Below are 60,948 nucleotides of genomic sequence, written 5' to 3'. Positions count from 1 at the left end.
ACACTGAGCAAGAACAAGACATAGATTGAGATGGGGACATACAAAGAGAGGGCAGCACTTTTCCAGGACCAAATATCCTTGTTCTGGCTTCTGGAAATAAAGCACAACACAGTACGGAGTAGGCACAGGAATGGGATTCTGAGGTATGCCCATGACTCCATGAAGCTCAGGTACACATGTGCCCCAGGACCTGGATACCACATCAGCTGGATCAACCTCTCCCTCCTGCCCCTCTCTCCCTTCCCTTTATCCAAACCCCACTGGTGTGGCTAGGAGATCAGGGACTAACATACCAATTTCCATGCTAAGTATGGAATTTTGAGGGTCCTCTGGCTTTTGTGATTCTATTCAGCCATAAGCATCTATGAATCTAGACTGCTTTCTTCTCCCTACAGATGGGACACCATAGCTTTCCAAACTCCTGACAGAGTATGATTGAGTCCAGTCTTAGTTATGGACTTTGATTATCTGTAAAGGACTTGGCAGCACTCAATCATTGACTAGTTTAACATTTATGAAGAGATTCCATAGGATTTTCTCAACAATAACTTAATTATAGATCTGAGATGGCAACGCTTACACTGTATGTGCTACAGGGTGTTTAAATTAATTGACGGATATGTGTATACACACAAAGATAAAGATACCTACTCAAAGTTCCCCTTGAGTTCAGTGAAATACTCATATTGAATGAGTACCTTTTGCTTTTTTGGAGGAGTGATGTTGGAGTCTGGAATACAGAGTGTGTGCCCTTGTTTCTGATACTTAGTTATAAGATCCAGAAAAACATTGAATTTCATATAATATGAAATTCATGAGCATGTTTTCATGGTGATACATGAAAACAAATGTTAAAGTTAGATGGAAAAAGCTAAAAGTGTAAGTGTGTAGATTAGAAAGTTTTTTAAGTCATTGGGTGAAAAAGTCAGTTTAGAGAACAGGAGACAAGATGGAGGATTTAGGGTGTTGTCTCTTGTCCCTTCTTCTTTCTTCTCCATGTTCTTCTAGAGGTTTTTGGGTAATAGTAGCTGATTGGTTAGAAAATGCCACAGTGCATCACAGAGGTGATGGGTCATTGGGTCATTAAGAAAAATAATATACGTGTCTATTGTTAATTGGGTGAAAATAGGTATAAAGATAAAAGAACTGCGTATTTCGGGGCCATTTTGTGCCTCAGCCACGAAGCGTGCCTTGTTTGTACCATCAGAAGAAAGAAATGTACCAGATTGCAAAGATTAACCTTGTATAGCCAGCCTGAAGAGACCTGTCAAGTTTTGTGATGATCTTCTAATAAACACGAGAAACAAGATTCTAACGAGCTCGGGAGTTTTCTTCGAATCATAAGAACTGAGATAAGCAGGGCTCCCCACGAGGGAGGATCCCAAAAAGAATTCAGTCCAAAGGAGGCTGAGAAATCCAAGAATAAAAATACAGAAGAAAAAAGAAATAAAATACAGAAGAGATGCAGCAGAAACAGAGAAACAGAAAAAGGATGTTTTAGAGAGAAGTTACAAGTGAGGGTTGAGGCTTAATCAGTGTGGGGAACTATCAGCCCAGGCCCCATTGTCAGCTTTTGGCATTGATCCTCCGAGTATCACAAACCCTCGAGTTGGTCAGCTGTGGGAAATATTCCACCCAGAGGAGCCTGCTGTGGCTCAGGAGGGTGAAAAGAGCCTTACTTAGGAGCATCGTTTATAGGATTGCAAGATGATAGACTTTAGACATCGGTTAATCTTCATTCTGGCTGTAAGTAATTACTGGAATTCTTCAAAAGCCCAGTAATAATAATACTGTTCCACTGGCTATGGTTCCGGGATGTTTCAAGACTATTGGGGACGGCTGCTTATCTCTTGTGCCCTTGGTTAGGCATCAGAAGTTCCTATTTATGGAGTGTTTCTGGAAAGCTCAAGGGGAGTAGGAATCATTAATCAGGGCAAAAACCTAATGAGATCATAGAGCAGTCTGTGGATGAGGCAGAGGCCATGCATCACTGCAGGATATAAAGATGGATTAAGACTCAGTGGGGCCCAGTTAGGCAAAATACTGGAATACAGGAAATTAAGCAAAAAGCAGTTTAAACTAGAAGTGGTCAAATGCTGGATCAGGTTGCTCAGAGAATTGGTGGAATCTCCACACCTAGATATACTCAAATCTGTTGTAGGTGAATACTGCTTGCATAAACCAGAGGAAATTTATTAGGGTTTGACTTGTAATTTGTGCTAAAAGCTCTCTGGCAATAAGCAAAGTACTATTTAAGAGTAAGAATATAAAGTGGTGAGTGTGGTTATTTATAGTGAAGAAATACTTCTTTTTACTACTAAATCCATGACTGGAAGATTACCAATTCAGTTATACACAGCATTGCTGAAAGCTTCCATTTTAGAAGGAGCCTTTTATTCTTTTATTTCAAGAATGCAGCTTCAAGAATTGATCAGCTGAGGCTTGTGACCTTTAGTTTCTCTTCAGTATTTCTTAAAGGCACCAAAATTGCTGCATAGTTGTAGCATCATGACTGTCAGACCATTTTCAAAGTTAACATCTTTAAGCCCTTTAAAATTCATACATTTAAACTTCTGAAACTGTTCTCTTGCTTGAAACTAAGGTGCTACAAACTCCCATCTTTATTCATGCCATTAATACAGTCATGGAAACAAGGGGAAGAAAGGCAGCAGGTGGAGAGTAGCTGCCCTTCTGGTTCTTTCACCCTGCTCTATGGTGGTGCATCCCCTGCTCCCTTTCCAGGCAGCGCTGTGATCTGACAAATGCTTGTTAGGCCTCAGCCATGAGTGAACAGCACTGGGGCTCAGCTCCTCTTGGGCTCATCAGAAATACAGTCTGCTTCCAGAAACAGCTGATAACAAGATCCTGTTTTCATAATGAACAGCTGTGGAAACTATTTCTCTCGCCTAACTGCTACATCATTGTTCTAACACTTTCAAAGAAAGTGCTGACCCAAACTGTGGCCAGGATGAAACATTGTTATGATTAAGGCCCGCTCTCTCAAGGCCCATAAACACAGGTAAAAAATAAGACTTCGTGAGCTCTCCTGAGCTGTTGCAGGCTGTAACCATCAACCTCAAGTCTGGGGCCTCTCAAAGCCAACTAACTCTTCTTTCCTGTATTCACAGGATTGATGAAGGATACCACTGAGGAGATACAAGAGTATCTGCAGTGCGCATTTCACTACCTTTGAAAGGAATGTTTCACAGGTACCTTGCACTAACTCTTTGTGTGCGTGTGTGTATGTTACAGCAAATATGGGAGAAATTCTGCTTTCTTAGATGTTTAAGTATCTTAGATATCTAAGTAAATTAGGCCTGTAAGGTAAAGACATAAGCTAAGTTAAATGTTGTCAAGTGTTTGCCAAGTTGTGAAGTTGTTAAGATAGGTTAAGTCCTTTTAAGTGTTATTCCTCTGTTAAACTGTTAAATTATAAGTTATGAGTAAAGATTTAAGGTATAAGTTAAGCACAGTTAAGTTTGAGTGCTGTTGGGCTTTTAGGCTGTTTTACTTTATATCGTTGACCTTTCTATCCTTTTGTCACACACACCTAAACACACACACACACACACACCGCCTAAGTAATTTTGATTTTGATCTACTTGATTTTGATTTTTGCATTCCTTTTTCCGTAGCTGACATCTTATGCCTTAGCTGTCTTGTAGAGTCAGTCTTGCCAATGAACTTTGTCATGCTGTTGCTTAATATTAAATGTTTCTTTCTGGTGCCCTTGCCCTAGTGATTTTTAAGCCATCTCAAAACACTCATTCAATAACACACAACCCCATTCCTGCTCATGTTTTCCCATGCCTGCGATTCTGCAGGGGCAAATATCAAACTTGGTGCTTAATTTCTTATGTCAGTCTACAGTAAGGCTCCAGCTGCAGCCTCCCAGCTCTTCTGCTTTCCCAGAAGTCGAATACAAATTAACATAGTCTTCTGTAACTTTAGTTATTACGGCAGGACATTGTGTGAGACAGTGGCTGTATTTCCCATATGGGAAATTTCCCCTATGGGAATGTGACCTGAATTAGGTACAACACACCTAAGGACATTGCTACTGTAAAAACACCAAGAGAGTTAAGACCAAATCCACACCATGTGAACAAAGCATGAAAATTAAATATCTTTATTTGGACAATGTTCAGCTGAGCAAACATAAATAAAAAAATGTGAGCAGTTGTTTCTGGCTGAAGTTCCTCATCGGCTTGTGGGGTCACTTACAGAATGGCTGAAGGTTCCAAAGATTTTGTAAATTTGGGTAAAGTCCACTTATTTTGTAGATGCCCACATCCAACTCTTGGTATCCAATTTAAACAAGAAGAATTGCATTAATACAGCCATCATTTTCCGGATTGTTAGTTACCTGGGCATATTTTCCTAGAGAGAAAAGGGAATTACATGTGTAAAAAACCCTGGAAATCGTTCATATCGATTAGGTCTTTCTACGTTTGCAAATTCAATTAACAAGTCTCTGAAGTACAGGGACTCAAATGCATTTTGAAATCTGAATCTACCTTCTACTGAGCTGTAAACTTCTGTTCTCAAAACATTATATTCAAGCTCTTTTTCATAAATGTATCACTTAGAGTTCTGAGAGGATTAAAAAATAAAATTCTTAGGTTTCCTACTGTCCATGTGAACTTCTCTGTTACAGGAAGGCAGTCTGGTCTTATGAAGATCACAGAATATGTTGAGTTGGAAGGGATCCATCAGGATCATTGTGTCCAACTTCTGGCCCTGCACAGGACACCCCCGAGAGTCACACCATGTGCCTGAAAGCATTGTTCAAATGCCTCTTGAACTCTGTCAGCCTTGTGCTGAGACCACTTCCCTGGGGAGCCTGTTCCAGTGTCCAACCACTGAAGAACCTTTTTCCTGATATCCAGCCTAAACCTTCCCTGACTCAGCTTTGTGCTGTTACCTCAAGTCCTGCCACTGGTCATGAGAGTGAAGAGATGACGATCCACCCCTCAAATTCCCCTCGTGAGGATGCTGAAGACCAGAGTGAGGTCTCCTCTGCTCCAGGTGGAACAAACGAAGTGACTTCAGCCTCTCCTCATATAGTGTCCCCTCCAGACCCTCCACCGTGTTTGTGGCTCTCCTTTGGACACTCTCCAATAGTTTTATATCTCTCTTATACTCTGGCACCCAGAGCTGTCCCCAGCTCTCAAGATGAGGCTGCCCCAGAGCAGAGCAGAGCGGGACAATCCCCTCCCTTGCCTGGCTGATGCTGTGCCTGATGTCCCCAGGACACGGGTGGCCCTCCTGGCTGCCAGGGCACTGCTGGCTCATGTTCAGCTTGCCATTAACCAGGACCCCCACGTTCCTTTCCATGGCACTGCTTTCCAGCCTGTTCCCCAGTCCATACACACAAACATGGCTGCCCCACCCCAGGTGCAGAATCAGTTGATGAGGCTCCTACACAGAACTTCCACTGCAAACGTAATTCAATTGTTCATGGTTCACATGGTTTCAGACTTGTGGCATTGCTCAATATGACAGGCAAGCGATCTGAGTCTTTGTTCTGAACTTCATCTAACTTGATTTTGGAAGTGTGAATGGAACACCTAATATTAACACTTAAAGCTTCTATTTTTAGAGTTGCTATTATTGCTTCTGCTACAGCCCAAACCTAACTTTTAACAATAGATCAATTATGACTAGAGAATGAGGTCTTAAGAATATATTATACAATAAAGACTAAAATCTTTAAAAAGCAGCTCTGCAGTATAACTAGTTAAACTTACTTACCCCAGATAACTTTGCCCCCTTGTGTCACAAGACCAAGCTCACTCACGTTCACCTCAATGACGGTGCCCTTAGTAATTACTCCCAGTTGTGTATACAAAGGAGATGATGGATTCTTTTTTACACCAAGGATAGGTAGGCAAAATGTAGCTTTAAGTTCAGGGTGTGTCACATGTGCCTTCTTGAAACGTAAGCCCTGTTGCATAAAGAGTGTTAGAATGAGTTAGTATTTGCTTTAAGCTCTCACAACCGATCCAGTTAAACAGTTTTGAGAACTATGTCCTCATCTTTATATGTTTAGGGAGACTGGAAAGAATGAAACAACCTGAAATACAGAATGCCATCTACCTATTGTAGACTGCCAGACATTTTAAAACCTGATTAATGACAAGATAAAGCTTTCCAAGTATGTTTTCAGGATGTCAGTTTTTAGATGTAGTCCAACAATAATACTTGTTACCTTGGACAACTTCTGTTCCATGAAGGAAGTACAAAAAATATGAAATACTCATACAGCACTTTTATCTAGTGATCTGTACTTCATAGAGGGTACTTTACCATTATGTACCAAAAATTTTTCTGTGTCAAAAAAATTTTTCCAAGGCTGCTGTGTGAGACAATTAAACCAGTAGTAAAGTACAATTCAACAGGCAGCCTGCACAGTGACTGTGGATTCCTGTAAGGGAAAGGAATGGGTATTTATATAAAAAAAACCACTATCTCATTGAATCCGGCTTTTCTGCCTGTGTGCTGCCAGACTGATAGAGCCCAGGCACTGCCCCTGTGTAAGTAAAGCTGGAAGCACAGCTTTTCCCTTGCACACAGTCACAACTGTGCTTCAAGCCTACTTAGGCCAAAAGGAGGGAATTCTGAAGTCCTAGAACAAAGCAAGCTTCTGCAGTGCAGAGAATCACAGCAGATTGGAGAAGACACCTACATCTTTAAAAGCTATGCAAAGTACCTTAGATAAAGACTTTTCCATGCTAATTTGAGAGCTTGTAGCTTTAACTTACGGGACACATCTGAATTACAGGAATAAAAGCAGGTACTTCAATATAAACTGGGACTGTAGAGGCATCTCCCCACTCCCCATGCTATTTGAAGTTTATTCTTTTGCAAGGAAACTAACAGGAATGTTCTACATGAATAAAAATCAAGTGCATTATATTACAAGAAAGCTTCTTTACCACAGAAAAGCAAAGCAGTAAACCAAAAGAATTATTCCTTAAATGTTCTTTAAGGCTCCAAAACATTACCATTGGTCGAATGAATCGCTCGTACTTAGGAGGCTTCCTAGTAAAGCCATCTCCAACAAAACAAACTTTCGTAACCATCCTCTTCCATGCCTTCTTCTTTCTCTTTCCTGTACGAATCACCTTTAAAACTTCTGTTTCTCCCTGTGCACGAACCTTTGGCACAGGAACCTCCCACTTCCCCTGGAAGGAGGGTAAAACAAAAAAAGGTCAGTATTCTTACATGTCACATAGTTAAATGAAAGGGGGAAAAAAACCAAAGCATAAAATCACATTTCTGTAAAGTACAGGTAACTCATAGCCACTTACTTTAATTAGCACGTAAAAGTTCCAAAAGTCAAGATACTGCATATATTCACATTGTCCTAAACTGTTCAGTTACTCAAGATTTCATGTTTTAGTTACTCTTTGCTTGAAAGCTGATAGGTAACCTGAGCATCAGCAGTACAAAGTAGTCATTGTTACACATAATTTTAGGTATCTGAACTTTGATACATTTACTTACAGCTTTTTCTTTTCTTTTTTGTTTGATCATGTTAGAGAGGACCTTGGCCCGGGACTGGCCCTCTCTGTCCAGCAGGTATGCTGGTACAGCTCCTTTGGGTGTTTTTTCATCACTCTTCTGCTTTGTATTTCTCTTTTCATGCATTTTAATGCTGCAAAGAAAGAAAATCAATATTAACAGCACATGAAAAAAGGACTTATTTTAGATATACCATTTTAACTTAGTCTGTGCCTCCTCAAATTTTTCTTTAAGAGGTATTTGTGAAGTATTATGTATTTATATTTAAGGAATAACACTAAATAATTCTCAAGGTAAACTACTCACTTCACTTAATCTTGTCACTTCCTACCAGGACAGGAAGACAAGAAAGACATGCACCTCTTTAAGGAATTTCTGAGTGACTGAAAGTAAAGCCAACCACTTTGAGAGACAGTAGCCTTCCTCCGTACTGACAAAAAAAAAACATTCTACTCCTCTTCTGAAATTTGATAGCAATGCTTATATATGTGAGGAATGTGTGTTTTTAAAAGGGGACAAGTTTTGTTAATTTTGAGGCCATTTACTGGGTGGAAGAAATTACACACAAACTAATAATGGGTTAATAAACCCATTATCTTTAAAAGTAGCAGAGGAAAACGGCTATCTACACTTTGAAAGCAGCAAAAACAACACAGTGGACAGGTATGAAGTTCAGTAGCAATTAGTGAGACTGTTAAAGATGCCTAGGTAGCAGGATAATGTTTGAGCTATGCAAAAAACTGGAGCTATTCAGAAAAAAATAGTTACTTTGTAACAGGGTATGTGAATGAAGCACCTTTTAGAAATCAGAAAGTTCAGCAGAACAAGCTAACTGCAAATAACCACTGGCTATTTAAACAGACAATCTTATAGAGCATGTGCAAGAAGCAGGGGTAGAAAGTTCAAGCCCGAGAAGACTTAGGAGCCTTCATCAAAAACAACCACACAGAGGCTGACGACCACCTCGTGGAGAAACCATGCTTGTGCTACAAGGGCTTACATAATCACGTAATTAGAAAATATGTTACAATATGCAGGTTAGGAAAGTATAATGTGCACATTAAGTAAGAAAAGTATAAAAGCTTGTACAGCGCAAAGAATGGACAGGTGAATTTGTGGTGGAGCTATCCCCCTCATTCCTGGCATTGAATAAACAAGTATGTGCTCTGTAAGCCTTACATTATGGAGTACTGTTTTCTTGTCTAGTTTTCAGGCATCATTAACAGCTTTGATTTCAAGTTCTGGATAAAATTTCCAGAGAAATGCTTTTATTTGTCTATGCTCGACACTGCTGTTTATCCTTGAAAACAGGCCTCACCTTCTGCTTAAATACTGTGTATGCTACAGTACGTTTTCTATTAACCATTAAAAAATGTGAGCTGCCTCTTGCTACACTTAACACACCAGTTGATATAAAAGCTCCACGAAAATGCATTCACTTTTTTTGTTATGATTACACTAGTCACGGTTACTACTTATCAGCACTTCCCTCAGGGAGTACTTTGAGCAGTGGAATTGTTAACACTAATTTAATATAGAGGGCCCCTGAAATGTGAAACCCCCCCCCCTTCCTTCTGCAGCCTGATCGCTATTGAAGACCATAACATGGGACTCAAGCAATAGCGAGCTCTTTGTAACAGTATCAACGTCTCGTCTCATCCTTCAAGAGTCAGGAAGACTCTTCAGACGCTATCAGAGAGGAAGCGGACACTCACGTCTTTTTCATCTGTATCTTCTCGGCATGCCGCTGCTTATGGTACAGCTTCGCCTTCAGCCCGATCATCTTCTTGGCCTTGCGGGACCGCTCGTGCGCCTCCCGGCCTTCCTTCTTCCTCCGCTTTTCGTGGTAGTCCAGCCGGTAGCCATAGCGCTTGCGGTGGAGCTCGATGTGCTCGTTCTGCGGCTGTGGGCACAAAGGCAGCGCGGTCAGCGGGCACGGCTGCCCGCGGGGCGGGGACGGCGCCTCCGCCACACGCGGGGAGGCGGCGGCCCGACGGTGGCACGTTCACTGCGGGGCCCGCCCGGCCTCCCGCAGCCTCGCCGTCCCTCCCGTGCACCGCCGTTTGCATCCCGCCGCCCCGGCCCCGCACCCCGTGTCCCCGGCTCCCACCATGGCGGCAGTCCCGCGGCCTCCTCCGCGGCGGAAAGGGCGGGCCGCTTGGGAAAGGGCTCCGGCTGGAAACTGTCCCCCGCGCCGCTTTGGTTGCTCCCGGCGGAGAGGCGGCGGTCCGCGCCCCTCGAGGACTTCGCGCTGGGCTTGACGAGGTCAGGGAGAGGGGGAGAAACGGAGCGGGAGAAGCCGAAGCGTCGCTTTTTGCTGCCTGGTCTGTCAGGCTGTGACGGGAGAGCGGAACGAGGGAGGGAGGTGAGGTAGCGGGGGAAGGGAGAAGCACGTTGCCTTCCGGGGGCCGTGCTGACAGGGCAGGGACCGCGCGGTCCCGGGCTGGGCCTGCTGGGAGGTCCAGGGATCTGAGGGTGATCCGGAACTGGCTCAGAAACGCCGCAAAGGTTCGTAACGCGGCGAATAGGGCGGTGTCACTTTGCGGAGAGCTACCGAGGATCGGCCCTTGGCGGTACTCGGCTGGGCTCGGCTTGAGGACTCGTCACGGGCAGCGTGAATACACCGCGCCCTTCGCGCTCCCCCGGTCAGCAAAGCGCACCGGCACCATCGGGAGACGTGTGGGCTCGCGAGGTGACGGAGCGGAGGTGAACGTGTGCCCTCAGCCGCGTACTCTTCACTGTGAAACTACTACGAAGCATAAAGTCAAGGCAGCTGGACAGTGACGTCTCCTCAGATAATCAGCATCCATGTAGGGATGCTTTTGACGCTGCTGCACTTGGGCTTTTTGTTGCAGTGGTTTTTGGCTGTGCTTAAAAGGTCATAGTACTTAATATTTTCAGTTGTTTCTGATCTAAACAGGTACTTTGCCCTAAAGTCCTTCATTCTTCAAGACTAGAAAAGCTATTTGCACTTTGCACACCATTAATCGATGCTCTGGAGCTTACCTGAGAGTGAGTGTTAACTCTTATTTTCATTATTCTACTGTAATGTTTCCTTGAGAAATATATTATTTCCATGAGAAATATATTTACTGTTTGTGGACATGCATTTATGCTGCGTTGTTAAGGCTTAATAACACTATTATTACAGATCTGGCACTGATTTAAGTCGCAAAACAATAGCCTGAAAAATGTTAACCTGATTTTCCATCAAAAAGAATGAAGTTTTGTGATTGAGTTATGTCAAAGGAACATAATTGGCCTGTTCCCTGTCATAAACATTTTGTACAATGTTTACTTACCTTGCCAGGGAACAGCTTTAGAGACGGGAGCCAAAATGTTGAAAATTATGGGGAAATTTTCAGCGAGTGCATTGAAGCCATCAAGTTTGTGCAATAAGGTAAACCTTCTTCCAGTTTTGATTCTTCATCTATGAGCAAGGGAAACACTTGGGTTATTCTGAGTAAACTTCTTTAATTAGGGTATTTGTTTCTGTTTGATTTTTTTTTTGTCTTTAACAGTTGGCCTGTGGACAATGCATATTTTCATGTTGGAATGGGACTTCAGAATTGGGAATTGAATTTGTAATTTTTGTGTATTTTTTTGACTGCTTAACTCTTGTCATTGTTAAATTATTTACACAAATAATTAGATTTATTTAAAAAATTTTGGCTATTAAAAATATTTTGATATTGCTATAAATTTTTACTGAATATCTCAGATATTATGGGGATCAAATTTGGCTCAAACCTCAGTGTGGGCATCATCTTTAAGCATCTGCTCTTAAATAGTTAATGTTTCGATCTTATATAATACCTGACAATAATACTTGTTCTTGTAGATTTGTTTTTTCTGTTTATTTTTCTACAACGCCTAAAAATGTTGTTACAAAGTAGCTTGTTGTAACAATAAACATTCTATACGAATCTTTTTTTCTTTCAAGTGCATGTATTTCAGAAATACGAAAATGAGAATCACGAGTGTGACACAGCTAAACTGCAGTCTGAGAAACTACAGTTCTCCACCAGGTATAAGTTTATGTTGTTTTCTTTATAGTAAGGATTAATTTTAAAGTGAGTAAGAATAAAAAATACTTTCTATTTCTGTATATTTCTGTCGTATTGTATTCTTTTGGTTATTCTCTATAGAATTTAGTACATGAATAGACCACTTACACGGCTCAAGGACTGAAGAGTTTTGTGTTGTTACTCTTTGCTGAGTAGATTCACAATATGTAGCCTTTAGAAAACAATAATAAGCAAAGGTACATGTTATAGGAAGTCAGGTCAGTTGTGAAGTGTGCTGGAACACCTCATTAAGGATTCCTGTAAGATGCTACTCTAATGTGTCTCTGATGAGACAGATGATCTGCAGGTGGTGAAGGAATGCTAGCTTAAATATTGTTGAATTCTGTGTGGCCTATCAAAGATGAACGAAAGTACTGTGAGTGTTCCTGAAACACAACTTCAATACCTTGAATAAATGAATTTGGGTTAGTTTCATTGACAACTTATTTTACATTGACAACTTATTTTACAGCTAAACTGTGTGAGAAAGAATCTATTTTGCAAGAAAATAGCTATTAAAATCTTCCCAGTGCCGTATTTTCTCAACACAGGTCAGCTTGCCTTTTATCCCTGAGAGTTATGCTGTATAGCTTTAAGGCTTAAAGGAGAAATAACTTTTCAAGTTTATCATCTATCACCAGTTCAGATGAATGTCAGCATTATAGTTGTCTTGAACTGAAGCATGCTTCTGCAGAGTAAGATGATGATCCTGTCCTGTGTTGGCTTTTTCCTGTTGTTTTTAAATAACAGCTGTTTTTTCAAGCATTTCTCATTTTTTTTGAGGTGGTGAGAGGTTTGTTTAAAATTAAGTATGTATCTTTAAAAATTTGAGGTGGTAGAGATTACAGATTATTGTGATTTGTGGCTCTGAATCTTTTTTTTCGAATAAGGATTTTAGAAGTTTTCTTAAATATACTTCTACATTTGCTTCTGTCTGAAAAGTTATTTCATTTTGTTTGTTTCCAGGAGATGTTAAGTCTCTGCATTCTGTCATTAATCCTCATATATCCAGGTACATCAAGCTAGTTTATTGCTGGGATGTAACTTCAGTCAGAGAAGATGAGATAAAGAATTGTAGGTTGTTGCCATGCCTGTCTCATGTGCATGTTTAATATAAAATTAGTACTTGCTTACTTCTACCCTTGAGACATTTCAATTTAGAGTGCTTGCTGGTGGCACAGAGGTCCTGTGTTGTCTCTGGTTTTCACCATCATAAACAAACCCAGGCTGTTAGGGAAGCTCCACATCCACAGTGTTGCTGGGAGGTGAAGAAGGGGGAAGGATGTCTTGGCAACTGGACCACTGTGGTGGGCAAGTCTGTGTGCTTTGTGTTTATGGAAGCACTCTGCCATGTTACTTAAACAAGGGCAAGGCAATTAGGAGCTAAGCTGCCAAAGACATTGCCTTAGGGCTGAAGTTCCCTTGGAAGGCTGCTGAGGGTAGGGTGTACCTGAGCGTGAGGTCAAGCCAGCATTAATGGTGAACATGGGGGCTGATCACAAGCCTGTGCTGCGCAGAGCAAGCGAAGCAGTTCTGGAAGATACTGGTGAGGTACTTCAGGAAGAAAAAGTAGGCTGAACCAGATCAAGGACAACTTCATGGGAACTTGGATGTGCTGTATTTGGGGTATAAAGGTTTATATGCAGTAGGTTGTTTAGGATGCCAGGTGTCAGGGATTGTGATGGACATGAGAAGGGAGGGGCTGTTTCTGTTTGTCGGGAGGGCAGATGGATGAGCATGAGCCCAAAGAAGGGGCTTTCCATGAAGTGGAGCCTGGAAACCTGTTGCAACACTGTTCATTACTACTGATTTGAAGAAAATCCACCATATCAATACTGACATTCTTCAGTGTTAGAATGTTCACCATATCAGATATGCAGCAGAGGAGCAATGCTATTAACCTGGTGTGCTATTCTGGGGGAATATTAGCTATTTATGCAAATAAGAATTATCACAGGATTAAAGAATTACTGCACTAACCACAATGTTTTCACTTTATGCAGAATCCGAAACATTGGCATTATGGCCCACATTGATGCAGGCAAAACTACGACAACAGAGAGAATGCTATATTATTCTGGATATATAAGAACACTTGGAGGTTAGAAATGCTTTCTGTATTTCAATAGGTTTAAGAAATTGAATAGTGTACAATTACATGCAGTACAGTTGCTGGTGGAATACCTCATGTAGGAGGCAGTTGTTCCAAAGTTGTGCTGCAGTTTAAATGAATTTTAAGGCATGTTGCTTTTTTTATGTACTAAGGCAATTTTGCTTTCAGTTATTAGAGGTTGATATTTTTCTTTTACTTTCAGCACATTATGTTTCGTTTAACATTTAATTAGAGAATCTCCTTATTTTTCTGCTTGCTCATTGGCCATTCTGGTAAAGTTTCTTGAGTTCTCTTTTGATATGTGAAGAAACCAGAGTAAGAAAATGTGTCCATTTCTTTTGAAAGCCATGGCACAGGAAGAATTCCTTGCTACACCAAGTTTAATAGAATTCTTCTAGTTTGAAATGGTCACAGCACCCTCTGTTTGTATTTCTTTTTGACCTTTTAAATTTTATACCCTGTTCTCTACTGTATATGACTGATAGAAGAAGTTAGGCTTGTGAATTGTGAATTACCCAATCCTGCTTCTTGTTTGCAGATGTTGATGATGGAGACACAGTGACAGATTTTATGGCACAAGAGCGAGAACGTGGTATTACCATTCAGTCTGCTGCTGTTACATTTGACTGGAAGGACTACAGAATCAATCTGATTGACACCCCAGGTACTGCACTTTAGTGGTACTCACATTATTAAGGGAGAGAGGATGAGGTGGAATGTTACGGAGTGTCTTTGTCTTAAATATGGTGCAAAATTTAATTGGTTTAATTGCATCAGTAAAAATGCCGATACTAAGCTTTGTTCAGCTTTGGATAATTATTGTTTGCTGATTCCAAATCTAGCTTATATAAAGTGAGCTCAGATGTTTCCACATTAAATTGTTCTCAGTTCTAGGATTGCATTATAATAATGATGTTTATTTCAAAGACTGATAGGTGTATTTCCCTGCAAGTAAAGAAAAAGTTGTTTTGACATTAATTGAAAGAAAAAAGTAATGTTTAAATGTGTGATGACCTGTTGATATTGCCTGTTTAAATTATGATGGTATAAAAGGAAGATTGTTTTTTAGGCCATGTGGACTTTACTGTGGAAGTTGAGCGTTGTTTGAGAGTACTGGATGGAGCAGTAGCAGTGTTTGATGCTTCAGCTGGTGTTGAGGTAAAATCAACTGTTAGATTTTTTGGGGGGGGGGATGTGTGTACAGTCAGTCATGGGAAAGGGGAGAGATTTTTCTCAAACCCTTTGTATTTGATTAGTCTGTCAGTTCCCCAGGAAAGGTGAGACCCTTGTGCCCAATTCAGTCTGTCAGTATCCTCTTCTGGGGACCCGGGGATCCTTCACTGAACAGTCCATGGATCTGAGTGTGGTTGAACTACCTTGTTTGGGGTCATATGCAAACAGAAAGACACCCTCCTGCAGTGGGTGGTCTTAATTGGTCTGTTGGTGCCTCAGGAAAGATCCAGAGACACATCTGCCAACAGCAGAAGAGAGACCCTGGGCCTCCACAGTGCAGTATGTTACCTGCTGCCAGCAACTTTTAGCACCCTTACAGGACTCGGGCTTAACAGTTTATGTAATAACACTCCTTGTTAATGTAATTGAAAACTCTGACAGGTTAATGTTAGAAGACTTCTGGTGACAGCATCTGGCTGCAAAAATGTCTTCAAAGCAGTATGCTAACCAGCTCTAATACCTAACTGGTGCTAGCTTGATGTAGTCATTCAGCATGGATAGAGCACAGTTCTTACCCAATAGATGTGACTGTGGGAATGAAGAAAAGCTCAGCATGTTGTCTGATCCCAGAAGTTCCCAGAAATCTCTAACTTCTCCCCATTTTTAATTTACTTTTATACTATTTTTGTGTTTAGGTGGAGCTTGAGTGACTGGAGTCATGCATCATGTTCAGTGGGGGGTGGTCGTACCTTGTAGGTGGGTAATATCAGTGTTACATCTGAGGTCACCTTTAAGATGGAGGTATATGTCTATGATCTTGCCATGGTTCCTGGTTCAGCAGCTAGATATCTTATTTTTTCTCCCTTGGTTGACAGCTGCTATGTGGCTGATCAGCTGCAAGGTGCCACCTTGAGTTCTCCCTTTTGCAAGGATTTCAACAGAGCCTGGACACAATGTCTCCACTCTGCTCCAGCCTCCATTTTGTCCCCCTCAGCATGTATTGTGTGTGGGAAATCGAGCATGCTGACCACAACCTATCTGGGAAGTAGCAAGTGCATTTCACCCTATAATTTCCACAGTTACAAATTCTGTTAGAGTGTTGTCTTGGTTTAGGGCAAATTTGGGAGAGAACCTCCAAATGGGAGTCCCCCCAGAAAAGCAAATTCAAGTGGCCCCTCCCCCAGCTGGTTTGGGAAAAAAGATTTCCTCAGAGAAAAGTGGAAAAAACCAGCTTATTTAACAGAAATTGAATAGTATTAAACAATAAAACCTCTTGCTGTTCGATGAGATGGCAAATCAAGGAAGAAAAGTCCTTTTCATGTGGTGTAGCTCGGCCCGCTCACTTGTTTATCAGTCCCTCTGGCGCTGGAAAGTGCCAAGGCCCAGGCCCCGGTGGGCCACAGGCCCCAGCTCCCGGGGTTTGGCTGGGTTTTCAGTCCAGAGCAGGTTTGCACAGATCCAAGGAAAAAAGGAAAAAAAGTCCAGTGAACTCCTCAGCTAGCTAAAAACTAACTAACTGTAAAAGAGAAGCTCCGTCCTGCTGTCTGTCCATGCTGCAGACACCACAGTCCAGGAGCTGCATGTGGGGGAGTGATGCTTTTCCTCAACACGAACTGTGGCTTCTTCTTCCCCCCTTCACTCTCAGAGCCAGTCTTAAAGGTGCAGAATTTAATATGTAACATAAATCAGACAACTGTGGATACAAGTATCATAAAGTCACCCCAGGAGAAGGGTAAATATACCTTCCCAGTTTTCTCTGATTTTACTGCCAGTCACTCTCAGTTATTTTCCCACCATGTCTAATGACTTAAATTAGGCTGAAATAATGTATAGAGATATTTCTCTGTATTATCTTTCTCAATGCTTTTATCAAAATTCAGCTTCAGGAAGCTGAGCATGTAATTTTAAATCCTATGGTGCACAGAAATTTCCATGGTAGTAAGCAGCAAATAAGTGTGATTACCATTAGAAGTTTGGAATGTTTCTGTTGTTTTGTTGCTATCTTTTACAAATGTTGATTGAGGTGAATACTTCTGCTTAGCTCCACAAATTGAATGAAATTAATACCTGTCAATTTCTCATTTTCAGGTTTTATGTAGAAAATAGGTAATTTTCAGGCAGGTTTTCTCCATCCCCAATGGTTCTTTTAACAGAGTGCAGAAAAGGTGGAGGCAGGCTAGGACTGGACTTCTTATAGTGTGAGATGTTTAAGTAGTTCAGTCCTGTAGAAAAGTTGCCACTATGCCTGCATGCCCTTAGTGCAGGCAAGGTAATGACAAAAGATGAGAGACAAGACAAAGCTGCTTGCAGACTTAATCAGTGATGGTAGATATGGGATTGTCACAATACACAGCACAGTTCCCTTCTCTACTCTGAGCTAGGACCTTCAGCGGTTGTGGGGAGCATATAGCTCAGCTGTTGACACTGTTTCCATTTTGTCTTTGGCTTTAGGCACAAACTCTGACAGTGTGGAGGCAAGCGGACAAATACCAGATACCACGGATTTGCTTTTTAAACAAGATGGACAAAAACAGGGCAAGGTATTTAGGCAGTTATTTTAATAATTGCTAAAAAGCTTGTAAGAGAATGCCTAGCATTTTCCAATTAAGCATAGAGCAACCCAGTTAATGTCAATACTTACTAGATGTTCCTTTGGTTATGCAAATGTATGTTTTTGTGTAATTATAGGAGTAATTTTTGCAGTAAACGGAATGGTGAGCCTGTTTTACTGATATCATAAGGTTTTGTGTAACTCAGTATCTGTTCTTCTTCTGTAGTTTTACATATGCTGTTGAGAGCATAAAACAAAAGTTGAAGACAAAACCTTTACTATTACAGGTAAGCTTAGAAATTAAATGCTTGTTTCCTTTCTTTTGAATGGAACTCCTTTGTTAATTTTTTTCAGCTGTCTAAAATCTCCATTTTATTTGCAGTTGCCCATTGGGGAAGCCAAGACCTTCAGAGGACTGGTTGATGTTGTGACTAAGGAGCAAATAATGTGGAAACCTACTTCTGATTTGGATGATGGAAAAATTTTTGAGCGAAAGCTGCTGCTGGAGACTGACGATCCAAACCTGTTTCAAGAAGTCCAGGATGCAAGAAATACCTTAATAGAACAAGTAAAGTTCTAAAGTAAATACATAATACATTTAAAACCATTACCCAGAGTAGTAGGAAAAATAGACTGAAAGGGACCTCTGGAGGTATCTGGTTAAGTGATCTGCTTAAAGCAGGGCTGACTTCAGCATTAGGTGGACTTGTTCAGGCTTGCTGAGTTTTCAAATCAAAGGATGATGAGTCTCTGTAGGCAGCCTGTCCCAGTGCTTGATCTTCATTTCTTAATGTCCAATGAAGTTTTATTGTGTCACAAGCTGGCACAGGCATGCTGGTGCTTTTGTTACGTACCTCTGAGGAGAATCTGATTCTGTTTTCAGTGGCCTGAAGTAGGGCCACTATTTCAAATAGTAAGAGACAGTATTTGCATCGTGCTTCAGCCTCTCCAAGACAGACAAACCCATCTCTTTGGGCCTCCAGCTGCGCTCCAGCCCTGTTAGTGGTTTTCCAGTGGAGTTCCTGCAATATGTCAGTCTCTTTTGTGCTGGGGAAGCTAAAAGCAGACAATGTCTTAGATGTCTTGTTTTTACTGTCTTAGATGCCAAAGTATAGTTGGTACATTCACAAGAAGCGTGACAGATGTGACTTGAAACCTGCAGGGTATCCATGGTCCTCTAAGTGACAGCTAGAAGCTGGATGGGATGTTGCAGCCTGGTCAAAATGGCACTAAATGCTGTGTTAGAAGCAGCTCAATCTAATCATAAATCAATCCTTTTTGCTGGAAGGGCTGCCTTCCACACAACTTTGAATAACACTGTGGAAGTGCATAAACAGATGATGCTAGCTTTCCATTTCCTTTGGAATCAGAGAGATCTGTTTTATATTGTACTGAGTTCAGTAGAACATACACACAATCTGGTTTTCAAATTTAGTAGGTTTTAAATAGCAATGTTAATACCCAGCCTTTTATCTTAGGAAAATATATTGTCAGATAGAAAGGTTTGTAAGAACAGCATTAATTTTTTTCCCTTTGTTTTCTGGGTCCTTCCTGAAGGAGGAAGGGGTGGACCAGTAGTGTGATAATTGAGATAACTTTGTGTTTGTAAAATATTTTTCAAAATGCATTCTATGCTGTTAATATTCCTTATCAGAAACCCTGTAAAATGTAGCTTTTTGAATACTGGCCCTTTCGCACACTTCACTTTCACTTAATTAAACAAACTATTTCCTTTATCTCTCACATTTTAACTATTAACTTGATAAGACTTCTAGTTGGTTATCAACTAGTTTATTTCAGAATTTGGCCAATTGATGTTGTAGCCAATAGAGGGGGCAAAGTGCTTTCCTGTGCTTGGGTGTCCTGAGTCTGTGACAGTGCAGGGATGTATGTGAGATGTTTAAGGAGTTAAGTTACATGTCAAGCTAACTGGGATAATTTGAAAACAGAGACATGCTCTGGGACCTACAAACCCTTGACATGAAGAAGGCCAAAATGCCCTGATGCTTGTCTGTTTTTTCCTGCTCAATATCTGTTGGCTTGCAAAGGTTGCTTGCTGCTTACTTCAGACTTCCCCGTGTTTTCAGGACCAAAGTACATCAGTTAAACTCTTCATAGCTTTCACTGTGTGGCTGGAGGTTTTTTCCATTTTAGGGAGAAAGCATCCTCTTTCTCAATGATGTTTTGCTTGACAGCAACTTTATAAGTGGGTATTTTTCCCCCCATCCTTTCTTGAAGCCTTCATTTCCATAATTTTAAATTATTTGAGTTTATAATTACTGATGTCTTTAAAGGCTTTGTTCCTGCTGTATTTAGCTATATATCCTAAGTAAGTAAAATATGTAGTTTTCTGTGAAACTGCTGTATGCCAAATAATAAAAGAACTGCTCTGTTGAAGGTTGCAGATCTGGATGATGAATTTGCTGAACTGGTTCTAGGAGAAAATGGTGAAAATTTTGACTTAATACCAGCTGACAAGGTATTTTTTACATTTCCAAGTATTTACTAGCTCTCATTGCAAGTGTTTGGGTTATTCTTCCTTTGACACATGCAAATTATGATTTTGCAGATTTTTCAATAAAAGAGATCACGTTATCTTATGTAGTAAATTAACAGTAGTATGGATTTAGAACAGAATATGTTTGGAGTTAGTAGGAATGTTATAAAGATGGGCTATGATTCTTAGGCATGTTAGGCATAATTTTAAAAGTTGGGTACATTTATTCAGGAAGGTGGGGTTTTATTTTTTTTGAAAGTTACACTGCTGTAAAAGAGTTCAGGGAAACTTTCAGATAGACTTATTGTAGTTTGTGACAGAGCTGCTGATTCTCATCAACAGAAATAGCATGTCAGCTACTTTGGAATGGTTGGAACTTTAGACACTGCATGTTGAAAGTAGTGAGTTACAACATACTGAATTAAAAGGACTGTTATAACAAGAACAGCAGATTTGTGTGAAATGTTTAGGAATCTTAAAACCAGTGTCTTCTGGTTAAGGATCTAAATGTTTGGGTTTATGGTTTGGACCTTGTTAAAAAGCAGTGAAAGGAGTTTGGATGAATGATATTATATTTACAAACATACTTTTTAGCTTTTTGGGGATTAGTTAGCAGTATCTCATAGTTGGGGTGCAACTTAAGGCTAAATTGTAGATCATGTGTTAACAGAAAATAATTATTTTTTTGCAGTTGCAGTCTGCTATCCGCAGAATCACGCTAGCTCAGAAGGCTGTCCCTGTCCTCTGTGGCAGTGCACTGAAGAACAAAGGGGTGCAGCCATTACTGGATGCTATTACTCTGTACTTGCCTGCACCTAATGAGCGTTCACATGAGTTTCTGTAAGTACAGATAGAAAAGGAGATTCAGAAGAAAAGAAGGAAAAATAAGTATGAAAACACAAAAGGAGAAAAGAACTATATTAACAAAGCACTCATATTATTTAAAAGTATTTACCCTCTTTAGGTATTAAATAATAGTAGACATGTGTGGACAGAAGAATACACTTGAGTACTGTACCTGCTTTGGTCAGTTCTTCCTGAATTGGATGCATTTATTTCCAGTTGTCAAACTTGCACTTTGGAATTCTTAAGTCTTTTTTTAATCTGAGGACATTTTCATTTTACACAAATGTGATCTAGGAATCCTGTTTAGTACTGTCTGAATCACGTAACATCTTACACGTCTTACTGGAGCTGGAACTACTTAGTTTATTATTTTTCAGTACAAATTACAGTTTCTGAAAATCTGCCTCCATTAGCATTGCAGTAAGAAACATCATCTCGTAAATGAGTGAAAATTTAGGTAAATGTGAGTATGAGTGGATTAATCCTACAGGTATGCATTTTGTTGTGCTTTTTATTTTGCAGACAGTGGTACAAGGATGACCTGTGTGCCCTGGCATTCAAAGTTCTTCATGATAAATGTCGTGGACCACTAGTTTTTGTTCGTGTTTACTCAGGCTCATTGAAACCTCAGTCAGCTGTATATAATATTAACAAAAGTTGCACGTGAGTAAGATAGAGGTGTGGTTCAATGTAGCATTGGGATGCCTGTTAAAGTCCTGAGTAACAGAGAATTTAATTTTCAGAGAGAGAATGAGCCGGCTGCTCCTGCCTTTTGCTGATCAGCAAATTGAAATACCGTCACTAATGCCTGGCAACATTGCCTTGACTGTTGGGTTAAAACAGGTAATGAAAAATACTTATACTGTAAAGGAGCTTGTTTTACGAGTTTGCTTTCTACTTCTATGATAGTGTATCTCAGATGTGTTCTTCATTATGGTGATATATATAAACTTGCTTTATTTGAAGTACATTTAGATATACTTCCTCCAAAATTAAATACCACAGTGTGCAAATACCAGTAATTGACTTGGAAACTGCAGTGCTGATTGGAAAGGACTGAAAGCTGAAGTTGTATGTTAGGGTTTGAGCGTGTATTAATACTGTAACTTTTAAAATACAGTGTAATGTCACAGAGACCTCCTGTGGGGAAGGGGAATGATGTTCCGAATCAGTTAGCCAAAAGCAAGTTTCAAGTTCAAATAAATGTGTTTCATGCTTCTTCTATTAGTTTAATAATTTGTTACTGACTGTATAGGCTGCATGAATCTCATTTGCAGAGATTTTCTAAAATGTGTCCAGCTTTGGCATACATTTTGAGTTTGGGGATTTTGGTTGTTTTTTTTTTTCACATCACTTCCTGTGTTGATCTATAGAGTGCCACTGGAGATACCATAGTGTCATCAAAGGCTTCGGCTGTCGCTGCAGCACGCCGAGCTGGACGGGATGCTGGGGAAAAGAAGAGGTCTGTGAGTGGTGTAGACAGTCTTCTGCTGGCAGGTGTTGAGATCCCTGAGCCTGTCTTCTTCTGTACCATTGAACCGCCTTCAATGGCCAGACAGCAAGGTACAATGCAGCCACCTAGCTGGATGAGTGAGTTGCACAAACTTCATGGCCAGTGATCTAGTGGTTCTTTCTGGTGCTTTTTATACTGATGGCATACTTCAGATCATGATTGTCCATATCCTTTGCTATCACAGTGTCAAGCAGTAGTGGTATGACTTGTGACAGAATGGAGTAAGGTAGAAAATGTGTCTGCAGGCTGAACCACTGGGTTATAAGGTGTTACTGATTTTGTGGTGCTTGGATGTTTTAGTTTGCTTTTGTTTGTTTGCTTTTGTTGCTTTTTTCTCCCACAAAAACTGTAAAGTATGATTAATGCAGTCTCAGCTCTTGGTTCATCATTCTGCTGCTTTCCTCAGCAGTTAAGATAATGGAGAACCAGAAAAAAACCCAAAACCCTGTATAAAAAACTGTGCACATTTTCATTTGGACCATTTCATGTCAAACTCATCTTGAAATATTTAAGTAAATCATGTAACAATTGATATTTTCCTTATCAGTTATTCACTGACTTCATGAATTATTTGTAGGTTCCAGTCTTTCTTCATAAAAGCACACAATATCACTCTGAAAATAGTATGTATCATAATTAAATTAGTTAACTGTAGCACAGTTAATTTGTGGGATAAAATCAGAAGTTGCTGGTTACTTGTAATTTGAGCTGACTTTGCCAAAATCTATGCTCCTCTAGGATCTTTTTTGATTGTTTTTAGGAAAGTGATATTTAGGCACTTACTCTGATCTTCAAATTATTAAATAAACTTCAGATATAATGTTTTATATTTCCGTACAGACTTGGATAATGCATTGAGTTGCCTTCAGCGTGAAGATCCAAGTTTAAAAGTGAAGCCAGATCCTGACACAGGACAAGTAAGATGAATCTTGTATTGCTCATCTTATAACTATTATTTTAGAACATCAAGACTGCACTTGAGTTAGTTCATCTGCATATTGAGATTTTCTTTAATAAAAAGGACTCTCTGAATGTTCCTATGATACACGTACAAGGTTCTGTGTATGAAACTAAAACAGAGTCTTGCACACTTGTGCTTTACAGAATGGAGGACGTCACCCCATGCTCTGCATGTTTTTGACAATTCTGTATTTAAAAAAGTTTGAATTACTTAGTTTTTAAGGTTAGGTAAGATTATCTTTTTTATGGTAAGCATAACACTGGTAACAACTCTCACTTAAATGGTGTTTATGTCAGATGTCTTAAAGCAATGTATTTCTGTAGAGTCCTTAGAATTTGGAGTATTATGGCCGTTAGAATTAGAAGCATTTGTTCTTACAAATTAGAAGTATGCAAGTCCTTGCCTAAAGAATTTGTATTAAAACCTGAGTTTTGCATGTTTTTCCACTTCCCTCTTAATTATCTTCTCACCAGACTATCCTCTGTGGCATGGGAGAACTACACATAGAAATCATTCATGACCGAATCAAACGTGAATATGGAATCGAGACTTATTTGGGACCTCTTCAAATAGCATACCGAGAAACCATCTTAAATGCAGCCCAAGCTATAGGTAAAATGAGTAAAAGGAAGGAACATCTTTTTTTCAAGCTACAAGCTTTTGTAGCTTGATTTACTTTAAGCAATACATGAGTAACTTTCAGATGATTTTTATGTATTATTTTTTCCCTCCCCCCACAGATATATTGGACAAAACAGTAGGTGATAAACGACACTGTGTAACTGCAGAGGTAGAGGTGAGGCCCAGGTCAGGAGAAGGAGCAACAACAAAACCCATCATCAGCTATGCTGAGAATGTCAGTGAAGTACTGCCGAAAGAACTCCAAGGAGCTGTAGAAAATGGAATCACAAATTCATGTGTTCAAGGTAAAGGAAATGCTCTGTCAGCTATACTGGTCCAATATTTTTGTAAGAAGCAATTTTCTAGAAGGAAAAGCTGCTTGGTAGCTTGAAAACTAAAAGATAGTACATATACGTGTGACTAACATATACGTAAGGTGTGAAATGTCTTCAAATACAAAAGTTGCCAAACACCTTTTTCTCTATGCCAGGAATGGAAGTCAGTGTGTCTTTGGTTTGCTTTTAAGGTTGATGTCTTCTCAGTCACTCAACAGTGACCTTGGAGTTCTTTTAGTTTATTTTTTTAATCTGGTATAAGAGATAAGGCATTTACTTTATGACATCATGTAAACCATAGTGATATAACAAAAATGGTTGCATAGGCTAGCATGTGTTACACTTCCATTACAGTTGCTAATGAATTTTTTTATTTTCAAATATGTTAAATCCATGAGTTTTCAGTAAAAAGCTTTACCTAATTGCAAAGTGTGCATTTGCTAAAGGACTAAAAGTGTCCTTGACTTTTGATTAAAAACAAGAAGTCTTAAGTAACTTACAGGCAGAAAAGTGCCTTACATTAAAATCAATAGGTAGTGGATTAACAAAGGAGAATTTCCCTTTCAGAACCAGCATGAAGTGATTTTTCAAAGTAGTTTTGTGGAATTTGAAAGCATCTCCCATCTTTGGCTGTGGAATCTCTTAGCCATGTGCTTTCTTTATGCTTCTTGAAGAAACATCAGAACTGTGCTGTCTCTAGCCTAAAATTGATGCCATTAAGTGCCTTAAAAAAATAAACGTGTTCTCTGTTAAAAAAAAAGTTATGTTTTTTTCCTCAGATGTGGTTCAGGCCTCACATTTAGTCTAACACAGTTTGGTCTGTTTGAGAGTCCTGTGTTGGAGGGAGGTAATCTGCCTAGGACACTAATTTATCCTTTATGGAAGTGAGTTAGCCTTGGAGTTTTGGTTATGTGTTAGTATCAGGCATTGCTGTGATTATATTGTGTTCAGAAGGAAAATACAGAAAATATTCTGGCTTCTGGTTAAACAAAAGTTTTCCCTACTTTTTCAAATGATCTCTTGTTCAAGAGACTAGTTTTAGATAATAAAATGTATCTAAAAATAACTTTTTGGTAATGGCTGTCTGGATGAGTACATTCAGGAGCTTCAGGTTCTGAAAATGATCTGTGCTTTTGATAAAGAGAGTGAGAAAATATGTGTCTGCATTCCTTTGCCAAAAGTGACAAAGTTAGATAATGACAAAACCTCAAAATGAGGAAAAGTAGCCACATGGGGGAAGGACAGGGAAGGAAAGAGCAAAGTGAGAAACTTCAAGTTAATTCTGAAAAATTTTTGCATGCGTCTTAGTATTCTGAAAAACAAATACTTGTTTTGTTTTTATTTCAATTTTTATCTCTTCTCTATGGCGCTGCCCAGGACCTCTGTTGGGATTCCCAGTTCAAGATATAGATGTGACTGTGCAATCATTGACAGTGCACCCGGACACCTCGCACACAATGGTATCAGCCTGTGTCTCCCGTTGCATGCAAAAGGTACAGTAAAACTGTAAGCTGCTGTTAACGCAGTAGCATGATAGACTGCTGGGAAAACATATGTGTATCAATATCTGGACATTGTTCCTCTTTGTATGCCCTTGAAATGCCCTTGCTGGGAAATTTATAGCTTTTGCAAGTGGAGAGTTTGAGTCCGCTTCAGTGATTTAAGTACTTACATCAATTTAGAAAGACTCCATAAGAGTACATCAGCATAACTTCCTTCCTTTCCATGTAGGCTTTGAAAAAAGCTGGTATACAAATACTGGAGCCCCTGATGAACCTAGAAATCACAGTAAGTGAAGATCATCTCAGTGCAGCACTTGCTGATCTTGCACAGAGGAGAGGTAATATTCAGGAAATCCAGTCCCGTCAAGATAACAGAGTTGTGGTCGCTGCTGTTCCACTAGCAGAAATGATGGTATGTGATTACCTTACCAATGGTAAAATTCATCTTTTTTATATTCTTTAAAATATTTGGCTTCATTTAACTTTTCCTTTTGCCATGGATAAATAAATTTAGAATGGATTTTTAAAATTGTATTTTAATTATTGAAGGTTGGAAGTGCCCACAAATTGAGTAGCTTTTTTATGCCAAATTCAGATTATTAAACCAGCATGTGTTCAGCTGTTAAGTAAGATAAGTAGTAAATACTACTAAAATACTACTAAAATAGATTTTATGGAGAACAAAAAAGGTTTTACAATAGGTTTTACAGGGAATAAAAAAAGATTTTATTGACTCATGCATGTATTGCAATTCTAATGCAGTAATATTGGAAAGTTAACTTACTAGTATACTAGTGTAGTATATATAGTATAGTATAGTTGCTATACACTAGTATATTTCTGACACTCCTTTTCTCTCTCTCTGTGGTCTAAGCAGCTTCTGTGCTAACTTATCTTCCCGTTATCCTAATTTGAGTGATGTGTGTTCTCCATTTTTTCCAGGGCTACTCAACAGTTTTGCGTTCTCTAACATCAGGCTCAGCAACCTTCACATTGGAGCTTGCCAGTTATAAAGCTCTAAGCAGTCAAGAGCAAAGTGCACTTCTTCAGAGGAGGATGGGAAATCTCTAGGAACAGTGTTTTCTATCCTCCTGTTAAATATTTTCGTATGTACACCAGTGTGTTTGTCTGGGACCAACTGGTGATGGCAAATAATGAGTTAGCAGCTGTACGAACAGACTGCTTTTAACTGTCCAGGGAGGAAGCTTCAAAAGACTCAGCTCAGCTGGCATAACCTTGTGATTGCAATGCAGGGATGCAACCACAAGTTGTCGCTTTGCAAATTCTTATCTTGCGGACATCTGAAATGAGAAGTGATGCAAATCGTTTTCATAGAAATGAGCATTAAGTCCATCTTAATGTGTCACTGGGACTGTTTTCCTAATCTAGTAAATAAAGTTTGTGAAATTTCTATCTATCACTGAAATAACTTTACAGTTTCAGCATTCTGTATCTTGATTTGTTTTCAGCTGTATGAAAGGATATGGTTAATAAGCACTTTACACTGTACAAATTACATGTGCTAGTTTTACTGGTAAAAACCAGGTATGAACCAGAGTTCAGGACTGGGTGTAATTTCTACCTGAGTTTAGCAAGTGAAACGGATACTTCTGCAAATCAAGTAAGAGCTGTGCAAAAAAGAAAAATACAAGAAAGGCGGTTTTTCCATGACAGTAATTCTTACCTACCACCCTGCACTAGGTTGAGAAAGGGTTGGCTTGTTTGTTTACCTTAAGGAATTAGTGAATTAATCTGTAACGGTTCTGATTTGCTATGGGTTGCAATTATCTGGTGTCTTAAAAAAGTGGCAAGTGATACTTAGAAATAAAAAAGATAGTTTGCTCCTAATTTAAATAGTATCTTAGCTTTATTCTTCAACCTCAGTGAAAGAAAATTAGTAACTGGAATTAGTAACTCTATGGTATCAAGTTTCATGACTTCACAGTGAAGAACCCCTATTTCTGAAAGGTTAAAAACAATCATTTTTACTCCAACAAGGCTGTCAAATAATTTTATTTTAAAAGTGAAAATTTAAAGTCTTGATTCAGATACAAAACCACATGTACATATTCATACCCCAGAGGCACTTCAGGCTGTTCACAAGAAGTCTTTGCAGCAGTTATGGCCCTCTTGCTTCATGGGCACAGTATCCAACAAACACTGGCTCAGCTGCTATGCCACGGCTGTTAAAATAAAGCAGAATGGATATGACTGTAATCAAACAACTGACTGCTTGTGCAGGCAGGAAGACAGATACTGGCAATCTATTTTAATAACTATATAAACAAAACTACTCCCAAGAAACAACAGCCGGCCTATTTAGGGAGTGAAAAAGGCCCTATTCTACTTTTGATTGTACTTTTGATTGAAACTCTGTTTCAATCAAAGGCACCAAGCTATTAGCAGAGACCTTGTAAAGCTTAAATTCAGGGGCTAGTTCTTTTTGATGTTCCGCAAAATCTATTGCTTTTATTAAAAAGAAGTCATAAGAAAGGCAAATATAAATCAACTGACATTTACACATTCTCCCATCTCCCAATATCAATGTTTCCTTCATATGCAGCTCTAGTTCCATAATTTTCATTATTTCAGGGGGAGGAGTCAGAGTTTATTTCAGCTGACACTCACAAATTATTCTGTTCTCATGTGGCATTAAAAACTGGCTTATGATGGTGCAGTAAGACAGTATGAAAACATGTTTCAGAGTTAAAGTAGTTGTAAACAACATTCTATTTCTCAAACATTTTAAGACATAGATACTCCCGCTACTAATGTTTAAAAATGGTGCAGTGAAAGAAACGGAATAATAGTTTGCTGAATGATTGCTGCTGCTAAGCAAGACATACTCTTAGTAAAGACAAGGTTTGGTGTCTAGGTCTCTGGAATATATGTCTCTGGAATATATTCTTGTTTCCTTTCTCCCATCACCATTTCTCTGCAATCTGGTCTGCTGTATCATAGAAGGAGCTGAGTTTAGATCTGAATAGTACCTACTGCATTCACAGTACTATTTCAAGAGCAGTGGCCTCACTCTTCAATAGGCAGAGTTACTGTTCTTCCAGTGACTAGTATATAGCTGTTACAACATGCTACCTATCCATTTTCTTTGCTCCCTGGTAACCTGCAGCAGAACAAGCCAGAGCTGTCAGTTCTCTTGGAAAAGCCCCTTGCCCTGCTACAACTGCCACAATCTGTGCATATGTGATGAGTAAAAAAATTAGTAGGAACATAGTCCTTGCATATATGCTAAGACTACAGCAGCCTGATACCAAGTCAGCTCTTTGAGGAAGCCCCATATACATGAAATGTGACAAAAGCAGCTCCATGTAATGTTCATTTCATCACTGGAAAGGGAATGGTTTCTCTAGTGTTTTTCTGGTTCAAAACCTGTCTAAAAAGAATCATTTTCAGGACAACATACCTTTTTTATTAAGGTAGTTACTTTCTAACAGGAATTGTTCATCCTATGCCAGCAAAGCAGTTTTTCCTTAGACTATCTGCTGCTAAATATGTACAACAAGTACAGGGAGTAGTCCTTAGTCTGCCCCTGCATTCTGCATCTCTTATGCCAGCAGTAGCAGAGCAGCTGCTGTCATCTGGACCAGTTCCCTGTACAACAATACAAGTACCAGTGTTAAGGAAGAAGATGCAGATGCAACAGTGAAGTCAATCCAGGTCCGGGAACAGCATAGTTTAGTTCACTGTAGAACCCTAATCCTAGTGGCACAGCCACTGTACACTTAACTGTTCAGCTGTAGCAGTGTTTTCCTGAGCTCCACAAAGAGATGCACCAACCTGCTAAGTAACAGGACAGAAGTTTTGAAATCCCTATAATCTTGCTTTTAACATGTATTTGTCAACTCTCTTAATATATCTATTTTTCTCATGACTGTAGGAGATATCACAATTTACATACAGCTATTTTCCTACATCATTATTTTAAATTAGTTTGAAATAACTCAGTTAAGTCAAAACTTTCAAGTCCTTCAGTCACTCTTGATTAAAGAGTGACAGTAAGCTAAACATATACTATATACTCTAAAGTGACTCCAATGGATAATCATGCTAAGATATCTACATGTCTCATGAACATGAGCAAAGAGCTTGAGTTTCAAGTGCTGACTGTAACTGCTACTGTATCTGCCTTGAACTACTACCACACAGAGTTGAGATTTTCAATGAGTTGTCATAAACTTATGTAGAGAAACAAAATGGTATGTTTCATGCTTGCTGCAGTTCAACTATCCAGCTCTCTGACTGTATACTTCAAAAGTGGAGTCAAACTTGGACTTAAAACCTAGAAATCACTCATATCTCTGAATGTAAAACTGTGAATGTAAAAAAAAAACATTAGCAATAAATAACCAGTAACTTGTCTAGGTACATTTTAGGAAAGAACTGGGAGAAGAATGTTATTGTTACTGTAAACAAAGTCACTTTATAAATTAATTAAAATTTCTCATGGACTGCTTATCCACCCCTCTCAGCCTCTAAAGTAAGGCAACACCTGAAAGAATAGCTTGCCCAAGTTCAACTCTCATGCAAACAGCTCCAATAGATTACCTGCTGCAGGTCATTAATTATAAACATAATAAACAATAACACCACCTTTTTTTTTAGAAGTCTGCTTTTCCTTCTGTCAGTGCATTCTTCCCACATACCCTTTAATATAATTTTTGTCTGAAATAACTCAATCATGGTGTTTTTCCTTTACAGGAAAGAAAAACACAGATGAGTCCTAGTATTTCACTGAAAGGGAGTTCTAACCATTTTAGTTGCAAAACTGTCCAGAGCTCCTGTCTTAATGTATCTGTCTTCCTCTTCAGTGGCTACAAAACCAAATGGGATTGCATTTACTGTCAGGTTAAACTGCTAGCTCTTTTCCCTTCATCTCCAGACCAGGAGTTCATGCCTGTACCTTTATTCCATTGGTTATAAAACCCGAGAACCAAGATACACTGTAGCTACTAAATCTTACCGGAGCATGCGGCATCGATGATTAGTTAGCCTTTTGTAGGCATCCTGCAAGTTGGTCACATTACTGCTGCTCCAGAGTCTTTCCCCAACAGCACTTGCTCGAGGCCTGTAAAGGTATTCTTAGTTTTAGAGTAGGTATGGTCTATAACCCAGAATGGTTAATTATTTTTTTTTTAATACCAGGTCTAATATAATACTTTAATACCCAGAGGCATTAATTTGCATAGCTGCTTAGGTTCACCACAGAGCATTGTTACCACCAGCATACAGTCCTGTGGGATTAATTAATGCTTCTTGTAGCTGTCTTTTTAAAATCTAATGTAGAAGCAGTCCATACCATAATCTTGGTGTCAGGTTAGTTGCATCCACAAACTCCCCCCATAGGCAGGCTTCTCCGCCTATTAAAAGTTTCTTCTGTTTTTCAGATCCTGAATTCAAAGCAGAAAGTCAGCATTTCTCTCTGTCCAGATGATGGGCATATATCAACAGATATATAGATATATCTATATATCTAATATAGATACATCTATATAAATATAGATATATTTATATTCAGTTGTTTTCATATAAAATATCTACCCTGAGCAGTTAGTTACATTTTGATAGTCTTGTTACTGAATGTGAGAACCACCAAGCATTTGCCCTGAGGAGACATTTCTCTGCTCTGTCAGAAAGATTTACCTTTCATGCTTTGAAGAGATTCCTGTTTTTTGACATTTCTCAGGGATTTAAATCCTGATAAAAACTGTTCATTCTATCACACGCAGAACATTCCTTGAAAAAATTACTTAGTTGGGTATTCTTAATGAGCTCTGAGAACTCCCTTTCACAAAATGAAAGCCCCAAGCAAGTGTAAAAGATGTTTGTATCAACTTTAGATACAGGGAGAGAACATGCCTTTTTCTCCATCAGTTTAACACTCATGAAGCTTGGGAATATAAATTCAGTGTCTATCTACAAACAACCATTTTGCACAACTCTGCTCCTATAGCGTCTGCCCACCTAGTCCGGCATTCTATCTTATGCAAATACCAGTATCAGACGCTTGAGGAAGGTAACACCTTTCCCTGTGAGAAGTGAAAGTTCCTTTTTTTTTTTTCTTTAACATTTAAGTTTTCCAGAATTATAGCTGACCATAATTCTTCTGATGATACTATAATCACAGTGATGGAATAGCCACTCTGAACAGCCCTATTTTTTCCATTTACACTGGACTATAAACCAAGGAGTGTCATGCACAGAACATGCATATAAAAAGAAGTAACAAACCAGGGAAGTTAAGTGGTTCAACACTGTAGTATTTCTTCCAGTCTTGCCCATAACTTATGTAGTCTAAGTACCAGGGTGCTGACAGGACAGCAGTGAACCCAGCTCCAGTGACACTGCTCAGTTCATGAGCATAGTTATTTGCCTTCCACACTTGAACTACAGTGTCTGGTTTCAGCTAGAAGAGAAAAGACAAAATAAACTAACCAGCTTAACCCACAAACATTAATGGCAATCCTAATTGCTGTTATCAAGGAAAAGGATCATGAATTTCAAAACTCTCTATTTTGTTTTGAAGAGGAACATTTTGGAAACTACCTTTTGTCATCCCTTCCCTCCCCCCCAAGTCTAAAGCTGATTAGCTCTTTGCTTGTTTTAAACACCCAACTAGAGTGAAGCCTAGGTTATACTACAGACAGTTAATGCACTAAGCGGATTCGTACAAGCACCACATATCTGACCAGCTCTTAATAGCTGAGCATTTGGTGTTAATAGTCCAGACACATAGAGACACATGAGAAAAAAAAACTGAAAGAAAACTCATAGAAACTTCTCTACCCTTTACTCTGATGCTTTAAAGGATATTATACTAACTGTGTTCACCTTTAAAAAGCACTTCAATGTCCCTGTTTTACCTATTACATATTCAATACGTGGTAATTTCAAGGGATTGAAATTACTCACAGCTGGAGAGACTTGCTAATGTCAGTAGTCTTGCTTTAACTCTTAAGAGACAAGGCCAGATCTACTTAATAGTCTGCTTTGGAAGCCTCACACAATATTCTGCTGTTGTGCAAGAGTACCTTACTTATTTTCCCATCTTACCTGCGCTTTGTGATCAAACACTTCTTGCCAGACCATTTGTCCTTTGTTGTAGGAGGAAACAATGTCCAAAATGCTAGAATTTAGAAATAAGATCAGGTTTGCGAACTTCAAGGAGGTAAGTATAAGCACTCAAAGTAGAGCAACATTTCCTACCGCAAGGCACATCAGATTGTTCCCACCACTACACAGGGGACCAAGAAAAAGCAGGTTGTTCTGGTTTTGGCCTTCAGTGCTCTGTCTTGCAGAGCATGTTCTACCATGTAGAACAATGTGCACATGCATTAACACAAACTGATGTCCAAAACTACCAGCAACTCATTTAGTCACAGGGTGACTAAATCTGTGTTATTTAAGGAGAGAAAGAAATCCCACCAAAAACTTCCACACCCTGTGTGCTGACATTACTACAGAAACCTAATTTAAGATACTCAATAGATTAACTGTATGTGTAAAACTAGCCTACATATCCATGCTGTGTCCCAAGTTTTAAAGCTATGAACTTCAGACCTGCTATTTTAAAATGAAATGGATAGTCCCAAATATTAATTATATTTAATTTTTCAAGATAATGTAGATATTAATTTAGCTTCCATATCTGCACCTCAATGCCACCCTCAAATAATGGCTGTGAAAAACTGAGCAAGAATTAAAAAAACCAACATACTTCTGAACATAGTAAGATTCCAGTTTAGCATAGTCAGTGCCAAAACCTCGCTTCTTCATGAACTCTTTCACTTCAGGGTTAGATTTCCTTAAATAATAACAAGAAAATAAGTTTTAAAAAAATATTTTTGTTATGTTTTAAACTGGATTTCCTAATCATTTCTACTTATCCAGAGCACATTGATGCCTTAGGCATGCCACAGACTGGCAGAGCACCATCTAACATGACTTAGATATTTTGAAAGGATTTCATCCTGATTTGAAATAAAGCCAATGGACCTAATTCTCTGGTAAATCTGCTGGAGTCTGTTCTGAAGTGGTCCCTGGCAGGCTGCCTCAAACTCGTAAGAGCTTTGGGGCTCCTGGCATCTCAGCAATTTGTGCCAAGGTTATCAGCAGTCTGAGAACTCAACAATTTTGTGTTTCTACTACATAAAAAAAACCAACGTTTTTGTGTTAAAGCATTTGTCAGAAGTTTTCCTTCTCAATAAAAATTAAATCATGTCCTGAGTTTGGATTTGATCTTTAAAGAGAATGTAGAAATACTAGCTAGATCAATTGCAATACTCATCAAATTGCTCCAAGTTCTTTATTATTAGTTAGGCTCTTCAGCAGAGAGACTCCAAAATATTCAACATCCACAACTGAATTAATACATGCTGTACTTCTAATACAAACACACATGAATCTGGTAGTTCTTACTGTTACCAGATTTTCTAGTGGGCAGAACTCAATGTAAACATCTACTTTAACACAAATCATTTAAATGTTGATTTTCTTACCTAGTACTTTTCTAACATACTAATTCTCTGTTCTGCCAGGGTAAATTTTCAAAAAGAAATCCTTTAGAATAACTGAATATTTATGAAACTATGAATCAAAGCAAAATTCTGCACATCAGTTGCTTTTTGAGACTCACAAATGATCTGCCTGTAAATAGTTACAGAGGTAGGAGTGGAGATCTTTCACTTATGCAGTGAAAACTCTTATGCAACTGGGTTCCATAATTGATGGAGGTGGACAAGTTTAGGAGGCACTAGATATTTGTTCCTTGAGTTGTCACCATACCAACAACTGAAGTCCACTTCATCTCCTCCCAAATGAATGAATTCATCTGGAAATACATTGCTGATCTCTTTAAAGAACTTAGTCATGAAGTCGTAAGTTGTATTCCAAACGGGATTTACAGGTCCAAAGGACCCAGTTGGCTGTCCTCCACTGTAACAAGGAGTGAGAAGATCTTTTTGACCTAATAAAAACATTAATAGATGATATTCAGCTTCATGTTGCTATGCTAACTTTGCTAGCAGGAAGAAGCAGTTAGCCATATTAAAAAGGTAAATACTCATGACCTGAGTGCTCATTTGTTTTAAGTATAATCATATAGAGGCAGGATGAAGTAAGACAACTTGTAAAAGGTTAAAGAATCCTCTAAGTGGCAATCAGAACTTTGACTTTCAGATCTATAATTTAACACACACTAATATATGCAACATGGCACAATACCTGCAAATCAGTATTTGGATAACTACTCGAACAAAAAAAAAAAAAAAAAGGCTTTAATAAATATCATTCAGATGGAAGCCAGTTAGAAGGCCAAACATAATGAGTGTGCTTCAGAGGCTTTTTTTCTCTTTTTATTACTCTGCTTTTCTAACACCTAAGTCAGTGTGAGCTACATAGCTCAAGGCAGAATGAAGCCTAAAGCAAAATGTATCTGTCCCCTTGCACACACACACCTAGCATAGAACATGTCAACTTTCTTCATTAATTTTATTTCCTGTAACCTGTAAAGGTCATGACATCCCTTTGTGCCTCTTCCTTACCTCTTATCAAGGGTGCTCTGAAGCACTTTATTGGTTACTTCTTAAAAACTTAACTTGCTTGCTACTACTTACCACAATCTCTTAATAATGAATACTTTCTTGGGCATACCTTTTCCCCAGGACTGTGTGTGTCCTGGCGTATCAAACTCCGGGATAACTCTGATGCCTCTTAACCGGGCATACTCAATCACCAGGCGGACATCAGTAGGAGTATAGATGAGGTTAGAGGAGTATGCCCCCTGTAAAATATTCACATTTAGAGACAACACATTATATCAGCAGATGATAGAATATGGACGGAAGACTTAGACTGGAGAGCAGTTCTACAAGTTGGCTGTGGTTTATCAACTGCACAGACAGAATTTTCACTTAACTTGTGCAGAGGAGAAAACCAACAGACTCACAGCACTGAGACAGATCTCCTTGAGGAGACCTTCCTCTCCTCCTTAGCACACAGTTACTGAAGAACACACAAAGCTAGTTTCTTTTCCTTCAAAATTCTGAAGATATGGTTTTTAATTCTTCTGCACAGAGGCAAGTTATTTTTGCCCATTAGCTCTGAAACATAACATGCAAGACCAATGGAAAAATTCTGCCAAGTCAGAAAGAACTTCCAACATTTCTGCTTCTAGGCTTTGATACAGGGACCAGCTTAGCATTAGGACATGTTTCTTTTGTGACACTAAATTTGAGTGTAATTCCACTCCCACACAGCCAACAAATGTGACAATGACCCAGATGACCACAGTTTGGTGAAACAGATGCTTGCCAAATAGCCAAACTACACAAGAATACATCATGACTCTTCGTGATTAATAGCACCTTAAGCTTCTGTTTATCCGAAAATGGTTTCCAAAGCTGAGTTACTCAAAAAAGGAAACAGTAGACAAGAAGCCTTTCAAAGAGAACCTTGTTGAGACAAAGATCATCTCCATCTCTCTAGCTGTCAGTAGGATTAACAACTCTAACTAGGATTAAGAACTCTACTAGAGTTTGCCTTTACTAGACAAAATCTGACCACATTATGCAACATCTACAATTTTTGAATTATAAAATTCTTCATAGCATCTGCTCAAGCTCTGGCAACAAAATTTTCATGGGGGTCAGATTCTAGCAAGCATTTTAAAACAGAGTCACAAATCTTATACTTAGGCTTAGTCTACTTAACTATTCTTAACTACTTAACTGCGTTTGATTTGGCTCCTACTGTACAGTGACTGAGCAAGGACCTCATGATGGCTCTCACTAATGTAACAAAGACTACTATGTGTCTAGAAATAAAGAGACACATTCCAGTGTATTTGTTTCTCGGATCTCTTACAGACATGGTGTGTTTTGTAAAGCTAACTAGGTGTCAGACAGGCCAAAAGCACTATTGCAGTGGTTATTTCCTGCCAAAAGCTGGCAGGAAAATCTTGTACATTTGTTTGAGTGGCAGAAGTCTACCAGTTAAAGAAACCCATCAAGAGAAATCCAAGCAGTGTTACTGTTATTTGCATACCATTAGTGTTCAAAGGCCTGCAAACACTGAGGATCATTCAGAAAATGTGCACAGAAGAGTAAAGGTGGTCATTTGCCATGTACCCAAAAGAAGACTTAAAAATGGTCCCCACAGAAACTCAGGCAGGATCCAAAATGTGGATTTGCTGGTTACTGGTCCCATGGTACTGTTTTACAATCTGCCAAAGCAGATGTACTCAAGCATTGGTAAACTACATTTTATTTTCATGAAATATTTGCCAGAATTCTGCCCTTCCACCCTGCTCCAATGATGTTCACTCACCTTATCACTTAATTCAGGGAAATAAATGCTCTGGTAAGGGAAGGACTGATCGTCTACTATATGCCAGTGGAGAACATTGAACTTATTAAAAGCCATGGCATCCTGTAACAAATAATGCAACAGTCTAGTTAAACACTTCATTCTCATACAAAATCTATGCAAAAAGTGGTCTTATACCAGCATATGATGCTTAGAGCAACAACTAAAAAAGACAAAAACCTCAGCCAAACCAAACCACCAACCAAAACCCATCAGTCCACCCACCAACAAACCAAAAAAAGCATTCTTTCACTAAAGCCTAGTAAACACATATCTCTAACTGCTCCACCCCTCTGCAATTTGTTTTCACCACTGCTGTCAACAAACTCTTGATCTGACCCCCATTCTACCAGCCTGTGTAGTATGAACTGCTATGAACACTTACAATTTTTTTCTACTTCAGAACACATACCCTGAGATTAGCTCAGGCGCGTACAGCATGGTGCTACTAACACCAAGGTGGCAGGTTTGACCTCCATGTGGTCCATTCACTTAAGATTTGGACTTGATGATCATTGTGGGTCCCTTCCAACAAAGATGGTTCTGTGGGTAATTCTCTATGCACCATCAGCTGTTTCAGCTTACAGAAAAGCTTATACTTCTATAACTAAATACCTTGGACTTGGAAACAGAACAGCATGAAAGTTTCCTATTACATCATACATCCCTTGTCACTAGTGACTTCTGCAGAATCCACTTCAAATGCATGCAAAATAAACCATGCATTTTCCCTACAAAAGACAGTGTTTCTTTTGTTTTCATTCATAACAGTGTCAACTCTTCCCTTTTTTTTGATCTTGAAGATAATCAAGATCAATATTAACACACTTATTTTAGAATTACGACTCCAGTTGGACAGTTAGACACATACCTCGAGTTATGCTGGCTTGTTAGTCACTAGGAGGGTGTGCTGTGAGCAGACCAAATAAGTGTTTACATCGCTCATGATTGACTGCAACACAGGTGCTCCCAATTCTTTGCCATAATACAATTGTTTCCACCACCCACTCTTCCCATTCTTTTCTTACCTAGGTGTATTTAAAGAGGTGATAAAATCTCTTCAGAAACTCCCACCAAACACAAAGGAAGATTCATATCTTGTCCATTCCCCAAATTTATGTCTTCTGTTTCATGACACTGCAGATGTTTTAATTGCTCTCTCTTCATGCCTTTCTAAAAAATACTATCCTTCTACATAGAAAATTACATCTCTGGACCTTCAGTTCAACTATTCCTTCCTCAAGGACAAATGCCCTTCCTGGAAATACAGTGCAGCAGTTGAACACAAACACGAAATGTACTTTAACTGCTGCCCTAAGTTTCTAATCATCACATGTCAGAGAAGAGATTACTGACGCTTTTTATTAGTCTGGACGCAACCAGGCACAGAGGTGGGAGGAAAAGCATACTTGTTCTTATTCCAGCAAACAGCATGAAATGTAGCTTTGATAATGTATTGGAGACAGACATGCAATTTAAAGAAAGAAAGTAGAATAGCAGCAGTTACAGAAACACAAACACAGTTAGAAATGCAAGTCTCTTTGGATATCTCTTTCAGACAAGACAAAAAATATTGACACAAATATTTGAGACCTTGAAGAACCCTCTTTCGCAAATGCTACATGAGCATAACCTGCTGAACAGGCACTGACCTTGAATGAGAAAACAAGTGGTAAATACCAAAAGGACAAGTTCTGAGCATAATTCAAGGATTACCTCAGAAATTAAAGACTGTTTTTATCTGCACTCTTTCTGCCTATCTTAAACATGTTTTTCCAAGTTCTGCAACATGTTGGGGAAATTTTGAATATTATTTCATCTTGGAGAAGCAAGACAGAGACAACACAGAAAACTGCCTGTTCCTCCACTTCAACTAACTAAATAATCCCACCTACAATGACTTCAACAAAAAATAAATGAAAAGGGGAGTGCAAAACAGTAAAAACCTCAGCTTTGGCTGTTAAGCTTATACAAATCACCTTTCCATTAGGGCTGGAACACATTAATTCTTAATGTGCTCACTTAAGCTTTTTGGAGGTAGTTTTGTTTGGTTTTATTGGTTAGTCTGAGCTTATTTTTCAGTAGCTTCCAGTGAACATTTTCGATTTTCTTCCTTGCTCTATAGTACTTAATTACTGGCTTGCACTTAGCAGCCTAAGGAAGGACTCCCAAAGCCTGCTGCTGGACTACTAAAGTCTGCTCCAAAAGACTGGAGTTTTCCTGAAATCACTGGCACTGAAGCTAGAATTCACAAGGTATCCCTTGTACTGCTTGATGACAGTCAGATGTCTCAAAACATGCTTCCAAGAAATAATACATAAGCTGGTTTAAGCATCAGAAAACACAGAGAATCCAAGGTACCAAAAACACCAGTCTCATTTAACTCTCAGATTCAATAATCACTGTGTCTGCCTACTTGATTTCTCTCCAGTCTATGTTCAGACCTTTGCTTATCAAAGTTCACTCTGTCCTTTTGAAGTCAGACAGAGGAGATGGGTTCTTCTTTCATACCCGCACCAGCTGCTACCTACTTCAGGGACCAAAATACAACAGCAAAAAGCCTTCAATATTAATGATACAAAACTGCCTACTTACCAGGTTTGTAAGAATAGATTTCAATGGTAAATAATGCCTTGAAGTATCTAATAAGACTCCTCTATGAGCAAATCTTGGGAAGTCATTGATTTCAGATTCATTGACAAGAAACTATGAGAACAAGATTCAAAAATTAGAATTTTATTTTATTTTGATACTCATAATTTCAAACAGGAAATACTTTTTCTTATTCAGAAAATTATTATTGGAAATATGCAATAAACTGAAATGTTGCTGAATGAAACAGGTAGATCTGTTGTTTCTAGAAAAGCACTCAGTTATCAGGACAGTGGATTTACCTAACAGCCATACTTACACTTCCATAGTCATCTTCATGAACCAACTGGCTGAAGGTTTCCAAACCTGGAAAAATATCCAAGAAAGGGATCTCAAAACCCAGTACTTGCCCTTAAAATTTTAGTTAAACAGCACCATAACCATTTGCAGGCATTCACATAGCCAGAAATAATGCTTTGTGGCTGAGTTTCTTTCTCTTTAGCACAGTTCCCTTAATTGCTCAAGCATCACCATTTAAAAAATTCTGGAGAAAACCATTAAAATTCTCTATTTTGCAGATACTGAATACTTGTGCTACTGTTCAGCTGCAGCAGATTAATTCCCAAATAGTAAGAAAGTTACTGTGAGCAAGGTGGGAATTTCTGGTCTTGTACATCTATTCCTGTAATTTCTGGAACTGGTGAAGTTTGTAATTCAGCATGAAAAATCTGTTGATTTATAATATACAGACTTAGAATTCCAGTAAGAACAGCAGACTTAAATGTAAGGATTATTATTATTCTTTGCGATGTATTCAGCATGTCCACTTTATAGGTGCAGTCAGAAAATAATCTGTTCACACTGTAGTTTAGAAAGCTTTTTGCTTGACCTGGCTTATTTCGGGCACAGCCAGAATGTACTCACAGTGTGCCCACTGGATCTGAGATGCTGAGCATCTGGACCAAGGGTCTAAATCATACACATCTGAGTATCCCTCTGGCCTTACTAAGCTTACTTCCAATGAAGTACTGAATGAGGACAAGACTCAGATGTTAGCTAGTTCTTGGTCTGCCATGAAATTTGCAAAAAGCCTAAACAAATAGCTTAATGTGAAAAACATCGGCTTACCTCTCAAAGCACCCCACACTTCAGAAGCTTTCAGTATAGCCACAGGCTCAGTTACAGTTAAATGGTCTAAAGAAAAGAAAAATAATGCTTACTCATCAAGAATGAATTAATTGATAGGGCAATACCAAAAGGCATTAAAAATATTCTTCAAGTGAGAAGAATCCCTCACACGTTTCCCTTTGTGTATTAAATTCCAACCGATCCTGCTTTAAATGGTGACAGCATGCAATTATTTTTCATCTATGTTTTCCTATAAAAGCAAAGTACTGTTCAGAGAGTCAACAGCTAATGAAAAAGAAGATAAAAGAAGTAAGGTACTTAATAAGGGCAATGTTAAAATATTATACATGAGCCAAAATTCCAGCAAAGTTTAATCCAATTGATTTAAAACAGACTGTATTTTTCCATTTAAGACATATGTGATAAGGTTTGGGTGGCTAAGCCAAACCAATTCATAAATTCTCCTTTTACCTTCCTTTTATATAGTTTATGGTTACATGTTTTTTTTAGAGATATAATTTGTCATATATTGTCAAGTGCTTACTATTAAGGTCTCAATACAAAGAAAAAAAATTACAAATCAAAATACACAATCACAGAATATGCTGAGCTGGAAGGGATGCATCAGGATCATTGAGTCCAACACTTGGACAAGACACCCCCAAGAGTCACACCATGTGCCTAAAAGCATTATTCAAATGCCTCTTGAACTCTGTCAGGCTTGTGCTGAGACCACTTCCCTGGGGAGCCTGTTCCAGTGCCCAGCCACAGCCCAGGTAAAGAAACTTCTTGATATCCAGCCTAAACCTTCCCTCACTCAGCTTTGTGCTGTTACCTCAAGTGCTGTCACTGATCATGAGAGTGAAGAGATTCAGGACCTGCCCCTCAGCTTCCCCTCTTCAGGATGTTGACCACAGTGGTGTCTCCCCTCAGTTTCCTCCAGACTGAACAGACCAGGTGACCTCAGCCCTTTTTCATACATCTTCCTCTCAAGGCCCTTCACCACCCTCATGGCTCTCCTTTGGACACTCCCCAATAGCTTCACACCTCTCTTATAGAGAGGCACCCAAAACTGCCCCCAGCACTCGATGTGAGGCCACCCCAACTCAGAGCAGAGCAGGACAATCCCCTCCACTGCTGGGCTGATGCTGTGCCTGATGCACCAACAGGGTGCCAGGTCACCCTCTTGACCTGAGCACCCGTATGGGGGCAGTGAGATGAAGTACGGTTAAGTAAAATGAAGAATGGTACCTGAAGGAATCCATAACAATCCTCCCTTAAGTTTGAGTACTGAAGTACAGTACAAAGTACTAGTGAAAAAAATAGCTAAAATTATTTTGGTTTTGAATTTAAGGTGATTCAGTAGATTTTAGAGAAGAAACAAATATATTTCAAGTATTTTTTAAAATCACATACACATATATTCACATCTATATAGATATCTATATATATACATCTATATAGATATATCTATATAGATAGATATCTATATATAAAAATATATAGATTTATATTAGTATTCAAACATCAAAGCAATAATTGCACAGCTGAAACAGAAGAGAAAAAAAATCAAAGGTCTGAATTACTGTACAATGACTTATTTCATCTGTGTTAGTATGAAAGAATGGTTGGCTACAATTTACACAGTTCAAACATTTATCTAAATTACCAAAGAACAGCTATCCGTGCTAACCAAAGCAAAGATTACACATACTGGAAGAAAGAGAATTTAGAAGACTACTGCAATTTTTGCAGGTAAACAGTAGGTAAAATGTGATAGATTGTCAAGGATTTATTTACAACACAGCAGGGTTTTCTTTTTTTCTGAAAAAAAGGTATCATACCTTAAATGAAGTTGGAAAATGCTGCAATAAGCTACTTGAAACATTTTACACGAACAGTCAAGAACTCAGAAGACAGGAGGGAAGATAACCTGCCCATTGATTACAAATCCAATACTCTTGCTACAAGACACTCTTGCTACCAGTCCCTGATTGGTCCATACTGTCTTTATTAATGTGCCAGACCACCCAAACCAGCAAGTTGCCAATAACAGCATTTTTCAGAATCTGTACCCTTAAAAAGACAGCCCATTAAAAGCCAAAAAATTCAAACTTGCTTAAGTCTAGAAAGCTCAGCTTATTACATGAAGAAAACATGTTATTTGTAACAGAAAACTTATTTCTCGAAGCAGAAGGAAGAAACTGCCTGCTCTAAAGAATGCAACCTAAAAATCACATGGTCTGACAGATTCCGTGACATAAAACAAGAACCAGCTTAGATTAAAATCTAAAGTTCACAAACCAGTTCAAAGTTCAAATAATAATAAAGCTGCACAATAACCTGACTGGCAGAACAATGTTAAGAGCATTAGCATTTTTGCTGCTATATTTAATTTTCATTGAAATGTACTATAAGCTTGCACATAAAAACTGAACTCTTTGGCTATATGTCCCAAAAGGATTGAGTAAATTTAATATCAGCACATTCTGTCACAAGTCAGGTGGAATTAATACTGCTGCAGATGTATGACTTGAGATTAAAAGGATCTTTTTTCAAAGGATCTGTATCCTGGATACCAAACAACAGAAGATTATCTTGAAACAGGCCTAGATTAACTGAATATGTAGATCTTTGTGTTACCCTCCCAAGACAAAAAACAGTATTATTGCTCAGTCTTATTTCTGTTAAGGAAATTCTCTGGCGATTAGCACTTAAGAGTACTTCTCCATGCTTGTGGACTTCATAAAGATGCATAGAAAAGTAAGTTAAATATAAACATGATTTTAAATCCTTTATTGTATCTACAGGAAGTAGATTTATAGCACTGCAAGACGAATAACAAGTTCAACAAGCACTTTCTGGTTTTCCTGGAAAAACAGGAAATACCATGTATTACTCAGTGTAAGAAGCTTCAATTCAAATGCAGTCATTTCTTAGGAGACCGGTAAGCAGTGACAGCCTTCACCCAATAAATACCCTATACGGAAAGGGATAATCTCCTGACTGTGCACAGATCTCACCAAAGATAGCTGGCTATTGCACACTATGGTATCTCCGATTCCTAGTGCTAGCTGTTAGAAAGGACAGTAGCAGGTAGGCGAGTGAGCTGTATGACAGCTGAACTGCAAAAATCATAGGCGACAGGTGACGAGCTTCATGATTCACTGTGGGCTGAGATTTCCCATAGCATCAAGAGCAAGAATTATCTTCTGGTCGCCACTGTTGTGAAATGTTTTTGTGCACTTCTGAGAGCTCTTGCTTTCCAGTTCCTTAAAGAAACAGACCCAAAACCCTGCTGACTTCTAGACGGGACACGTGATAGGAAAACAAGCGCTTAACGGTGCCGCCTAAGCCGGGGAAGGAGGAGCGCGGTGAGCGGGTACTCACAGGCCTCGCTGGAGGCGAGGTGCGGGTGCCTGTCACAGCCAGGGTCCCCCGCCTCGATCACCACCTGCAGCTGGAACAGCTCGGGCTCCGCTCGGGCAGCCAGCGGCCTGCGGCCCCATGTCCGCCGCCGGGAATGCCCGAACATGTACTCGTAGTACCTGCGGGGAAGCAGAGGCGCCGGCGGGGCCCTGAGGCAGCTGCTCCCGTCCTCGGGCCGCCGCTGCAGCCCCCCGGCCCCGCCGACGCTCACCTGCGGAAGGCATCCTGCAGCAGCCCGCAGTCCGGCCCCGCCGAGGAGCCGGCGCCATGCACCAGCTGGAAGCGGCTGGGCGCTAGCTGCAGCTGGCGAGGGTACGTGCGGACCCACTGCGGCAGCGGCCACAGCGAGTCCTCGGGGACGGCATCTGCCGCCAGCTCCCAGCCGGACGGCTCAGCCTCGGTCCGCGGGGCGCCGTGGCGGAGGCTGGTGCTCACCAGCACGGCGGGCAGCACGACGAGCCCCAGCAGCAACCCAGCCAGACCCATTGCCCTACCCATAGTGGAGCAGCTGCCTCAGCCCGCCCGTTCCTCTCACAGGGCAGCCCGGCTCCGCCTCCGGCGTCACGGAGTCGGTCAGGGCGGGCTCGGGAGCTTCAGTCCCGCCCGCGGGACCGCCCAGTGGCCCCTCGGCGGGAGTGCGGCAGAGTAAGAGGCGTGGGGGGGCATTTTGCTGTGAGTGTTTCACGCTCCTTTGAGGGGTTTTCTCACATAAAAAACCTCTTAGCGCCCAAAGAAGTGCCACGAAGATGGTGGAGGGTCTAGGCGGGAAGCTGTATGAGGAGCGGCTGACGTCAGTTCGTCGCCTCAGGCTGGAGGAGACTGAGGGGAGACCTCACTGTGGTTTTCAGCATTCTCGTGAGGGAAAGCAGAGCGGCAGGTCCCGATCTCTTCACTCGGATAACTAGTGACAGGACTTGAGGTAACAGTATGCAGCTGAGTTAGGAGAAGCTCACGTTATTATCAGGAAAAGGTTCTTCACACACAGGGTGGTTGGGCACTGGAACAGCTCCCCAGGGAAGTGGTCACAGCACCAAGCCTGACAGAGTTCAAGAGCCATTTGAGCAATGCTTTCAGGCACATAGTGTGATTCTTGGGACTGTCCTGTTCAGAGCTGGGAGCTGGATTTCACTGATCGGATGCATCCCTTCCAACTCAGCATATTCCATGACTTCCCATCAGCTGGCACCATGAGGTTCTACACATGACACTGCTATACAGAATAAGGGAGCATGGCTGGGCCAGCTTAATTTCTGTATGGAAAGGGTGTGATGCAGGCCACACTTTTATGAAGGAAATACTCTGCATATCTTGTACTGCTACAGAACAATTTCAGTCTCAGCGGAAACTACTTTTTCACAGGCTTTCTATAGAATATATTACAGGCTATATGGTGAATAAGCAGGAGTCTGAGTTGCAGTGAAGTGGTTTAGCCTTTAACCAAACCTGGTGTTTTGGCCAATCTCAGGGCAAACTTGGGGAAGTTGTTCTGAAGGGTTTGAGAAGAAGGCAAATGAAGCACTTCAAGACTGGAAGTGTTAGTGTCAAGGAATTCAGTCTTTATGACACTTCTAATTGAATGGTTAATTCAAACATTGCAGTGTCATTGTTTGTTGCTTTGGCTAATGCACCAGTTAAACCCACAGCAATGATTCAGGGAGCTGGCACCTGCACTCTGCTACTGTGGGGTAACTGAGGAGCTAGTCAGACATCCTGAAAGGGATGGATCACAAAATATCCCAGTTTTGCCATTTGCTATGCCCAACCATAGAAGTGGAGTGCAAAGGCTTAATGGAAAGTGTTTGATGCAGGCTATCTATAGCAGAATATTATTTAATCTTGTAATGCTAATTTGATATCACCTAATTCTTTATTAGGTGATACCAAAGAGGCACAACAGGACATGACACCTGCAAGCCTGCCCTCCTGCCCCTGCATGCTAGAAGACACATGGAAATGGCAGTGCTGTCCTTTCTGGTACTCTCAATTGTCTCTCAAGAGACAATTGTAACACACTGCTCTTCAAGCTGTGGCAGAGGTTTTCAGCTGCCTGTTACATATACCTTATATCTCTTTCCTTTGCCTGGTGTGATTGTCTCTTCAACTGTGTTGATTAACCTGCTGCCTACCTCTGTTCATCCTTTTAGACGTATTTAGAAATTATGGATTATTTCATAGGTTTCTTTGACATATCTGAGAGATCAGTAAACTCTCAGGGAAGGAGAGGATAAGTAGCTGCCATTGCAGGGGGGACTGTAAGAAACGAAACTAAATCTTCTGTTTACAGGTAAGTGTTAACTGGCCTGGCCACCCCTAAGGTAATTCTCAAGATACTAAGGTAATTCTCAAGGCACAATCAGAATTTTTTCTTTCAGTTGTTTTCAGTGGAAGCAGAGCAGGTCTGTTTTATACCAATGAAGTGTGCCTATTCATTAGTCATGTAATGAATATTCATCTCATCATTTATTATTATCATGCTTTAAAATACTCTGTGCACAAAACAATAATTAAATGAATTTTGCTTTTTTTATCTTCTCTGGGTAGATTTTCTGATGATCAGTAAAGAGTAAAGGTAGTCTTTCCTTGTGTAAGTCCATGAAAATAGTTTCTTTCTTTTACCCATTGGTATACTGGACAAAATAGTAGAAACCTGGTATCTTAGAGATATTTATATATCTGCCATTTTTACTTTAATTTGGCCACTGGGATTTAAAAATTACTGGATGGACTACTGAGACATAAATATGCTATCCTCATTTTCTAAGGAAACCTTGCTATAGGTATCTAGACAATCTAAGTCTGCACTGGCATTTTTAGACATTTAGGTTTAAAGTGTTATGATGTAACTCAGTTTGATGTTGCATTTTAGGATTGGTTCTAAGCTCACAGTAGAGGATAAGCAGGATGCATAGAATTGAAGAGTACTGGACTGCAGGCTGTAGTTGTTCTCTTCAGGGGCCAGGTGATCTCAGTGGGTTTTCCACTGAACACAGCAGAATGATGAAACTGCAGAGCTAGGACTGTAATTGTTTCCAACATTATACACAATCAAAGAAAAAAATAGTGTGCTTCATACTCTTTAAAAATACAAAAAAAAAAAACAAGAGCTCCAGTATCAACTCAAAATCTTGAATGTTGAAATCCACCATACTTTATCCTTAGCCTGTTCTCTAAGTTTGTTGTTGTGCTTCTGAGAGAAATGGATTTTGATCTTTCTTTGTTGTTGACATTTTGCCTAGATTGTAAACTGTGTTAGAATGGGAATGTACTCTTATCTAGGCTTGTAAAGACTGACATGGTTTTATAGGTTATACATATACATTGAATGAGTGCTAAAGTACTATTTTGTGTTTTTGTGAAAAAATTGAAAAGTGCAATCATGAGTTATTCAGATCAGGAACTTGAATCCCCTGGTTCTACCAGAGATGGCTTTTCCATTCCCCAAGATAAAAGGTACATGCCATTTAGTTGCAGACTAATCCCTTCTGAAACCAGGAGGAAAATTGCTACAGTAGAAAACCATGGTAAATGCAGCTGAGCTTGACTTCTACAACAGAATTGTAGATTCCTTCACACGGATTCCTATGTTAAATCGGAAAAAAAAAATCACAAAAGCAAACAGTAGTTTTGGACATTAGGAATCTCTGAAATTCACCCTGCTAACCAAAGTGGTGGAATTGGGCTGCACAACAGTAATTTCTACGGAATGAAGGTCTTCCATTTCTGTAGCTCTCAGTTCTTGCAGTTTTTCTGTGGCTACAGCAGTCACTTCGAAGTGATAGGAGATCTCTCAGCAATGTTTTCTGGTGTGCCAATAAATGTTCCATATAGTCTCTGCTGTTGACTTCTTATTTGAGAAATAACAAAGCAGCATAGAGGAAACAGTGACTTACTACCACTGAGTAATATTTTCTGGCTACTGTGGTCTGGTCAACATATGGGAATGTTACTACCCAGTAGACTAGGGTGTGAATTGAGACCTGACTGGGAATTGCACATCAGTGTCTCATGAAGACATTTCAAGAGTATGTTAAAAGTTCATCCATTAAATTTTGAAATAAATTCATCACAGTTAATGAAAAGTATGACTTCTCTCCATTATTTGGAAACCAGGTGATATTTTATTTGCTGCATTGCCAAGCTAAGCTAAATTCTTAACTTACCTGAATCTGACAGATCACAAGTAAATGTTTTTTTTACCATGGTTGTAATAAGTTCTCCTGTTCCACTGTCTGAATAGTGGAACATATGAGGAGTACATATCCTTTGCAGATGGGATGGAGGCTTTCCACGCAGCTGATTACTTGCTAGGTACGTGGCACAGGGCACCTCAGATGAAGGTCTTGTCTACAAGGGGTGTTGTGACTGAATAAAGTAGGATGATAATTTCATATTACATATAGCTGCTGACAATAATTTTGTATAGGGAAAGTTTGTGAAGATTCTGCAGTTTGGAAATGAAATAAACTTCTAGCAGGGAGTCCCTTCTTACACTGTAAGTTCCCAACCTAGCTTGCACACAGTCTTCTGTATGGTTATTGTATGCCCACATTTTTCCAAATACTTGTTCTTTTTCATCCTATCCACTTCGTATAGATATATTTTTATGGATGTCTTTTATAAATTAGGAGTATCCAGGCACCAATTACATCTAGAAGGCTGGAAACCCTGACGGTCTAGAAATCCTGTGGGTGACCAATGAGTGCTTGATGGGTATAGAACTGTCTGACTTTATGTTTGTTGGCTGAAGAGAATTTCCAGGTGGAAGATAATACATGAGCTGTCTGTGAGCTACACACTGAGAATGTCGGTGCTGATGTTGACATACATAATTAGGGATTAGAACTAATGAAAACAGGATGTTTAAATGATGTAACTTCAAGGAAACTCACAGGCTGAAAATGTTTCAAATAATAGCAAGGACAGTTTGTGAATGGATGCACATGCCAGCTACGTGATTAGTGTAAGTAGGTGAACCAGCTAGAAAGCAAATTGTGGACACAGCATATATAATACGCATTCTTTTGTAAAGGGAATTGTGGTTTAGGCTGCCAGCCTCATTGTGTGCTACTGTCTGACTACTTTTTGTATTTGTTATGTTGTTTGGATAGAAAGAAATCGGAATGATTCTAGTACTGGGTCAGGTCTGTGGCTTCAGTGCCTAAGCCCCTAGAAGGTATGAAAAACATGTTGGGAGAAAGTGCAAACATATGCTAGATGCAGAAAGGTTCTAGGCTACTGGGTGGCTATGGTCCTTTGTTGATTTGTCTTTTTTGTTTCACAGGTGTTTGGGAGTTTGAAAGCGAGGCCTGGAGCAGTGCTGCCTCTGGGCTTGGTGACTTCAGATTCATGGAATCTGAAAAATTCATGAAATCTATTCTGATAGAGATATGCTGCTTGCAAATAGATTGCTCTGGCACCTTTGGTTCATCAGCACTGGTTCTTTGGTCTGCAACAATTGCAATTGAGATATCAGAAGGAGAAAAAGGCTGAGTAAAGCCTTTTGTACAGTCTGTTTGAGTAATGTTTTGTGCCTGTTCAGTAACTGCTTGTTTCTAAAAGTGCTTTGGTCATCACTGCAGACACAGTTAGTCAAGTAGGACATAGTAGAGCTGTTCTTAGGACTAGAAGTGTGTGAAAAAATTCACAACACCAGAGGTTTATATCCAGAAAGGAAACAGAGCAGTCCAGTAACTTTATTCACTTTATATAACTTCATATACAGGAGAGGCAATGGGGCATTCCCCTGGGATCTCTCAAAATTGTTGGGGGACACAGCCCCCTTTTTATCCTGAGTTTCTGGCCACATCACTCTTTATTTCCCCATTGGCTGAGGTACTATACACACCTCTTTTTTTTTCTTTTTTTTTTTGTCTGTTATAATAAAACACTAGGAGTGAAGTGCAGAGTGCTTGCAAGTTTGGCGATTTCTTTAATAGTCAAAGAGGACAACGTCTATACAGAGAGGCTTGATTGACAGATTTATATCTAATTATTATGGAGAAAGATGACAAAATCTTTTCCTCCCTTCTGAAGCCACGTCTTCATCAGTAGGTGGTGCTATGCTCTCACTGCATCAGTGTCTCTCGTTCCTGGGGACTTCACCCTGGAAGTGTAGCTACAGGCGTGATGGCAACAACAGTTAGTCTCCTCTGTACATCTTGTTAGCTGATTACAAACCATCCCAGGATTCTATTCACATAGTTTTTTTGCTGAGTTGCTCCATACTATAATTATACAGCAAAATGAATATTACTGCATTTTGTCACTGCAGAAATTCACACAAATCAGGTATGTACTTAACTACTCTTTTTATTCTGTGTAGTTAACACTCAAATTGGGTGATTACAGAATAATAGGAACGCTGGTATATAGTGGTAAGCCTGTGTCCTCTTTAGGGATGCTAGAAGAACTTTCCAGTGGCAATAAAAAGCTAAATCTGCTATGTTTAGAGAGGCAAGAAATAAAATTATTATTTCTCAGGACCTGAGCAGATCTTGTTTTGTTTCTGTCTCCTTTCTTGCTGTCAATGAAAGTGTTAAACTTAGGAAAAATTAAATTGTTGTAGCCTTGGAAAATTTTCATCTCTTTCTCCTAATTTTACTCTGGAAACTTAAGTCCCCACTAAACAAACACAGTGTTTTCAAGTGGAGACCCACTGGTCTGGTCTGTTGTGATGAAATATCCAATTTATGGACAGTACAATTTAGTCAGAGAGGGTGACATGCCTGCAGGTACAACTTCAGAGAGATTTTGAGAAACTTAAGGATTGGGCTAACAGAAAGCTCATTAACTTTAGTGCCCTGTGCATCAGAACAGGCTGGTTGATAACTTCTTCAGTGCACACTGAAACAAGCTCTCTGGAGAGGCTATGGTGTTTCATCCAAAGGGCGTTTGAGCTTGGCATGGTAAGGCTGAAGCTGCCCTCATCTGGTGTTGCTGTTAATCCATTTTGGGCAGAAGTCCTTTCCTGGTCATACTCCTTCAGCCATGTTGTTTTGGCTTAGTGCCAGCTACAGTATATCTATGTTACACACTATATTTAAATTAAGAATATGCACTGGTTAATGTGGGAAATTTGTATGACATAAAAGTTTCTAGGAGCAGTAACAGTAATGATATTGTCTTCTGTCCACCTTGGATACCCTAAGACAGGTTCATCTGCTCTATGTCACCTGGCCATGCTGTGCCTCTCTCTGCTGCAGCTGAACAGAGGGACTCTACAGCTTCACTGTTGTATGCTGGGGTAGGTAGGGTTTACTAAAGCTGGTCTGGACATGGAACAAAGCTATGACTGCAGTTATGTTGTCCTGGAAGAGAAGTAAGTTTTTTTGGAGAGCAAAAGAGAAGAACAGAAAAGAGTGCATGTGTCACTCAGTGCTCCAGTTTTTCTATTGAGATAAAGTCCCATACATCAAGTTCTGGCTCAAGGGCAGTAAGATCACCTAGCAAGTAAAGGATTAGTGAAAGGTAGAAGGAAGAGGTGCTCCAAAAATGGAATGCTTGTGTTGCTCTTTCTGTTGTAAAGGACTCTGTTCTGCATGACATCTTTGTTGCGAAGCTGGAGAGATGTGGATTGCATGGGTGGATCACTTGATGGATAAAGAATTGGATGAATGGTCACACTTAAAGGGTTGCAGCCTATGGTTCGATGTCCAACTGGAGACCAGTGATATCTAGAATTCCTCTGGCAGGGGTTAGTATTGTGACTGTCCCTGTTTAAAATATTTGTTGGTGACACAGACAGTGGGATTGACTGCAATCTCAGCAAGGCTGCCAACACCAAGCAACGTGGTGCAGTTGATATATTGCAGGGCAGGAATGCCATCCAGATGGACCTTATTAGTCTTGAGAGCTAGCAAGGGTCCATGTAAATCTCATCAAGTTCAACAAGGTCAAATGCAAGGTACTACATCTCGTAATCCCAAGCACAAGTAGAGGGGTGGTTGAGAATGGATTGACAATAGATTTGAGTCAAAAGACTTGGGGGTGCTGGTGAGTGAGAGGCTGGACATGACCCAGCCATGGGCACTCCCAGCCTAGAGAGCCAAACGTGTCCTGGGCTGCATCCAGAGCAGCATGGGCAGCAGGGCCAGGGAGGGGATTCTGCTCCTCTGCTCTGCTCTGCTGAGACCTCACCTGGAGCACTGGGGCCTCCAGCATAAAAAAAGGCATGTGCTTGTTGGAGTTAGTCCAGATGAGAGCCATGGAGACGATCACAGGAGCACCTCTCCTATGAAGACAAACTGAGAGTTGGGGTTATTCAGCCTGGAGAAGGAAAGGCTCTTGGGAGACCTTAGAACATCATCCAGTACATAAAGGGGGCCTGCAAGTGAGGTGGAGAGGGACGTTTTACAAAGGCATGTAGATAGGACAAGAGGGAATAGCTGTAAAATGACAGAGGCTAGGTTTAGATTAGACATTAGAAATAAATCCTTCACTGTAAGGGTGCTGAGACACTAGAACAGGTTGCCTGGACAAGTTGTGGATGCCCCATCCCTGGAAGTGTTCAAGGCCAGGTTGGATGGAGCTTTGGGACTTGGTCTAGTGGTAGGTGTCCCTGCCTGTAGCAGGGGGGTGGAGCTAGATGATCTTTGGGGCCCCTTACAGCCCAAACCATTCTATGATTCTGTGATTTGGGATCTTTAGGTCCAGAAGGTCAGACAGTGTTGCTGACCAGTAATGTGTTCTAGTATATTGCCAAACTAGATCTGGTGCATTGTTCACTGCTGGAAATTTGTTACTAATTTTTTATAATTTTCATCTAGCATTATAATGCAAGCATGCAGTTTGTTAAGAAAATAATCCAACCCTTTTTTTTTTTTTTTTTTTTTTTGCAGTGTCAAGTACAGTCTTTTTGATGCAGGATGGCATGGATGGGGGAATATGGAGGAAGGAGATATAAATTATCCTCCTTAGGCTCATTTAATTTTTAACATGAACTTTGATTACAGAAGAGTCATGCTTTATGGAGCAGTAAAGAAGCCAGTGCATACAAACTCTTCCACTGGTCCTTATAAAATGAAACAAGAACATGTGTTAGGATTACAGCATGAATGCAAACAGGACCCAGAGTACATACAAGGCAGATGCATTTTCTAGACCAGAAAATCAAAGATAAATGTATATCCTTTTTCCCCTTGGACTTCAGGAGAACTGTGAAAGGAATACCTATGTTTTAGATAATAATGTAGGTAACAGTAGATTAAAAAATCTCCAGAGAGGAAAACTTGGAGGATACTGTTTTGTTTTTAACAACACTTGTCTTTCTCATGAACAATAGTGTTGCAGTGAAAGCTTGCAGATGCTTTCAATAAAAACTGATAGCAGAACACGGGTAAGGATGTTCTCTTCTACCTGCCATATAATTTGCATCTGTTCTGATTTAGCTTGTGATTGTTCTGTCTCTGACTTGATTACTATGGTTTTGGCTAGCATGTTACATTTAGAGAGCAGTGTCTCCTTTGCAAAGTGTTTGGAGACCTCCTAACACAAACACTACTTGTAGTACTCATTATCTTTGTGTTCTTAGCTTTGGAGAAAAAAATAATTTGAGCATAAATGTGTAAGTCTTGTGATGTGTGTAACAAGCTGCTTGTTCTGAAGTTTTTTTTGTTATGTGTTTATATTGCTGTAATCAGTAAATTTTAATTTTGTTCTGTTAGATACATTATTGACATGTTCTAAGTGACAGATTCGACCCTTAGAGGTGTCAGGATATTCATTAGTGCAGATAGTCTGAGTAATTTTTATTTTAAATAGCAGGAGCCATGCAGTCTCAAGATTGATTTAACCAGGCTTTCTTTGTGAGATCAAAAAAGGAATAATTCACTTCTGTTTCCAACTGAGAAACATTGCAGGGAATGTACAGGTTATTTTCCTTCCAGCATTGCACAAGTGCATTGTTTCTCTCTTCTTGCTGGTGTTTGTACACAAAATTTTTCTGTGTACTCTGTCCTACCTGAGCAATCCATTGTACAAGCAGAATCAGGTATGTTCTTGGTCCAGATTGCTTTCTATTTACAATAAAAGAACAAAGAGTTTCCACGAGAAATACAATGACAATTTGGCTAATACATACAGTGAGAAATATTATCTCCTTAGTCTTATCACAGCTATCTCAGTCATTATACACAAACCTTTAGACATGGGATGTAAGAAGTCTTCTGGCTTTGGTCTGAGACCACACTGAAAAGCCATTCAGCTGGCTATTCACAGCAAGGCAGGTGAATAGCCAGCTTTGTGTTTACCAAGGATAACCCGCTGTGCTGTGCTACTCAATCTGTAACTCTAAATGTTCTTGTCTTGTAGTTGGCAGTACACTAAGCCCCAAGTTTTCTGGTTTAGGGGGCCTGCTGAAATGCTAACCAGTCATTGGAGCTGTCTTTAGAGAACTGATGGCTGCAACAGGACAGGTCTTACCTTGAGAAGTAGGGTAAATTATTAATCATCATCTTAGCTCAACTTCTGAGGAATTATCAGTGATGGTGGATCAACCATCATATTTTTAATGCACAGAATGACAAATGTTTTCCAATCTTTTAAGTCCTGTCTGAAACCTTAGGATGTCTTTGTAGTCCTTATTTGGTTTCAGGTATATACAGTGTCAGGGTATTCATAGGACTGAAATTAATTGTACCCTCCCAGCTGTTATGTATTTAAAAAAAAAATTGGGTTTTTTTAATGTTTTTAGTGGATATAGTGTAACCCTGTTTTAAATATTGGTAAATTTGGTTTAGTAAATTTGAAGAGAGGTAAACAAATTAATCATTAACTATTAAGCCAGCCCTAGACTGTAGCTTCCAGTTTTCTTTGAGACCCTCTTAGGTCTGCCTCCCTTCATCTGAAATGTCTGGGTTTTTTATTAAATGGCTCCTGCTTGGCACTTACTAAAAAAGAAGGCATGGCGTGAGAAGTAGTATGTAATTTGAAACAGGACTCACAATGAATTGAGCAGAGGAACTTTCAGGTTTTCAGTGCTGGTATAGGAAATATTACAGGACAGAAAAGACCCTGAGGTTAATGTTATTTTTTACAAACAGAAGTTATGATGCCATTTTGAATAGAATTGTGAAGTATATTTTCTATAGTCATTCTAAGAGTGTTGCTTTTTTGTTTGTTTGTTTTAAAGGATAAAGTCAGAAGTGTCACACTGATACATCAATTATTCTAAAATTGTGTGTTTTTACTTGGTAACCTTTACATCTCTGTATATCTTGTATCTCATTAAACCAAGCCCTGCATTTAATAAAATGTACTTTCATTACAATGAAAACTAGTAGTTACTGCCCAGTCCCTATTCTTAGTGACATTCTTACAATTCTTCGTTTCTACTTTGCTGTGCTTAAAGTCTTCTGTGCCCTGTCTCTTCATTTCTTTCATTTCTCTGACATTTTGGTGAAACACCATTTTTATGCCATAGCATCTGCTGCTTTTCCTTTCTTTCATGTCCTCACCTTTTCATCCCTTCCTCTACCTCATACTTTTACTATCACACTAGAAGCTTGGCTTTTGTGAGGAACCCAAACAAGCTTTTCAGATGCCATATGGCTCTTTGAGAACTGTCACTCTAATTTCAAGTATATTGAAAAATATATTTCTGTTCCTTAGAGATTAAAAAAAACCACCCAAAAACAGCAAAACCCCCCCCAAAAACCCAAGAAGAATCCCACAGCCCCATTACAAATTGGAGGAATTAAAGGATATTAGTTTTCAATGTCTTCAAAATTTTTAGCTAACTGCTTGATATGTTTTTGGATATGGTTACAGTTACCAGCAATTTCTAGTTGCTTGCTCTGTTTTTTGTAAATATTACCTACAATTAAGTGCCATTTACTGCTGGAAGAATAAGTAAGTACATATTTAAAATGCAGTCAAGTGAAATCTTAATCTGAAATTGAATTTTTAAGTACATCTCTTTAAACATGATAGCACTGATGATTCAGTCACATGATTTGCCATTAACTGTATCACAAACATTTCCTGTAGCTTAACTTGCTATTCCTGTCCCTTGCCCTCTTGAAATAAATGAACTTCCAACAACAGTTTTGACAATACTCTTGTCTACAAGTAATAAACCATCTGGAAATTAGGCTAGATGGATAAAACAGTTCCATGTAATATGTATCTGGCACTCATACAACCTTTGTATAATGCATATTTTTTATGGGCCAGATGTGGTATTTATGTGTTATGAGGAACAGAGGCATGTTCAGTCATGCTTTTTATTGCATTTAAATGCAAGGTATATTTTAATAACTCTCAAAGGGAATTGTCTCCTATTGATTAGAAACTGTCAGTGTGTTAGACATAAACCTCAAAAAGCAAATGAATCTGTCACAAAACTGTAGATGTAATTTAAGTTGACATTAAACTGTATACTTATTGTGAGCTGGTTTAAAAAAAAAAAAAAAGACTAATAAATTTTTACTTATTCCTCCAGTGAAGGTGATCTATGAAGCCTTTGATCTAAGACTTGTTTATTTCTTCTCTAGGACTGTGTTCTGTTAGATTTACAGGTCTATGAAATTATTGTTCTTCAGCCTTTCACATTTTCTCATTAGGACAACAGCTTTGCATAAAAGCCAGCTGCAAAGTCTCCATTTTTACAGTCTTGCATGACATTTTCAAGTAAGGTGAACTGAACTTCTAACAAGTGGAAAAGGGATTCCACTAAATCATACCCAACTTACTTTTGCCATTGTTAATTTCTAAATAACTCTGAAAAGCAGGTAACTAAACTATTTTCTACTTCACACCTTTTCTTTGTCTAAGGATTTTACTATTTTCACCCTAAAAAATCACTGCTTTTTCAAAACTGATACTTGGAATTTACTTTCATTTACCATTGCCATTTCTGCCATTTCTGTTGAGCACGTTGAACTTTTTTTACGTGGCATTCTGATTTGCTAAAATCCTTTGTTCCATGTATTTTTACATGTTTATTGTCTATACAAGAACTGTCAATGTCAATCTCTTACAGTTTTTTAAATTTGTTTTTTGGGTTTTTTTTCCTTTTTACTCTGCAAAATCTTCTCAAACAAATAAATCCTCTAAATGTGCATTTCCAAATATGTTACAGGTTGTTTAAAATCAAGTGCATTAAGGCCAGCCTTGACAGGTGTCAATACCAGAACCCTACTAGTGCATCCCTCCATCCATTAACTTTTATTGAAAGGGAGAAAAAAGTCTGCAGGGATGCTGGTTTGGCAGCTATGAAATATGTGGGTTTTTTTAAACTTTGTAAGAGGACTCCAGCTATTGCAATAATTTGCTTAATTATCTTCTGCAGTAGTCAAGACCAGACATCTTGAAGCCATCCTTGAGTCTGACCTGATTTCTAAACCTTCTACCCTCACGGTTTGCTTGTGTGTCACTGACCTTTCACAATCCCTGGGGCACTGCCAGGCTTCTTCCTTGATTCAGCTCTGGCTCTACTGAAAATCTTATTCATTCTTGAATCATTTCCTCTTTCAACTTTCTCAGCTCTTTTTTTTATAGTTCTTCTTAATCGCCATAATTTTAGGCTTCAAGAGACACAGAATTCTGTGCTTAGGTTACTTTTTAATGTATATTCTCATCTCTCCCTTCAGTCAGGCATCTTTGAATTCAGGTTCAACATTAAGCTCCTGCTTTGTAGAATTATCACTGGATTTGTATCTCATTCTCCACTTTTGCGGCTGTGATGAACAGAGTGGGCATACGTGCTTCATTCACTAGCAAGGTTGATGAAGACAAACTAAAACCATGGTGTAGAGAAAAAAGCCTAACATTCAAGTTCAAGTTGTTCAGTGTTTCCTGTCAACCCTTTCATTATAGTAACAAATAAACAGTCACACATAGATTTATTCACTGTCTATAGCCCTGACAGAGAAGAGATAGCATGTCTCAGCCTTAATGTATAATTCAGATGTGAGGGACATGAAGAAGTTTCATCAGGAAAAAATAATTCTAAGCCAAAATATTAGAATGTTCCCAAAGTCCAAACTGAAACAATTTTTTTGAAATTTGTCCATCCCTGTAGACACAACCTGCTTTGACTCAGTCTTTATTGGCGACTGATATCACCCCAATATTCAAGACATACAGCAGGCACCACAGGAAACCAGTGTGGTCAGAGACCATCTGACTGAGCTCAAACACAGGAAAAGAGTGTATGAAAAGCCGAAGACGGGATACACTACCAAGAATAGAAACACCATATGGGGATGCAAGGATGAAATTAGCAGTACCAAAGTTTGGCTGGTATTGAAGCATACAAAGCATGTGAAGTGCAACAAGAAGGGCTTCTGCAGGTATATTGGCAGCAAAACAAGACCAGGGAAATCACAGACCTGGTGGTGAATCAGGTAGGTGATGTATTAATAAAGGGCATAAAAGATGCTGACGTACCTAATGCTTTACTTATTTCAGTCTTTACTGGCAGAATCTCCTGCTAAGCCTTCCAGGTTCTGCTGGTTCTGTTCAATCTTTTTTTCAGTGATCTGGATGCAGGAGATGAATGCACCATTATCATGTTGATACTAAACTGGGAGGTGCTTTTGACTCTTCAGCGATGAGAAGCCTTGCAGAGGGATCTAAGCATTAGGCAATCATCAAGGGCATGAAATTCAGGACAAATGCAGGGTTGGGCCAGGGTAAGGCTGGACACAAGTACAGATTGGAAAAGGAGTGGCAGGAGAGCAGCCCTGCAGAGGGCGGTGTGGGGTGCTGGTCAGCAGCAGCTCAGTTTGAGTCAGGAGTGAGCCCTGACAGCCTGGCAGGGAAACAGCACTGTAGGATGCATCAAACCCTGCACTGTCAGTGCAGGAGAGGTGATTATCACTGTATTCAGCATTGGTGTAGCCTCTTCTGGAGTGCTGAGTGGAGTTCTGGGCTCTGTGATTTAAAAATCAGAGAATCAGAGAAGCAACATGTGACAGTTCTTGGATGTGCCCCGAGGAGGGCAACAAAGCTGGTGAGAGTTCTGGGAGATGTGCTCTGTGAGAAGTCACTAAGGACTGTGGGCTTCTCTAGTTTGGAGAAAAGTAGGCTGAGGGGTGACCTCATTGCTCTGTACAGCTTCCTGAGCATAGGGAGTGAGCAAAGATGTCTCTCCCTGGGACCCAGGAATGGAATGCATGGGAATGGTACAAAGCTGTGCCAGGGGAGGGTCAAACTTGACATTAGGAAGCATTTCTTTACTGAGAGGGCAGTCAAATACTGGAACACTCTTCCTGGAGGGGTGGTCAATGCCCTGAGCCTGTCACAATGTTTAAGTGCATTTGAACAATGCCCTTAATAACATGCTTTCACTTCTGGTTGGCCTCAGTCAGGCAGTTGGACTGGATGGTCATTGTAGGGCCCTTTCAACAGACCTAGGCTATTTTATTGTGCTCTGTTGTGTACTATTGTCATAGTTCAGAGGAGGGTCAAGTTAGAGTGTGCGTATATGAGCTGTACAAACCCATGGAACCTTGCAGCTGTGGAACAAGCAGAAACAAGTTCAACAAGTGTAAAGGCCTGCACTTGAGGCAGAAAACCCCCATGCACTGGTAAAGGCTGGGTACTGTCTGTCCCAAAAATCAGCTTTGCAGAAAAGGACTGGGCCTCTTGGCAAGCAGCAGGTTGAATCTGTTCAGCAGCATGATCTCACAGAAATGATGGTGAATAGTGTCCTGGGTGGTATAAGCAACACTACCAGTGGATGTAGGGAAGTTAATATTCTCCATTCTTGAAGATTTTTCCAAATTTGTCTGGAGATTTTCAAAGGGGCCATAGGCAGCCTGATTTAACTGGAAAAACAGTGCTCCTTTGAGCAAGAAGTCAGACTAGAGACATTGAAGACCCTTTTCTGCCAACAGTTTATGATTTTGCCATAATAGAGAAAATAATCTGATAAACTTTAGTCATCATAGGAATCTCAGCTCTCAAAATTAACTTAAATAAAGCACTTAATGGGTAAGTGCAAAGTAAATTTGATGGAATTTGTGGAGTCTATATTTAAAGTGCTTTAAGGTTATAAGACTTTAGATTTGAAATATTTTAAAAATTCTGTGTATTCATAAAATTAATAATTGATCCTTTAATATATAATCAGTATAATTATTGATATGCACACCTCCCCAAGTCTGTTACCTTTACTGTGAATATTTAATTTATTATGGTAACATTTTAAAAGTACAGTGTAGACCCTAAAAGTCTCAAACAAAAGATATCTAAACACTGATTCAAAATCCAAAGAGCTACCACAATATAACTAAACGGCTTTTATGAGCAGTATTGCTCAGTATACATAGATCTGTTGAAAAAAATTTCAAGATTCATTGGGAAATATTTTGGAGAAAAGCATTTTTTAAGCAATAAAGAAAACCCTACAAAATATCAAGTTTCAAAAAAAAAAACAAACCCAAACAATGCATTTCAATTGAACTGTGGATTTTAAGAGCTGCAGAATGGTTTTGATTGCAGTTAAAAAGTAATACTTTCTCTGTATAGACACCAGTAACAGATGTTGCTTTTTTTTTGGCAATCTATAAGTCATCTCTTTTGTTCAATTAGCTCTAAGGCTTGCGTATTGTGTTTGCAGTTTAATTTGTCAGACGTGGACAGATCATGTTATTTAACTCCTGCTTCTTTTGGTCCATAGTATTTGTATGACCTGGATGCTTTGTGTAAATGTTCCTCATAGGACTGCAATAAATAAGTGGTATCAAAACTAGACTGTACTAATCTGAAA

The 60,948-nt window shown here is 39.5% G+C and overlaps 3 protein-coding genes across 5 annotated transcripts; 1 reads left to right on the top strand and 2 right to left on the bottom strand.

Annotated features, from left to right (window-relative positions):
- Positions 1-4,113: 4,113 nt before the first annotated feature.
- NSA2 (NSA2 ribosome biogenesis factor) lies at positions 4,114-9,792 on the bottom strand. Its single transcript, XM_005522725.3, has 6 exons — positions 9,638-9,792; positions 9,243-9,430; positions 7,510-7,660; positions 7,008-7,187; positions 5,755-5,947; positions 4,114-4,380 (listed from the first exon to the last, which is right to left on the bottom strand). Exons 1-6 carry the CDS (start codon positions 9,638-9,640, stop codon positions 4,313-4,315), a joined length of 783 nt encoding a protein of 260 aa, XP_005522782.1. The 5' UTR covers positions 9,641-9,792; the 3' UTR covers positions 4,114-4,312.
- Positions 9,792-26,787, top strand: GFM2 (GTP dependent ribosome recycling factor mitochondrial 2). Of its 2 annotated transcripts, none has more exons than XM_014252261.2 (22): positions 9,792-10,035; positions 10,448-10,539; positions 10,838-10,927; positions 11,471-11,555; positions 12,561-12,606; positions 13,598-13,695; positions 14,246-14,371; positions 14,777-14,865; positions 17,332-17,420; positions 17,658-17,718; positions 17,814-17,999; positions 19,830-19,910; positions 20,620-20,768; positions 21,297-21,437; positions 21,518-21,617; positions 22,148-22,337; positions 23,128-23,204; positions 23,722-23,860; positions 23,989-24,174; positions 25,582-25,697; positions 25,936-26,118; positions 26,649-26,787. In XM_014252261.2, the coding sequence occupies exons 3-22, from the start codon at positions 10,865-10,867 to the stop codon at positions 26,775-26,777; spliced, it is 2,334 nt and encodes a 777-aa protein (XP_014107736.2). In that variant the 5' UTR covers positions 9,792-10,035; positions 10,448-10,539; positions 10,838-10,864; the 3' UTR covers positions 26,778-26,787. The 2 variants fall into 2 exon arrangements, with proteins under 2 accessions (XP_014107736.2, XP_014107735.2); XM_014252260.2 differs by having other exon boundaries at positions 9,792-10,337.
- A 131-nt stretch (positions 26,788-26,918) lies between these two features.
- Positions 26,919-44,773, bottom strand: HEXB (hexosaminidase subunit beta). Of its 2 annotated transcripts, XM_014252262.2 has the most exons (15): positions 44,446-44,773; positions 44,196-44,353; positions 40,806-40,871; positions 39,997-40,043; positions 39,681-39,791; positions 37,047-37,148; positions 35,373-35,502; positions 34,506-34,686; positions 33,439-33,525; positions 32,775-32,847; positions 31,953-32,127; positions 31,021-31,111; positions 30,685-30,789; positions 27,783-27,889; positions 26,919-27,007 (listed from the first exon to the last, which is right to left on the bottom strand). In XM_014252262.2, the coding sequence occupies exons 1-14, from the start codon at positions 44,730-44,732 to the stop codon at positions 27,826-27,828; spliced, it is 1,677 nt and encodes a 558-aa protein (XP_014107737.1). In that variant the 5' UTR covers positions 44,733-44,773; the 3' UTR covers positions 26,919-27,007; positions 27,783-27,825. The 2 variants fall into 2 exon arrangements, with proteins under 2 accessions (XP_014107737.1, XP_005522781.1); XM_005522724.3 differs by lacking the exon at positions 26,919-27,007 and having other exon boundaries at positions 27,704-27,889.
- Between the last annotated feature and the right edge of the window lie 16,175 nt (positions 44,774-60,948).

Source organism: Pseudopodoces humilis, chromosome 4, assembly GCF_049639895.1.
Source record: "Pseudopodoces humilis isolate 2021_Gansu_Grassland_sample_001 chromosome 4, ASM4963989v1, whole genome shotgun sequence".
Taxonomy (NCBI): domain Eukaryota; kingdom Metazoa; phylum Chordata; class Aves; order Passeriformes; family Paridae; genus Pseudopodoces; species Pseudopodoces humilis.
Note: the sequence above shows the minus strand (reverse complement) of the source record. Positions and strands in the feature narration are given on the sequence as shown.

What these genes read in the sequence shown, in the direction of transcription:
- HEXB (XM_014252262.2), bottom strand. Translation starts at nt 44,732, where the DNA reads ATGGGTAGGGCAATGGGTCTGGCTGGGTTGCTGCTGGGGCTCGTCGTG. An exon ending in AGTGTGGGGTGCTTTGAGAG is followed by an intron (nt 40,044 to 40,805) that starts GTAAGCCGATGT and finishes ATATTTTTCCAG; the next exon opens with GTTTGGAAACCTTCAGCCAG. An exon ending in GAATCTTACTATGTTCAGAA is followed by an intron (nt 32,848 to 33,438) that starts GTATGTTGGTTT and finishes TCTAAATTCTAG; the next exon opens with CATTTTGGACATTGTTTCCT.
- GFM2 (XM_014252261.2), top strand. Translation starts at nt 10,865, where the DNA reads ATGTTGAAAATTATGGGGAAATTTTCAGCGAGTGCATTGAAGCCATCA. An exon ending in AATATTAACAAAAGTTGCAC is followed by an intron (nt 21,438 to 21,517) that starts GTGAGTAAGATA and finishes TTTAATTTTCAG; the next exon opens with AGAGAGAATGAGCCGGCTGC. An exon ending in TTCAATGGCCAGACAGCAAG is followed by an intron (nt 22,338 to 23,127) that starts GTACAATGCAGC and finishes ATTTCCGTACAG; the next exon opens with ACTTGGATAATGCATTGAGT.
- NSA2 (XM_005522725.3), bottom strand. An exon ending in AAGATACAGATGAAAAAGAC is followed by an intron (nt 7,661 to 9,242) that starts GTGAGTGTCCGC and finishes CTTTCTTTGCAG; the next exon opens with CATTAAAATGCATGAAAAGA. An exon ending in AGCGATTCATTCGACCAATG is followed by an intron (nt 5,948 to 7,007) that starts GTAATGTTTTGG and finishes TTTATGCAACAG; the next exon opens with GGCTTACGTTTCAAGAAGGC.